Source organism: Pseudorca crassidens, chromosome 4, assembly GCF_039906515.1.
Source record: "Pseudorca crassidens isolate mPseCra1 chromosome 4, mPseCra1.hap1, whole genome shotgun sequence".
Taxonomy (NCBI): Eukaryota; Metazoa; Chordata; class Mammalia; order Artiodactyla; family Delphinidae; genus Pseudorca; species Pseudorca crassidens.
In genome coordinates this window covers 85864725-85936813 of record NC_090299.1, presented here as the reverse complement: position 1 = coordinate 85936813, position 72089 = coordinate 85864725, and the positions used below count along the sequence as shown (strand labels likewise).

Here is a 72089-nt window from a genome sequence, read left to right as displayed (position 1 = left end):
ACAAGAGCCTCTCACTTGTCACTGTTGTTACACTATTTTTCTCTCTTACATAATAACTGATTTGTGTGTGCAAGGTCATCGACTTTTAGATGGGTGATAGCACTGATGAAATAATATTAAACACCAGTATAAACATGAAGTGTTCTACACTTTGCCCTTTCACTTGATTTCCACAGCTTTGACTATTCATATAATGTAGTTATTTGAGGCACAGGAGTTATAATTTAACATCCTGATTGATTTTTCCTTGGATATAAGCATGAGCAATGGCAAAAGGATAATGTAATTTTTGAAAAGTACTGCATATGAACAAGATGTCTGTGAAATGGCTCTCACTTCTGCTGCTACTACACCTGACTTGCTACTTTAGCTCTGGAAATTGTGGAAAGGTGCTGGCACGGCCAATGAAATACAGTCATTGGATGAATATGAAGACAATCCTGGATGAACTTGTCATGATGGGTCATAAGGTGACTGTTCTGACAACTTCAGCTTCCATTCTTATTGATCCCAACAAACCATCTGCTATTAAGTTTGGGACTTTCCCTATGTCTTTAACTAAAGATAATTTGAAGCATAACATCAAGCATTTGGTAGACAAATGGACATATCTGGCAAAAAATTCGTTGTGGACATATTTTTCATCATTGAGAAGTTTATTTTGGGAACTTTCTGATATGCTTATGAATATCTGTAAAGATGTTGTTTCGAACAAGAAGCTGATGACAAAACTACATGAATCAAGGTTTGATGCTGTTCTTGCAGATGCTGTTGGACCCTGTGGTGAGCTGCTGGCTGAGGTACTTAAAGTACCTTTAGTATACAGTCTCCGCTCCTCTCCTGGCTATTCAGCTGAAAAGTATAGTGGAAGACTTCCATTACCACCATCCTATGTACCTGCTACGTTTTCAGAATTAAGTGATCATGTGACATTCACGGAGAGGGTCAAAAATATGATATATGCACTTTATTTTGACTTTTGGTTCCAGACATTTAATGAGAATAAATGGAATCAGTTTTATGGCGAAGTACTAGGTAAGTCATATTTTTAGTTGGTAGCATGAAGTTCTAACTTTCCTAGTGCCTTGGAAGGTGAGTTTGTATAAAGTAACAGAATTTTGTCTCTTATAAGTGAAACAAGGAAATGAAAATATAAAATGATTTCATAAGTATTATCAAAATATTAAATTATAGGGTAAGGTATAACCCTGTTTCCCATTACTCATACAGATTCTCCTCCAGGAAGTCATAAAACACAAACTGAAGCACTTAGGACTTCTCCAAGCAATTATATATCTATATTACTAAACTTCTTTTTTTAACTTAAAAAAAATCACTAGAAACCTCATAAAATGCCTTGATAAATGAAGACAGGTAGATTGAAGAGTTACACACATATTTGTAGCACAAGTATCTAGGTAGCATTTGGAAATTGTTTCTACTTGTGTAGCTCGATTTCTGTATTATATGATATGATATGATACAATATCAATATGGTGTACACTATACACATACATATATATTTGCTTAATTAGAGAACACTTTCAAACATCTTTGGCTATATCATTCCAAGCTCCTTTCCAAAAACTACCTACTATATTCACATGGCAATACTCTCATTTGATCTAACTCTTGTTGTTTTAGTTTATCCTTCCAGGAAGACCGACTACTTTATTAAAGACAATGGGGAAAGCTGAAATGTGGCTCATTTGAACATACTGGGATTTTGAATTTCCTCTCCCACTGCTACCAAATTTTGAATTTGTTGGAGGCCTCCACTGCAAACCAGCCAAACCCCTGCCTAAGGTTACCTATTCCTATTTATTCTGTTTTGTTTACATTGAATTTTCAATAGGAATAATCCTGTATTCTTTATTTAGAATATTTAATTACAGTGAGAGAGTTGTGGGATGCTAGATAAAGTGACTTGCCAATTGGAAACTCATATATTTCTATACCAACGCAAGTATCAGAATTTCATTATCAATACAGAATAAAGTGGAAGACTTTGAGAATATGTCAGTAAAATTATTACTTTCATTATTCAATACATAATAAATCATCAGACTTCATTAAAAGAATTATTATAAAAAATTAAAAGAATAATTATAAAATGACTAGCATATTCCAGAAATAAGTGCTAATATGCAGAGAAATGGTGTAGACACAATTTCTGCCATCTGACACTCTACCTGGAAAGATAGAATACCAGCAAGTAGTAAAAACTTTGTGAAATTTTTATAAGGAAATACCACAACACTAAGGAAACATCCAGCAGGAATCACAGATATTATCCCTGAGGCATTGATAATTAAGACAAGATCTGAAAGATGTTCAGGATAGGGCAGGGGTAGAAGAAGGCACAAAAGAAAAGCAGGTAGAGTAGTAATGACAGTTTCCAAGAAGTCTAAGTTTAGCCTAAAAAGGAAGAGTTTGAGTAAAGAGGCAGATGATGCTGGAGAGGTAAGTTGGAGACAGATAATTATAAGGAGTTTGAAACATCTAGTAGGAGCATTAGGGAGAAAATTAAAAGGGTAAAGAAAGGGAGAGAGATGTTCACATAAAAAAAAACACACACAGGATGTAGTCACTGGGTTGGATTGTAGAGGGGCAAGAGTGAAAAGGGACACCATTTAGCTGGTTGTTACAAGATACAGGCAACAATGATGGAAAACTAGAATACAATGTTCATAGAGTTATGTCCGCCTTAACTCTTATAATAATAGTACAAACCTCATATTGTTGTGGGGAAAAAATCTGTTAGTATGTATGAAACACCCAAAATGTCTCTGGAACATACTTAGTGATCCAGAAAAAATATTACCTATTGTCTTTATTGTTATTTTGTTGCTATTCCATACTGTCAATAACCCAATGTGTACCAGTCACTTGGATCTAATTTCTAAATTACTAGAAACTGGTTTTCCAATATATCAAGATTATATAATCTAGCAAAGTCCTAAAGAGTAGATATCCCAAGGAGTTGTTTAAAAGTAAATTTTAAGTTTTTAAATGAAAAATAAAGGGAATTAAAATTTTAATACATGTAATAAAATTTAAGTTAAATAAAATATAATTTAATACATTTAAGTTAAAGTTGTTTTTATTTTAAGAATTTTTTAAGGTTTGGCTATCTGATCAGCAAGATAAAATGATAAAATTCTTTTCTAAGGATTGAGATTCTTCACTGGCGCACTAGCCAAAAAGAACACCATTCTTGAACAATATAAGTGTATGATCTAACAATTTTTGGAGCCAAATTCAGCATTTCCTAGCTTTCACATCAGCACTTAAACCATTCCTCATTTGAAATCCCAGGGTTTTACAACTTGCAGAATAAAAGAGATAATTTAGTTTATTAGGATAGGTGTTTTCTGCCTATACCAATCCTATAGAAAACCTCAGTAAAGCTCCCTTAGGGATGTACATCTCAACATCATAGCTGCCTAACAGAATGAGCACAGGGAAAATATACACTGCATATATAAGAACCATAAACTCTGCACATACACTAAACAGCAAATAATTTGTACAACTTGAATCTGAAAACTTCCTGTAGTTTAAAAATACAAAGAATTCTCTTCAATTTATAGGATGCTATTCCTTATGAAGGAAAGCAAGAATCGAATCTATTTTAAATTGATATGATCTCTTTTAAATTGACTTAAGTGCTTCCCTAGTGGCACAGTGGTTAAGAATCTGCCTGCCAATGCAGGGGACATGGGTTCAAGCCCTGGTCTGGGAAGATCCCTGATGCCACAGAGCAGCTAAGCCCGTGCGCCACAACTACTGAGTCCGTGCTCTAGAGCCTGTGAGCCACAAGTACTGAAGCCCGCATGCCCAGAGCCCATGCTCTACAACAAGAGAAGCCACCACAATGAGAAGCCCACGCACTGCAAAGAGTAGCCCCCACTCACCACAACTAGAGAAAGCCCGTGCACAGCAAGGAAGAACCAATGCAGCCAAAAATAAATAAAAGATGTGGTACATATATACAATGGAATATTACTCAGCCATAAAAAAGAACAAAATAATGCCATTTGCACCAACAAAGTCTGAGATAAGGTTAGTGAAAGTTCTATGCTATCTAACCCTAGTTTTTGAAAGATTTCCCTGTTCTCATTGCAGGAAAGTGATAGCGTTAGTAAGAAGGGAGGTTAAGAGGAGAGGAATAAGGACAAAGAAAAGATGAATAGTAGGATAATGAAAATAATTAGTAATAGTAGCTGTTGCTATTAAGTTGCAAAATAAGATTTAAATCCGTCAATGATTGTGAAGATTTCATTATATAAAGAAACTATTCCTTCAAGCTACTAACTTTTCCATTCATTATTAGGTTCTCAGAAAATTTCTGTAATTTTTAAAGAATTAAGACATTTGGCAAAATGCTTCAAGAATCTTAAAAATGCTATAGCCTTTGACTTCATAGTATACTCCTAAGAAACCATACAGAGAAAATTAATCAAGGTGTGCAAAAACAATATTTTGGGCAGTAATTCATAAAAGCCAACACTGGAAGTAATGTAAATATTCAAAATTAAGCAATAATTAAATAAATTATCATGTGCACATCACACCATTACAATCGTTTTCTCAAAGAATTTTTTATTACACTAAATCAACTATAGTATGAGGTTTAGTTGGAAAATAACAGCTATAATAAGATCACAGTTTTCTTGTAGGATAAAAAAATATAAATTAGAATTACAATTTTCAAAATATATATCACAATGTATATTTAGTTATAGGAGTAATTAAGATTAGAATGAAAGCACGAATTTTAGCATAATGCCATCAAAGTCCATCCATGTAGTCAAAAAATGGCAGGATGTCCTTCTTTCTCATAGATGAATAACATTCAGTTCTGTGTGTGTGTGTGTGCATGTGTGTGTGTGTATTATATATATCACACCTTTATTATGTTGAAGTATGTTCCTTCTACACCCAATATGTTGAGGGTTTTTATCAGGAAAGGATGTTGTATCTTGCCAAATGTTATTCTACATTTATTGAGATGATCAAGTTATTTTAAATTTCATTCTATTAATGCAATGTATTACACTTACTGATTTGGGTACTTTGAACCATCCTTGCATCCCAGGGATAAATCCCATTTGGTCATGGTATATAATCCTTTTAATATGTTCTTGAATTTGACTTGCTGATATTTGGATGAGAATTTTTGCATTTATATTCATCCTGGATAATGGCTTATATTGAAGATAATACTGGCTTGTAGAATGAGTTTGGAAGTGTTCCCTCTTTCCTCTTTAATTTTTTTGGAAGAGTTTTTGAAGAACTGGCATTAATTATTCTTTAAATATTTCATAGAATTTGTCAGTGAAGCCTTCTGGTCCTGGGGTTTTCTGTTGAGAGGTTTTTGAAACTGATTCAATACCTTTACTTATTATGACTGTCCAGATTTTCTAATTCTTCCTGATTCAGTCTTGATAGATTGCATGTTTCTAGGAATTTATTCATTCTTCTTGGTAATGTAATTTTTTGGCCTATAATTCTACACAGTAGTCTCTTACGAGCGTATGTATTTCTGTAGCATCAGTTATAATGTCTCCACTTTCATTTCTAATTTTATTTATGTCTTCTTCCTTCCTTAGTTAATCTAGCTAAAGATTGTCATTTTGTTTATTTTTTTAAAAGACAGAGAAAGACAAATACTAGATGATATCCATTTTATGTGGAATATAAAAAAGTCAAACTTGTAAAAACAGAGAGTAATATGGTGGTTACCAGGAGCTGAGGGGCAGGAGAATAGGAGAGATGTCTTTTAAGGGTACAGATCTGCATCTCATAGAAAAATAAGTCCTAGAGATCTAAGGTATAGTACAGTGAATATGGACAACCATATTATATTATAATCATCAAACTTGCTAAGAGACTACATCTTAATTATTCCAACCACAAAAAGAAATAATTATGTGACATGATAGAGGTGTGAACTATCATGAAAAGTGGCTATCCTATTACAATATATTGAATATAAATGTATCAAATCAATACATTATACAACTTAAATTACATAATGTTTTATGTCAAATATATTTCATCTTCAAAATGTACATATCTCTATTTAAAAACACCTTATTGGTAATAAATACTAATCATCTTGAGCCTTCAGTGAGTCATAATCTTTTTGCAATAGTAACATCAACGATCACTGATCAGAGGAAGATCAAATGGTGGTGGAGCAAGATGATGTGGAGCTCACCTCCCCACACAAACACATCAAAAATACATCTACAGGTGGAACAATTCTCATGGAAAACTAACTGGAAAGTGGCAGAACTCCTACAAACCAAGGCTGTAAGTAAGATACACACATAATTGAGTAGGACAAGAAAAAAAGCACCGGTCTGGGACAAATACCCCTGGGAGGGTACTAAGAGGAAAAGAGAGATTGCACAGATGGACACTCACCCTGGGAAGTGAGTGGGTCAAGTCACAGACTGGGCATCCCAGTTCTAGGGTCCTACAGGAAGGAGACAAGTTCCCTTGGCTGCTTGGAGAACTGCTGGGACAGATAGAAAGTCTGGAGAAGCCTGGGCTCCACTCGTGTGGAATGCAAGGGTGCTGGTTTGCCAACAGACAGGGCGGAGAGAGGTCAGCCCTAGTGGTTGCTGCCTCACTGGGCTCCCCAGTCCAAGCCAAGCAAACACTCCTACCTCACCCACTCCACACCACAGCTTGGCCCTGGATCTAGGGAGATTTCCCACCAACTGGGAAAAGATTCAATCTTGGGATGCAGAGGTGACCTGGGGCCTGGGGTGTTTACAGGTGGGATGGTGGAGGCCATTGTTGGTGCTTACTAAGACAGCACCCCATAAGCAGCCCAGACTTCTGATGGCAGCACAGCTGCTTGAACTCCTGTGACCACAAGTATGCAATCCCAGATGAGCAAATGCTCCAGCCCTGCCCACTTGATGCCACAACCTAGCACTAGATCTGGAGTGACCACAACAGGGGAAGAGATGTGAATGTGAGCTGTGTCTGAGGTAGCCACAGATGCCTACACAACCAGTGCATCAGACCACTGTAAGCACAGGAGCCCCACTTGCTTCAGTACTCCCTTGCTTTGGGGAAAAGACCCCAGTGCAGGGAGGAGGAAAAACACACACTTAAATGGAACACACAACCAGCTCCAGCCAGATTCTCAACCTTCTGCTCCAGCACCTTGGGAGCAGACTCCACCTGTGAAAGGGTAGAGATGGCCACTGAGCAGAGTGGAAGTTCCACCTCACACCCTGCACAGGCTCAGGCTTCTCCATTACCAGCCACAACCCCTACACCAAGGTGATAGCTACCAGCACACCCTAAGGAAATGTGTGACTGGAATCCACATCAAACACAGCCCTCCCACCAAAGGCACACAAGGTCTACATAAGGATGCTTCCACATAAGAACACCACTTCAGGACCACAAAAGGTAACTGTTTCACCTATATTCACAGAGACAAAGCAAGTAAAATGAAAAGGCAGAGAACTACTCTCAATTGAAAGAGCAAGACAAAACCCCTGAAAAAAAATAATGAAACAGAGATAATCAGTCTACCAGACAATGAATTCAAACGGTTGATAATAAAAATGCTAATTGAATTAGGAAAGAGAATTCATCTAAGCACAGATCATTTTAACAGGGAACTAGAAAATATAAAGAAGACACAAACAAAAATAGATAATTCAATATCTGAGATAAAAAGCACTCTAGAAGCAATGAATAGAATACTAAATGACACAGAAGAATGCATAAGTAATCTAGAAAATAGAATGAAAATCACCCAATCAGAACAAAAGACAAATAAATAAAAATAAAGTAACATGAGATCTTTGGGATAGCATAAAACATGCAACATTTGCATTTTAGGGGTTCCAGAAGATGAGAGAGAGAAAAGTTATCGAGATGTATTTGAAGAAATTATGGCTGAAAAATTCCTAAGTCTAAAGAAGGAAACAGACATCCAGGTATAGAAAACACAGAGGATCTGAAACAACATGAACTCAGACAGACCCAGAATAAGACATATCATAATTAATGACAAGAGTTAAAAATAAAGAGAGAATTCTAAAGGCAGCAAGAGAAAGACAAAGAGTCATATACAAAAGGATCACTATAAGGCTATTATCTGATTTCTCTGCAGAAACTTTCAGGCCAGAAGGGGGGCAGCATGATCTATTCAAATTCCTGAAAGGGAAAAATTTGCAACCTAGGATACTCTACCCAGCAAGACTGTCATTTAAAATAGGAGAGATAAAGAACTTCTCAGACAAGCAATAACTAAAAAAATTTGGCAATAATAAACCTACCCAAAAAGAAATGTTGATGGATCTTCTCTAAATGAAAAAGAAGTAAGAATCTATAGGAAAGGGATAGTCACAGTAGAAACAGCCAATATAAAGTAAGGATTGAAGATCACTTTTTTTCCTGAAGAGCACTTAAATAAGCCAGTACATAGATTAAAAGACAAAAAAATATTGCAAAAGCAACTATAACTACCATAAACAGTAAAGGGATAAGCATGAAGATGTAAAATATAATATCAAAAACACAAAATATGAGGGAGAGGAATAAAAAATTAATCTCTTAGAATGTGTTTAAACTTAAATGACTATTAGTTTAAAGAAAGTAGATATAATTATGGGTTAACATATATGAACCCCATGATAACCACAAATCAAAAATGTACAATAGATACACAAAAATCAAAAAGATGGATCCCAAGCATACTATGAAATAAAATCATCAAACCACAACAGAAAAACAAAAAGAAGAAATGAACAGAAAAAAACTACAAAAACAACTGGAAAACAGTTTTAGAATGGCAATAAGTCATTAATAACTATCAAAAATTCCTTTACATGTTAATGGACTAAATGCTCCAACCAAAAGACATAGGGCAGCTGACTGGAAAAAAAAGAACAAGAGGGATTCCCTGGTGGCGCAGTGGTTGAGAGTCCGCCTGCTGATGCAGGGGACATAGGTTCATGCCCCGGTCTGGGAAGATCCCACATGCCGCAGAGTGGCTGGGCCCATGAGCCATGGCCACTGAGCCTGCGCATCCGGAGCCTATGCTCTGCAACGGAAGAGGCCACAACAGTGAGAGGCCCGTGTACCGCCAAAAAAAAAAAAAAAGAACAAGAGCCTTCAGTATGGTGCCTTACCAGAGACTCACTTCAGGGCAAAAGACATACAGACTGAAAGTGAGGAGGTAGGAAAAGATATTTCATGTAAATGAAAACAACAAGAAAGCAGAGGTAGCAATACTCATATCAGACAAAATAAACTTTGAAAGGCCATAATGAAAGACAAAGAAGGGCATTACAGAATAATAAAGGGAAAGCAAAAAGAGGATATTACACTTGTTAACATATACACACCCAATACAGGAGCACCTAAATATATATAGCAAATACTAACAGACACAAAGGGAGGACTTGACAATAGTACTATAATAGCAGGAGACTTTAAAACCCCTCTGACATCAATGGGCCAATCATCCAGACAAATATCAATAAAGCAACAGTGGTCTTAAATGGCACAATAGACCAGTCGAATTTACTTGGTATCTACAGGACATTACTTCTAAAAAAAATAAGAAATACACATTCTTTTCCAGTGCACATGGAATGCTCTCCAATATAGATCAAATACTAGGTCGCAAAACAAGCATCAACAAACTTATGAGGATAGAAACTATACCAAGCATTTTTCTGATCACAGTAGCATGAAACTGGAAATCAGCTAAAGAAAGAAAATTGGGAAAAGAACAAACATATGGAGACCAAACCACATGTTACTACCAAAAATGTGGGTCAACAATGAAATCAAAGAGGAAAAAGGAAAACACCTCAAGACAAATAAAAATGGAAACACAGCTTTCCAAAATCTAGGGGTTACAACAAAAAGCAGTTCTAAGAGGGAAGTTCATAGTGATGCAGGCCTTCCTCAAGAAATAAGAAAAATCTCAAACAACCTAATCTATCAACTAAAGGAATTAGAAGAACAAAGAAAGCTGAAAGTTGGCAGAAGGAAGGAAGTAATAATCATCAGAGAGGAAACAAATGAACTAGACATCAAAAAACAATAGAAAAATCAAACCAAGAACTGGTTTTTTGAAAAGTTAAACAAAATTGATTAATCTTTAGCCAAGCCCACCAAGAAGAAAGAGAGGACCCGAAAAAACAAAAGAAGAAATAAAAGAGGAGAAATAACAACCAATTCCACAGAAATTCAAAAAATCATAAAAGAATACTATGAACAATTATATGCCAACAAATTGGACAACCTAGAAGAAATGGACAAGTTTCTAGGAGCATATAGCCTGCCAAGACTGATTCAAAAAGAAACAGACAATTTGAACAGACCGATAACTAGAAGTGAAATTGAATTTGAAATTTAAAAAGACTCCCAGGAAACAAAAGTCCAGGACCAGATGGCTTCACTGGGGAATTCTACCAAACATATAAAAAAGAATTTATACCTATCCTTCTCAAACTATTTCAAAAAAGTGAAGAGAAGGGAACACTCCCAAATTCATTCTACAAGACCACAATTACCCTGATACCAAAACCAGTCAAACATAAAAAAAGAAAATTATAGGTGGATATCATTAATGAATATAGATGCAAAAATCCTTAAAAAAATATTAGCTAACGAAAAATATTAGCAAACTGAATCCAACAATACATAAAAAGAATCACACACCATGATCAAGTTGGATTCATTCCAGGGTCACAAGGATGATTCAACATATGTAAATCAATCAATGTGATATACCACATTAACAAAAGGAAAGATAAAAATCACATGAATATCTCAATAGATGCACAAAAAGCAACTGATAAAATTCATCATCCATTCATGACAAAAACTTTCATCAGAGTGGGTATAGAGGGAACATATTTCAACATAATAAAGGCCATTTATGACAAACTCACAACAAACATATTACTCAACAGTGATAAGCTGAAAACCTTATCTCTAAATTCAGGAACAAGACAAGGATGCCACTCCCAATGCCTCTATTTAACATAGTTTTTGAAGTCCTAACCACAGCAATCAGATACAAAAAGTAAATAAAAAGTATCCAAATTGGAAGGGAAGAGGTAAAACTGTCACTATTTGCAGATGAAATGATAGCCTATATAGAGAACACTAAAGTCTCCACACAAAAACTATTAGAACTAATAAATAATTTCAGCAAGTATGCAGGATACAAGATCAATACAAAGAAATCTGTTGCATTTCTATAAAATAATAATGAAATGTCAGAAGAAAGTAAGATAAAAATCCTGTTTAAAATCACATAAAAATAATAAAATACCTAGGAATAGACTTAATCAAGGAGGTGAAAGACCTACAGGCTGAAAACTATAAAACATTGATGAAAGAAATTGAAGATGATTCAAAGAAATGGAACGATATCCTGTGCTCTTGGGTTGGAAGAATTAGTATTATTAAAACTGCCTTAGTACCCAAAGCTATCTACAGATTTAGTGCAGTCCTGATCAAAATACCCAGGACATTTTTCACAGAACTAGAACAAATAATACTAAAATTTATATGGAACACCAAAAGACCCCAAATTGCCACAGCAGTCCTGAGGATAAAGAACAAAGCTGGACGTATAATTCTTCCAGACTTCAGACTACATATACGACAAAGCTACAGTAATGAAAACAGTGTGGTATTGGCACAAAAACAGACACATAGATCAATGGAACAGAATACAGAGCCTGGAAATAATCCCACACACCTATGGTCAATCTCTGAGAAAGTTAGCAAGAATATGTAACAGAGAAAAGAGTCTCTTCAACAGGTGGTGCTGGGAAAACTGGACAGCCACATTAAAAACAATGAGATTAGACCATTCCTGTACATTATACAAAAATGAACTCAAAATGGTTTAAAGGTTTAAATATAAGACCTGAAACTATAAAACTCCTAGAAGGGAACATAGGCAGAACACTCTTTGACATAAATCACAGCAATATTTTCTTAGATCAGTCTCCTAAGGCAAAAGAAATAAAAGCAGCAATAAACAAATGACCTAATTAACATAAAACCTTTTGCACAGGAAAGGAAACCATCGGCAGAACAAAAATACAATCTACAGAATGGGAGAAAATATTTGTAAATTACCTAACAAGTGGTTAATATCCAAAATACACAAACAGCTCATACAATTCATTATCAAAGAAAACAAATAACACAATCAAAGAATGGGCACAAGTCTCAAATAGACATTTTTTCCAAAGAAGATGTACAGATGGTTAACAGGCATTCAAAAATATACTCAACATTGCTAACTATTAGAGAAATGCAAATCAAAACTACAGTGAGGTATCACCTCACACCTGCCAGAATTGCTAGCATCAAAAAGTCTATGAATAACAAATGTTGGAGAGGATGTGGAGAAAAGGGAACACTTGTATATTGTTGGTGGGAATGTAAATTGGTGCAGCCACTATGGAAAACAGTATGGAGGTTCCTCAAAACAATAAAAATATGATCCAGCAATTCCTCTCCTGGGTATATACCTGAAAAAAATAAGAACAGGCTTCCCTGGTGGCGCAGTGGTTGAGAGTCCGCCTGCCGATGCAGGGGACACGGGTTCGTGCCCCGGTCGGGAGGATCCCACATGCCGCGGAGCGGCTGGGCCCGTGAGCCATGGCCGCTGTGCCTGCGCATCTGGAGCCTGTGCTCCTCAACGGGAGAGGCCACAACAGTGAGAGGCCCACGTACCGCAAAAAAACAAAACAAAACAAAACAAAAAACAGTGAGACTATAAGCAACCTTGTTTTATTGCACTACACTTTAATGTGCTTTACTGATACTGCATTTTTTTTTTTTACAAATTGAAGGTTTGTGGCAACCTTGCATTGCTAGATGATGGTTAACATTTTTTTTGCCAGATGATGGCTATAATTTTTTAGCAATAAAGTGTTTTTTAACAAAGGTACATAGTTTTTTTAGACGTATTGCTATTGCACACCTAATAGACTATAATATAGTGTAAACATAACTTAAATGCACCGGGAAACCAAAAATTTCATGTGACTAGTTTTACTGAGATATTTGCTTTATTACAGTGGTCTGGAATTGAACCTGCAATTATCTCCATAGTATGCCTACACATCAAACTAAAAAGCCTCTGAACAGCAAAGGGAATCATCAACAAAATGAAAAGGCAGCCTACAGAATGGGAGAAAATATTTGCAAATCATATATATAAGGTGTTAATATCCAAAATATATTAAAAAACTCATACAACTCAATAGCAAAAAAACAAAACCCCAAAAAAATCCAATTAAAAAATGGCAGAAGTTCTGAATAGCTATTTTCCAAAGAAGAGAAACTGATGGCCAACAGGTTCATGAAAAAGTGCTCATGATCACTAATCATCAGGAAAATGCAAATCAAAATATCACCTCACACCTGTTAGATTGGCTATTATCAAAAAGACAAGAAATAACAAGTGTTGGTGAGGATATGAAGAAAAGGGAACCCTCCTGTACTGTTGCTGAGATTGCAAACTTGTGCAACCACTATGCAGAACAGTGTGTAGGCTCCTCAAAAAACTAAAAAATAGAACTACCATACAATCCAGCAATTTCACTCCTGGGTACTTACCCAAAGAAAACGAAAGCACTAATTCAAGAAGATATATGCACGTCCATGTTCATTGCAAATTTACAATAGCCAAGATGCAGACATAACCTGAGTGTCCATTGATGTCTGAATAAAGAAAGTGTGGCATACACACTATGGAATATTATTCAGCCATAAGAAAAGAATGAAATCTTGCTATTTCTGACAACACAGATGGACCTTGAGGGCATTATGCCAAGTGAAACAAGTCAAAGACAAATACTGTACAATTTCACTTAAATGTGGATGGAATCTAAAAGAAAAATCTTTAAAGTAAAAATTTTATACAGAAAATAGGTTGGTGGTTACCAAAGGTGGCAGGTGGTGGAGGTGGGCAAAATGGCTGAAAGGGGTAAAAAAGGTACAAACATCCCATTACAAAATAAGCAAGTCATGGAGAAGTAATTTTAACAGCATGGTGACTATAGCTAACATCATATTGCATATGCGAAAACTGTTGAGAGTAAATATTAAAAATCCTCATCACAAGAAAAAAACTTACACGTGGTGATGGATGTTAACTAAATTTACTGTGGTGATAATTTCACAATACATAAATACCAAATCATGTACACCTCAAACTAATATAATGTTACATTTCAATTATGCTTCAATTAAACAACAAATTTAAATGAATTTAAAATTTTTAAATGTTTTAAAAAATTTTTGATTTTTTTTCCTTCATTCCTAATCAACATCATATCTCGACTCTTTTGCCAGATTGCACCAGGAAACACATTCCCAAACAGAGGAGAAATAAGCTCTTCCTTCCTCCTCTCAGAAGATTGTGGGCTACTGAGTTAAAACAATGTGGCTCAAAGCCTGACTTTATTGCATACTAGCAATAAAGTCTGAAGCGCCTACTGGAGAGAGAGGATGTAAAGATTAAATGTAACATCATTAAATTTCTCCCTTCCCTTTTCTCCCTTTACCAGATTTTTACTATAAACTCCAATGTGCTCTGAGCACCTTTTCCCCACATCAGCACTTGGGTCGGATGAGTTCAAGTGCAAAGCATAACCCTGTGTCACTTTTTCTTGAGCTGAAATGTAACTTGTTTTATCAAGATGTTTGTCCATATTGATCCTGCACCCTCACTCACCCTCTGTTTTACTCAGATCTATGACCTCTTCCCAATGATTTTTCCTTATTTCTGTAAATCCTTGACTGTACTTACAGCATCTTTGGTTCAAGGACCAGTGAAGTAGAAAAGTTCCTCAAAGATTACAGAAATCTCTACCCTATTCTATGATGCAAGACAGAACGGGTTTTCCTATTGTTTGTTGGATTTATCCTTAAACCAGTTCCCTGAAGCTGGCAAAATAGTTAAAACATTTCCACACTTCACATTTACATAATTTAGTCCCATGAGATGAAAAAGTATCTATTTCAGTGACTTTCTCCAAAGAGCAGGCAAACCTTTCACAGAAATTCTCAGAAAAACTCCCATGGCATTTCATTGGCCTAAGTATGGTAAACTGCCTAATTTTAAGCCAAGTCCTGGCAAAAGGAATGCCATGCCCTGATTCATGAGTTCCTAAAGGAATGGGATAACCCTGGCCAATCAAGTTCACTCTCTGAGGATGGGGCCAACTAATTCTGAATCACATGGGTTCTTGCAGGGTGGGATACTTTGGTGATAATTGAAGAACTGTTAGGATGGACAAAACAATGAATGGAGGCTATAAAAGAAATCAGTAACATTCACTGTGACTATTATTTAGAATTTATTAGAGTCAATGGATCTGTTCTCAAATTCTCTCTCAAGCTCTATGACCTCACTGCAGTGATGAAAAACAGCTCCTATAGTACAGATAATGTACATTTCTAAAGAGGTCTGCTTACAAAGTAAGCAGTTCTTGTACAAGTTTTTCTACAACAGAATATGATTTTGAAACAAGAAATGACACAAATGGAGATTTCTTATCCAAAAGGAAGTTTATATATAGTAAATATTTTATGTGCATTGTTTTGAAAACAAAAATTTAAAAATTGAGTATTTTGAGCTTAAAATTAATCCCAATAATATTCTATCTCCATAGACTTCAGTTAAAAACTCTCAGAAGGGGCTTCCCTGGTAGCGCAGTGGTTGAGAGTCCGCCTGCCGATGCAGTGGACGCGGGTTCGTGCCCCGGTCTGGGAAGATCCTACATGCCGCGGAGCAGCTGGGCCCGTGAGACGTGGCCGCTGAGCCTGCACATTGTTGGAAAAATGGTCTCTCTCCTTCTGACACTGAGAACTATATGGATAATAGAAGCCTGGAGATGGTAATGGCCATTTTTGGAATACTTAAGACTATGCCTGAGAATAAAGTCATTATAGAGGACAGCAAAGCCAAAAGACAAGTGACATACCTGAATTACATTTCCCTCCCTTGAATTTTTCTCCACCTAATAAAAACCCTGAATTTCTAAACTCTGAATAGGGAATTCCCTGGTGTCCAGTGGTTAAGATTTGGTGCTTTCACTGCGGTGGCCGGGTTCAATCCCTGGTCAGGGAACTAAGATCCCATGCTGCCAAAACAAACAAACAAACAAGAAGACAAAAAGAAAACCACTCTGAATAACAATTTTGTTTGACTTGAACATGCTGCTGATGTATAGATTTTTACAGTCAATATTGTAGAATACATGGAAGAAACTATGCTTCTCACAATAAGGAAGGCTGTCATAAATGTCTTCAAATAGCTAATCAAAATTTCCATTTTACACTTCTATTATTTTGATTTCTTTGCATAGGAAAAAAAATTATCATTCAATCTTTCACACCACGTTCCTCTGTCAGTTTTTTCATTCAAAAAAATCATGAGGAGAAAAACCAGTTATTGTGAGGAGTAAATCAGCTAACATTAAGTATACAGAATACATGATAACATAGTAAGAAATCAGTAAATGTTAGCTTTTTAGAATAGATTAACTGGATACTAAGCATCTTAACACCTAAAATACAAAGCACACGTTAACATGTGATTGGACACTTCTTTTAATAAGGAAGCTTGAAATGTTTAATATCCTTAGTAGAACCCAGCACCATCATTTAAAATATTTATTTTTCTATTTTTTCCAAATGATGAGATGGCTTCTTCAAAAACACCAAACTGGCTGAAATATATGGGTGGAATCTTGGCTCCATCAATTACCACCTTTATAATCTTGAGCAAATTATTAACCTCTTTGGGCCTATCTCTCCACGTATAAAAATACAGAGTGAGATGCTATATGAAGATGAAGTCAGTACGTGAAAGCACAAAGTGACTTTAAATACAAAGTGCTCAACATGATGTATATTTTATTATTACTATGATTATTTCAGAAAGATGACTTTAATATTACCTACTTATCTCATAAAGTAACATTTTTGGTGATTCCTCTACATTTTAGAAATTCTTCAGAGTTTAAGAACTTGAAAAGAAAACCTTAGATATCAACTTGTAAAACATACTGATGAATACAAACAAAATGTCAGTGAAATGACTTACCATGTATTACCAACTGGTTTAATCAAAGGCAATGCTGAATCTAGAACCCAGGTTTCGTAATACAGTTAAATGTTCTTTCTTCTCTACCACACTGCACAGACTTAAATCCTTATGCTTTATTTTTGAAATAGGTAAATATACCTACTAATTGTAACTGAATGGAAAAATATTCTAAATACCAGTGAGCATATGAAAGCAGTAAACTGATAGTTTTAAGTATCCTTCAACAGTGAAGTTCCTGTGTTCTTGAGACTAATATAGAGTAAATATAAAACTGTAATCATGATCTGGTACAGAACACAATTATGACAATGTATGAAAACAAAAAAATGTGGTCAAATATCCCAAATATTTAAATATTCAACATAACAAAGGCCAAAACTATAGGTATAACTCAAAATAAAGTACAAAAAAAACTCTCATAAACTGTATTTTATACAACTTGTTATTACTGAGAGGGATTGATGATTAACTTGATTAACTTAAAATAAGTAACTATAAGAGGGCTAAATTTTAAAAGTGTATTCTAAAAGTAAAATAGAAAATACCTAAAGTAGCTAACTTATCAAAGTTACACACAAACCAACACAAAACCTGAAAAAACAATCCTATAATCAGAGGAGATCCAAAAATGTTATCAGATGAATACTTAACCAAAATACTAACGAAACTCCACTGTGTACCATTAGTTCTTATATTAGAAATATAAGTAAGCTTTTAATATAATTGACGTAAGTTAATCATTTCTGATAAAATATGCAAAAAGAGACAAATGGGGTTCCCACAATTCCTGAACACAAAGCATTCTTTTATGTCCACTAATATATAAGGAAACAAACTTGCATACAGACAAGAAAGAAATACAAGACATAAGTGTCAATCTTTACCAATTTATTTTATACAAAACAGTAGCAATGTAGAATATGGGAATTATCTTCCGCTGCCACACACGCAAGTTGTGAACATTCCAAGCCAATGTATACAGTTTGGAGGGGAAGGCTAAACAATAGCATCAACCATGCTACTGAACATAGGAATTTTTTATCTAAAAAGACTAAAAATTAGATAGCAATGTCTTCTTAATATTGCTGTCATCATTGAAGACGGAAGAAACATAAAAAGTGACTTTTTTTAAGATTAAAAAAAAGGAAAAACCAAGAGGCTGCTACAACACTGCCATACAGTCAAACCATCATATTTCAATATTTGCATACTTGATAGCAGCATTATTTTTACTGAACCGTGTGCACCTACATTTAGAAATACATCAAAGCAAAATATTGTGGCAGTCATCCATCAAGATTCAAAAGAAAGAAAACAAAAAATAACTCTAGGATGAACATACTATATGTAGGTGAACATTTATGGAGACTGAATCAATATCTACATTCTTGGACTGTTCCATTCTGCCCCAATAAAAGTCTCAACTCAAATTGTCAACTGTGCATTTTTTGGAGGATTTGAGTTTTTCCAGTTCTTATTATACTGCATGCTTGGAACAAAGAGGGTCATAATAAATCCTTCTACACAATGAACTTTAAGTAGACAGTTGAAAATAAATTTACTACTTGTAAACACACACAAAAAGAAAAATACAAGATTCTTTTTATTTTTAAACAATCAGTGCTTCCAAAAGCACATTATCTTCTATATCGACCTCTCTCCCCTCGGTCTCTGTCCCGATCACATAATCGCTCTCTTTCTCTTTCTCTATCACGTCCTCTATCTCGTTCTCTGTCTCTTCTGTTATCTCTAGGGCGGTCTCGCTCTCGCTCCCGATCTCTTTCACGAGGTCTACTTCTCCGACCACTGACAACAGCTTGTGTTCGACGAAGGAAATCATCCACCCTCATATCATAATCATGCTAGAAAAGGTAAGAAATGGGTAAGGTATGTCAAAAATCAAATGGAATTTATATGTCCCTTCATTGTAGAGAAAGAATCTGAAGAAATGCCCTATTAATTCACAGAATGTAATTCTGACATTGTTTAGAGAAAGGATTTTGATGTCTTACTAATTAGACACCTACAACAGAGGATTATTCAAATCTCATTAAAAAATCACTTCATGCAGTTTTCTATTTAACTTTGATGATTTCTCCATCCAATCCCTTTAGTAAGATTTATGCCAAAATAATCACCTGATGACCATCAACCACATGATCAATAAATACATCAATACATGCTGTCAACTACGCTAAATGTCATCAATGTTTTTCTGCAACAGGTGAGCTCTACTTATTTTTCCTCCTGAGTCTACAAACTAAACCAAACCAACTCTGCCCTCTAAAGGTGAAATTAAGAATTCTTCCATTCCTGATTTTTTTCAGACTGAATCATTGTTAATGACAATTTGTGGAATTTGACAGAATTTTAAGAAAATATGTACTGCAGTAAGATTGTAGTCTATTCCACACAGAGCTAATAATACACAAAAGGTTGAGGAGGACAACGAAGGGTAAGATAAGCAACTGAGGTGCAAGGTTGTTACCGTGGATATTTCTAAACTTGACCCCTGCTCTAGATTTCTACTCTTAGTTCTCAATTCTTTACTTACTGAAATTGGTCTCTTCAAAAGTCAGCTTAAATATATAGAATATAAGGTTCAAAAACAATTTCACACTACCTTTCACATATAATAAATATGTGAATATTACCTAAGTATGAAATATATACATATATACTAACAAAAAAGCTACAACAGAAATAGAACTTGTTTAAAAGTACATTTTGATAAAGCAATCTCAGAAAAACTTCTTTTGAAAATATGATCATTTACAAAAGGCATTTTTAAAAACACAATCCAGCTAGTCAACTAAGATTTCATCATACATATAGGCTGTATATGTCTTCTTCTGTGACTGAAAAAAAAAAAACCACTATTAAATTAAAGTCTATTAGTCAATTAGTATTCTCAAATTGTTTAACCGAACATTAAAGATCCTAGTATGACTTTATTTTGAAGGATTAGTATCTTTATGAGGATAAGGAAATAAATGACAGATGAAAGTATCTCAAAGATAGGCTAGGAAACTCCTGCTCTGACTGGTCCTCTCAGATATGCATGCTCTTCATCATGTGGGAAGATAAAAGGATGTTTATGTGGCCCAGCACAGAGTCATCGTGTGTGTGTGTGTATAACATTTAATAAACTAAGCCCAACTACTATACTGAAGACCCAGAAATCTCAAACTCAAATATAGTCTGCTTAAATAATCAAAGAAACTAGCCATTTTTAATAAAAACAAGTTGTGAATTCCTTCAAAAACAGCCTTCAATAAGAATGTGAAACCGTCTACCACTCAACATAATCTGGTATCCCTCACATTCAAATTATCTACAGAATTCTAAGTAGTTCCCTCATACTTCTGCCTTCTCATTCACTTACTACTCGTTTATCTCTGTATCTTGCTTCATGTGGTACTGGGTGATGTCCTGAGTAGGGGGGATGAGCTTGAGGAGGTGGAGCATGGTGCTGATAGTAAGGATGGTGTGGAGGTTGTTCCATTCCAGGATAAGGAGTCTAAAAAAAGAAAACCACTTCCATAAGCATCTACCAAACATCCTTGTAAACAAACCATTCTTAGAATTCCCCTATCCAAACCACCCATCCCAAACAAATAATTTACTCTGTACAAGCCGTTTACTTTGATGGCATTAGGATTCGTCAAAATACCCTCTTTATTTGCTTGTTGAAAATGTGTGTAATAAACTCTCTAATTACATATCTTCCAAAATTTAACATTTATACATACCATTTACATACTAATAAAAACAGCGAGCCCTCACTACACAGTGATTACTATGGATCAGGCACTGTCCTAAGCACTTTACATGGCTCATTTAATTCTCACAGCAACCCTACAGATAGGTACTATTACGTAATCCTAGTTTACAAAAGGGAAACTGAGGCACCAAATGGTTAAGTAACCTGCTTAAGATCACACTGCTAGTAAAGGGGTGGAAGTTAGACACAACATCAGGCATTCTGGCTCTAGAATCAGTCATCTTAACCACTATGTACAAATGTATTCTTAAAAAAAAAAAAAACTCAGGGGCTAATGAACTTTTAAATGCCATTATAAAATAATGGAAAATCAAAGGTACTTCTCCCCCTAATTAGCACCAAGATAATATTATTAAATATTTTCTTTAATTTCATAGAATCTAAAGGAAAGTAACCTCATAATTCATCTATCTGTACAGAGTAACTAAGTGAAACAAAAGTCAGGTGGAAATGCCACATTACAGGCAGCATTTAAGATAAAAAAGGTAAGAAACAATCAGAACTACTTAAACTTCCAAGTTTTTTTATTTTTTAGGGATTAATGCTTCAGCTATCCTCAATACCTTAAGATATATTCTAAGAAGAATATCCAGTTTTCTTAAAGAAAGGAAAAAAAATTAAAGTTTAGGAATAGGGTTTAATTAACCTTATTTAATATAGAGAATTTACTGAATATTAGGGTCAGGTACTATGCTAAACTTAACTTGTATTTTGTATATTTAGCTTCTTGACAATCCTGAGGTTGACATTAAATGATATTAATGACTATTCCATTAAATTTTAAGCCATAAAAGGATAGACATAATGCCCAATTTATTCACCAACATATACCCAGAGCAAGCACAGTGCCTGCAAAGAGTAGGTTCTAAATATTAGTTTGATGAGCCAAAGAATGAATGGATGCTTATCGAGTTTTACAGATAAGGAAAGCTATAAGAAAAAAATATATTATGAAACTTGTCCAAGGTCAGAGTTGAGAAGGGAAGGTATTTGAACCCCGAAGAGTTTGCACTACTAGCCACTACAATAACAGATCATAATACTCATCAATTAAGCCGGTACTATTAATATAAATCAAATCATTCATTAGCCTTTAGTTTTAAAAACAGCATGCAAGTATATATCACCAAAGATACGTATTTTAAGTCTCCTAATGGGTAACTGTAACAATCATATTCCAAGTAAGCACTCAAAATGTATGGAACTGCAAATGAAGTTAAATAACTTGCAAAAACAGAATAATACAAACCATTCCTTGCCAAGGTGGTGGTGGTCCCATGTTATGAAATTCCCTCACATAATCATTGTAGGACTAAAATGAAAGATGATAATGTTAATAAATAAATAAAATGCCCAGAAGTTATAAATCATATACAGATTTTATGTACATTAAATTTAAAAAGTGAGATGCTTACCCCATTTAAAAACACATCTCGGCGAACTCCTGAAAACCGTCTGTTGGGAATAAGATTTGTGAAACTAAATTCAGGTAATTCATAAACCAGTTCCAAGAATGTAATTCAAAACTAAGCAAGAGTGAACCCAACTTACCTATCTACTTCCTGGTATCGTGGATCCTTTAAATACCCTGTTTAAACATCAAGCATTTTAGTATATCAAATATATGTTTTTTATTATGGCATTATAATTAAACCTTCCTTACCACTCAATTCAATTCTTCCCATTTAATAATAGTGATGCTATTATTGTATTATTCCACTTTCAGATTTTCTTCTCAGATTACATGATAAAAGTAACTAAATAACTTACTGATATCACAGAATTATAAACTGCTAGAGAGATTTTCATATGGATCTTCTAAATTCACACCCCACTTCTTGCTAGACAGAAATTTCTTCATGCTGCACCGTAAGGAAGGTAAGGGCAGAGGAATTATCTTGAGAACACCGTAATAGGGCTTCCTTAAAACAAATGTTTACCTCTACCTTGAGTATACACAAGTCTTGCTAAGTCAACCATAGTTTTAAAAAATGCAAACGTACAGGGAGAAAAGCAAAATTAACAAAAGTTGCAAAAATGAAGATATATACATTTTATCAATAAGTGAAAGAACCATGGTAATAAGAGAAATATTCTCCCTCCTTTTCATAAGTACTCAGTAAATTAAAAATGTAAAAAAATCTGAGTGGCCAAGTTACTGGGGAAAAATTTAATTTTACTCTCTGGAATATCCCATTTTGGAGAAGAATGAGGCTTATCAAGCCACTTGCCACATACAGTGCTGTAATGCTAACACCAACTTCCAAACTGCCTAATTTTTATACGTGTATCACTGACTGTTTTAAGTATCTTCTCTTAAATACACTTTGCCTTTTTCAATTCCAGTAAGGGAAAGACTAACTGAAAAGCTGCTTTTAGATTAAACCAAGCATTCCCCATTCCTCTCTAAAAAAATGATGTCAAAGGTATTTTTATTTAGAAAAATACAGCATTATTTCCGTTTCCATTTAAAGCTGTATACACATGAAATACTAAGTATCAAAGGGAATAAAAAGCTTAATACAGTGTAAGATCACTGCTTTCCCTAACTACATTTAATCTTAAAAGCACAAGTGCAATAATGATAAATTAGTAATTTCAGATAATTAACAGATTATGATAATGAGTCACACTAGAATAAACAACCTTAACAAAGAAGAGGAATTACTATGTGATTAATAATTTCCTAAGGTTTAAGTAGTTGCATCCTAAAGTTTTCTCACTTTTAAAACTATAGGGTCATGATAGAAGTTTGTGGTGTTGTTGTTGTTTTTAATAATTTCAAGTCAAATATCTGCAGGATTATAAAATATTAACCTGGTCTCTGATGAAACTCAGGGGCATAGTCAATCCTTGGTTTCTTTCTGCTGTTATGAATATCATAATCTTCTGGTCGACGCCTACACAAATTAGACACATTAGAAATTAAACCAAAAACTGCTGGGAGAACAAACAGCAAAGCAAGTGTTTCTGACAGAAATAAGCACACAAAAAAGCTCATTATTTCCTTTAAAATAACACCCTCATTTTTGGTGAGCAAATACCTTAAAATTCCTAAATTCTAATTCCTCAAAGTAATTACTATACACCAATCCTTAGATGTATCGCTGGAATAGATATTCTCTGTAATCCTCATGCTATGACGAGGCACTTGCAAAGAGTAACCTGCTCAAAATACGTACATCACATTTTAGTAATCTAAACAAAAGTAAATGAGCTGCCCTCAAACTAATATAAATATCCAGTTTAACAAAACACTTTCCCAAATAAAGTCTCCATTCAGGTAAAAGAAAGGGGAAAAAAAACTATCATCATTACACAACAGGTAATTCTAAAATCTATATATTTAAACGTATTAATGTCATTTTAGGCTAAGTCTAAAGAAAATTAAGAATTTCTTAAATATTTTTCTTCTGCTTTGCACAAAATTACACTTTTCACATGATCATACAGAAAATTTGATAATTAAACGTGACTTTACAGAAAAGTTTTGAAAATCTTAATACTTTGAAAAACCAATTTCTAAAGTTAATAACATTTAGGAATTATGGGAATGTTTTCCAGAGACAATGCCTTAAAATAAAACTGGCACGTAATGGGGCAGAGTTTTAACAGAGTTCATAAAACGAGTTCAAAGTGTATTCTTTAGAAGGTGACAACTTTACTATCTGCAGAGGGCTGCTCTTCACTATCTTCCATAAATCTCAATGGTTAATGTAAATACATCATTAAATACACTTCATTTTACTTAGCATTTAATAAAGAGCTACACAAAAGAAAAACAAAAATCCAAGTTTTTAAGGTAATAATAAATACACCTTTTTACCCTTAATGTAAAAAACTCCATAATAACCTGGTATCACTAGTTTTCCAGCTATTTCTCTGCATATTAACTGTTTTCATTAACTTTTGCAACACAAGTTCACTCAAACTACAAAGCTGCAACAAACCCAAGCCCCCCAACAGAATAAAAACAGTTGCATCTACAATAAATAAGACTAAGAAAATTAAAAGCTGGTTTAAAAAAATAAACATACCGCTTTCTTGTAGTTTGGGGAGTGCATTTACGACCGGTATAAAACATGATAGTAACAGTTCATAAAGTAGTCCAACTACTGACTTTAAGCTGTAAGCCACATACAAATATGGAGGCCCTGGCAGGCTTGAGAGAAGGTGTAGTGTAAGTATAGTTTACAGTCCATTGCAAAACTGAGGTAAAAACTTCACTTGTATGTACTGTATTGCACTGGAAACCTCTTAGCTTAAAACTTCAAAAGACATCTTGGTGCTCAGTCCTTTTAGGCCAAAAATAAGGGGGCTCTGCCAGGTTTCCTCCTACCTACTTGACAGTGTCCTTCTTAAGCTCAAAGAAATGGGGACTCTTGTTGGATTATCTGTACCTACCACAGGATGTTTCCACCAAAAGGAAACTTAACCAAAGGTTTCATCCCATCAACCACACATCCAACAGTCTTTAGCAGAATATTTTAGATTTAGCTGTATGCAAATCTATACAGGGGAAGGTGTTGGGTAGAAGGGCATATATCAGTCCTTTGCAAAGACTTCTCCAATTCTGTAACAAGTTAAACCCCCTTTTCCTGGAAAATGCTGTTTAGTTCATAAGTAGTGATCAATAACCATGGCGATCCTCTAAAAAACACTTTAAGTCCACAGGTACTGCCAGCATCTGGAAAAGCTGTAAACAGACACAGCAACAGCCCTTCTTTTTGGTTTGTTGCCGGGTCTCCCAGGGCCACTTGATCCCCTTTGGAAAGAACCTATTGTTTTCAGAAGCTCAGCAAGATGTGTGAATTCACTGGGTACAAGTTAGACAATATTTGACAATGGGGTTAACACATCACGATGGTAAAATCTGAAACAGTCCCAATAATGCTCCTCTTGAATATCAAAATAACTTAAAATATTTTATCCTCTAAATGAGGCGTCATCTTCTGAAAAAATATTAGTGATCCTTTATAAAAGTCCCATATCTGATAAGGCTTATCCAGAGACACACCTGAAAGAAAAGGCTTTTTACAAAATATTAACAATTTTTGCAAATAAAGACTTCCTCCTCTTCCTCCTTTCTAGCCTGTTCTTAGCAACAAAGGCCTACCTCATTTCAATGGTATACATTGTATTATCAGATTATTATCTAATCTAAACTGGTTATCACTCTTTAGCAGATAACTTTTTCTGCATAAGGAAAGATCCCCATTTTCCTCTTGAAAAATGAATGAGACCAAGATGACCATGTGAAATCCTCAATGAAGCCACAAACTAGTCCATGCAGCTTGATTTGAGGATTTTCTCTTTCTTCTTTACCGCAGGACAAACTTTTGACGAATCACATTCCTCCATCATGTTATTCTGATACATGTGCCTATTATCAGTCCAAAGAACGTTTCTAACCTTCCCACATCCCGGACTGGTTCTCGACGGGATGGACGTCCTCTTGACCGGGGCTGAGAATGCATTCTTCTCTTGTGACGCATTTTATGAATGACCTGATACAAGTCAATACTTTCATCAGGGGGAAATAGAAGACAAAGCTGGGTTCCACATTCAAGTTCAATTTCCTAGAATAGGAAAGTAGTAATTTACAAGATGAAAAAAAAGGAGAAACTTTCAATAGACTTGTATTTTCCTGATGTACAAGAACAAAAACAGATTGACTTGGAGGCTTCCTTCCCAAGGCTGATGATCGTATGAGATTCCGATAAATTTCCTTGAAAGGTTTCTAAAAAACCTTTTAAAAGTGTTTCACGTATTTATATAAGGGGAAAAATTAAAAGTGTAGAATCTCCAACGTTAACTATACAAAAAGTCTGTGACAATCTCCCTCTGCAACAAAGGAATATTTCTTTGTGCAAAACACAGAAGTATCAGGACAAAGTCATCCATCTCAATACAGTGGAGGAAAAACGTGTTAGTGTGTCAACAATTTTCATAATAATAAATTGCTAAATGCACTTAAATACATTATATTAACTAGAAAAACAGACTAATCTACAGACTTTTTAAAATTAAGTTTTATTTTCAATTACCAATATTTTCACTTAGGAGCAATGAAAACCTGGTTCAAAATTACATGTAGAAACCATAAGGTTCACAGGTTTGGGTTTAAGTCACGGCACACTTTTAATTTCATTTGCAGATTTGAAAACCTGACTACACATACTTATCTCCTTTTCATAAAGCTTCCTTCTACTCAGAAAACTTCAGCAAAGACATTAAATGGCATTTCTAAAATATATTATACAAAGTTCAGAATCTGTCAAACAGTAATAACATAATGAAAAAGCATGTAAAAATCATGCCAATTCTCTTTGAAAACTTTTCCTTCAATTGTATTAATGAAGTACCATATAAAGCTACCCTTCAACATTAACGGAAGTCAGATTAATCAATCAAAATCACAGTAATCACAAACTCCAAATAGGAATATTTTCCCTTCATCTTTCCCACAAATTCAATCAAAAATGGTTTTAGAATATCCTTCAATAAAGATCTCTAAAAGGGTTGATTAAATATGTTTTTTAAAGAATCAATTAAAACAACAAACCTGTCCATCACGTCCGATCTTTACTGGCTTATGTTCATTCCAAGGATTGGTGAGATGAGCCGACTTAGTGAAGGGTAATTCACGCCTAAATACAAAGTAATATTAATTACATTACTTTGCAGAATCCTTATACTACTTTAGTAGTGAATTCCTATGTTAATCATGATTTAAATATGACTAAAATTTAAGACTGATAGAGCTTATTCCCCAGAAAGGGAGCCCCCTTCAGAGACACACTCTTTCCACATTCTCAGGTGTTCTCAAAATTTAAAAAAGCTTAACAATACGCTTAAGAAACCAAGACAGTTTGGGGTTTAATCCCAGCTATCTCTCAGCTTCTCTGAGCCTGAGTTTCTTCATCTTATAAACAAGGATATCACCACCTTCTTCATACTTGTTTTAAGCAGTCTACATATGAAATAACATATCAAATGTTTAGCATATTTCTTGCTTCTGTGTACTAAAAATCTTTTTTTTTTTTTTAATTTATTTTTTTTTTGGCTGCGTTGGGTCTTTGTTGCTGCACGCGGGCTTTTCTCTAGTTGTGGTGAGTGGGGGCTACTGTTCGTTGCCATGAGCGGGCTTCTCAATGCAGTGGCCTCTCTCATTGTGGAGCACAGGCTCCAGGCATGCGGGCTTCAGTAGTTGTAGCGCACAGGCTTAGTTGCTCTGCGGCATGTGGAATCTTCCCGGTCCAGGGCTCAAACCCGTGTCCCCTGCATCAGCAGGCGGATTCTCAACCACTGCGCAACCAGGGAAGCCCCTAAAAATCTTGTATTTTTTAATAACTGATCACAAAGAGATGAAGCTTAACCAGGCAGTTAATACCAAATGAAAATACATGCCCCCTATCCTTGGTTCAGGGCTGCTTTCCCAGATTCAAATGTCCTCCCACCTTTTGATAAGGCAATACTCCCCACCACACATGGAATGGCTCTTGACAACACAAATGTTTTTATTCATAAATTCCTATATTTGCATGTATTAATTATGCCCTTCACTTACACTACAGTGCTATACCTAAATAATTTAAACAAACTCTGGCTCTAAGCTGAGCCATAGGGCAAAATGGTCTCACCAAGCTAAAAAAAGATACCCTGTATTTTTATAGTTCTTTATCAACCCAGCACAACACTGAACACAAACATGACACATAAGAACTTGTCAAAAAAAATAATCGAAAATTAACATCATTCAATAAGGTTTCATCTATTTGTGCATAAAGTAATACCAAATTAAATAAATGCTTTAATTAAAGATTATATATATATACACATATATACAATATAAATGAAACTACTCAAAAGCCATACAAAGATGAATAAAATAAAGAGCCTGCATTCCTAACCTTTCTTCCACAGCTTTTATCAGAGAGTAAACAAGCACACACAATTATTTTGTAAAAGAATGGGTACCATAAATAGAGTACAGAAGTTTTATTTTTAATGTGCATGGTCATATGTATTTTGGAAAGAAAGAAAAAACAATCAGAAAATGCTTCCTGGAAAAGGTGGCATATGGGATAAGCCTGAAAGAAAAGTGACTCAGGAAAAGCCGTATGTAGAGAGGTAAGGCAGGGTTACATTTGAAGCAATGAAAAGGACCTGAGCAAAGACATAATGGAGAAGAAAAAATACAAGCAAATAACCTGGTCCAGTGGACCAGCTATATAACCATTTATTCTAACCTTATGTGAATTTTCTTAAAGATGAATATTAAACTCCCAAATTTTACACAACTATTTTTAAAGCTCAGAAAATATTTCGACATTTACAGGAAAAGAGAAATATATCTAAAATTAAAGTATCAAGGTGGCATGATCTGTGGTGGTGGTGATGTGAATGTATGGGAGAAATGGGCAGAGTGTACAGAAATGCCTACTAGGTACTACTACTGGATTCCTCACCTTAAAGACATCTTACCTCACACATCGAGAGTGGTTCAATAGTGTATATACATACATAAAAACGTGTGTATGTATCTACATACATACACACACACACACACACACACACGCACGCACACGCACATACACACACACCCTTTACAGGGAAGGCAGGGGGAAAGAGACTATCATTAAGCTAGAATAAGTCCATATCAAAAGCCTAGAATATCCAGATGCAGATCTATAGTTAAAACTACTTTAATAGCTTCTCAGATTTTTCCTCTCAGTTGCCAGTTAAAAAAAGGTTACGGAAAGGAATAAATAACCTACAACTACGAAAGTGCAGGACGGTTACAAATTATTATTGTACAGAGTTACCACTGTTATTTAAACATTAGCAATGGAATACCCTAGGTCCAAAAAAAAAGGCGTATGTTGAGCTGTTTGAGTCACTTAGGGTTAAAATTCTTTGGTAGCACTGGTTCTCACTAGATTCTAGAGACCTCTGCCCACTGTTTCGACAAATTAATCCCAGACTGAAAAGCACAGAGAACTATGAGGCCTTAGGAAAAACAGGGCTCAGATTAAGACTAAGAGAAACTGCACATCTGTGGTCATCACAATTATAGAGCAGGCATCCTAAAAATCAGCTTTTGAGCAGACATGTAATGAAAAAGCCTAGAGATGACTGTCTTTACTGTGAGTACCCTAGGTAACATGGCAGTGATTCTCTGACTTAAGGAGCTTAGAAAATGGGGCATATTTAACAAAAGAACATGAAACTGTACAGAGGCTCTTACGTACTGACAGCTGTTTTGGTCATTAAAACTAAAAGGAATAATATCGAGAAACCATGAAAGAAAAGAGAAATGGGTTATCTGGAATGGACAAGAAAGGGGTGAGGTTAAAATACAATATAGTCAGTAGATTTAATTCTGGTTGAATGACATTCTATAGATTTTAGCCTTACTTTGATCTAACTCCCAGCAGCAACTTAAGTCACTTTTTAATGCCTCCTTTCCTATCTGCTACCATGCACCATCTAGTTTTAAACTCCGGTGTGCCTACAGGTTTGAGGTGCATGTAACGATTCTGCATTTTAATAATCAGATACTACTGATGCAGGTGATCCAGGGACCACACCTCAAAAAACTTAAGGCTAGTTATTATTAAATCCAAAAGGTGCTTAAATAAAACTCTAATAACTATCATATCTGAAAAGAAAATATATTAATAGCAGTTACTATTACTGATAGCAAAGCCTTCAGGGTTTGTATTTATTAAAGTTTCATCCTTTTAACACTGAAGGTCAAATGTAATTCTCATTTCACACAGAAAACTAAGAGTTCAAGTGACTTACTCAAAGAAATGTCAATGTAATAAGAACACGTGCCCCCTCAGAACTCTGAAGTATTTTAACATTACTCTTTAACGCACTTATGAGTATTTAAAAATAAAGTTAGTTTTTTTTTTTAATTAAGAATATTCTTTTCCAGGTAAACCAAAAACTTACTTAACAGTAATAAAAAACATTACTACACAAAATTTTACACAAAATCTTAGCAGAATGGACTATTTGGGTTTGTACCTATCTTCTGATGCTAGCTATATATATTTCAAATGAGTTAGTAAAAGAGCCAGTAAGTCAATGAAGAAGAAAATTAAGACGATAATCTGTGAATAAATTAAACTCATCTTCTAAAATTAAGAAACAAATTTCCTTATCAATAATCTGAAAATGAAGGTTCACAAAACAAGCAACATTCAAAATAAAATTTGCTACCACCAATCTAAAACTGGGTAATTATTTTTCTCCTAAAAAAGCATCACCTCCAAATATTTTCCAGTGACACCAATAATGTTTCTAGTCATTAAACCATAGACTTAACAAATCTCTCCTTTGGCCTTTACAGTTATCCATCCAAAAAATTAAGTAAAAATGTCTATCTCTGCTAAGAAATAATTGGCACCTTGTCTTCCCTATAAACTGCCACCAGATTTTTAAATTTTATAATTTTGACTATGATTTAACTTTAGAAATTAAGAACTATAAATCTATATTTTAAAACCCTGGGCACAGTGGAGTATGGGAATATCATCTCACCACCCTAACAATGCATTCCAACATTATAATTATGTATCCTTTCATTTGTTGTATCTTTCCATGTTATCACATGGACAATTATTTTTGTGTATTACATTTAAGTGACAAACCATAATTTACTTAACCAATTTCCTATGAGAGAATTTAGATTGCTTCTAATTTTTCCCTATAGAAAGTAATGACAGGGGGCTTCCCTAGTGGCGCAGTGGTTGAGAGTCCCCCTGCCAATGCAGGGCACATGGGTTCGAACCCTGGTCTGGGAAGATCCCACAAGCCGCAGAAAAACTGAGCCCATGCGCCACAACTACTAAGCCTGTGCTCTAGAGCCTGCAAGCCACAACTACTGAGCCCAAGTGCCACATCTATTGAAGTCTGCGCGCCTAGAGGCCGCGCTCCATGACAAGAGAAACCACCGCAATGAAGAGCCCGCGCACCGCAACAAAGAGTAACCCCTGCTAGCCGCAACTAGAGAAAGCCCGCCTGCAGCAACGAAGACACAACACAGCCAAATGTAAAAATAAATTTATTAAAAAAAAAGTAATTACTGGATGAATAATGGTGATATATTTATATGCGCATATAGCTTTTTGCTACTCTATTAAACATCAACTTAATACACTATCTCTACTGTATCACTGCCCATTTTCATAGTTCCTCACTGTCCCACAGCAAAGGTTTAACTCCTTAGGCTGGCCCACATTACTACCCATCTTTGCCTTTTGTTCTTCTCTTTAATGACTATCTGCTTTATTAAAAAGGTGGTTCCCTATCCCATCCACACACCCCACTCACACCCCCCACCCCATGGTTTCTGATTTCATGTCTCTTCTTTGTGCTACTTTGCCTTCTGAATATGAACAGCATTTTTCTTTCTTATCCAATTCCTCTATCCTCATCAAAAATCCACCTAAGCCGACTTAATGATACAAAAAAATCCATATGGTCCCTTTCAGGTAATTCTTATTTAGCTAAAGTTAATTTTACAGGTAGTAGATTTGTGTATGCCATATAAAGTTCACTTAAATAATTAGCTTTTCATATTGTTGAAATAGCTTTCTAAGCCCAAGATGGAGCCACTCCTGTCCAAGGTGCTAAGCCAGCAAACTGAAACTTAGATAACTTTCATGTCCCTGTAAATGCTCCACTTGACCAGAAATGCAATATATCCAGTCAGTCAATCCCCAAACGCCAAGCCAACTCTGGGCTTCCTCATCCCAAAGAAGGTTGACTGTGTGGCCCCATCTAATCAGATATTTTCTTGTCTGTTTCTTATTCTTTATTATTTATCCTATAAAAGCTTTCTGCCTTCTGCCCCATTTTGCAGTTCTCGACAAGAGACTATCCATTTGCTGAAGTGTTAAGTCTCTCTGTATCATCTAAATTGACTTCTTTAATCATTTTTTAAAACAATGTACAATCGTTCAGTAAGGACAAAAAAAGTGGTAAATAACTCAGATTTCAAAGTAAGTCTACTTTTCTAACAAACATTTAAATCTTAACTACTGCAGTTTCAAAAGGTCACAATGCCAACTAACATGATTTGCTAACTTCCTTAAACACTACTTGTTCACAACTAAATTAGTCACCTCCAAAATGTTATATTAGCCAAGTCAAAGGGTGACTATTTTCCCACTCCACAGTAATAAAATGGCATGTTAAATCACTAAACATAAACATGTGCTAATAACATAAGCAACTGTCTGATTTGTAAATTTACTGCCATAATACTAATGCAGAGAACAAATGAAATACATAAAACTCTTGACTAAATAAATCTTTGCCCTATGCATTCTACATTACATTATAAAGGTGGTGAACAATACAATCTAAGCATATTAATGTTACTTTTACTTTTAACATTGTTAAATAAACTCTATAGATCCCAATCAGCCTAGGAATGACACCAAAATAAGGGGGAAAATAATTATAATAATAAATTAAAACTAAATAACTGTGGAGTTTTAACATTATTCTCAACTGGTAGCCCATTCAAAACAAGAGCAACTTTAATTATCTACACTGAAGTGTGTAATTTACCTGCAAATCCAGTCAATTTTAAAGACGCCTCCCAGCATTTTAGCATTCATTCCTGCTGGAAGCACCCAATGTATAGGAGATCCTCCATGGTGTGATTCTGAAGAAAGTCTTGCAAATCCTAGGGGAATAAATCACAACATAATATATAGATGCAAATATAATTAATGTTTTTACATATCCAAATTATTTTTACTCTTACCTTGAAATTTTCCACTCTCTCTCACAGAAAATATTAAGATAACACTCCTTGCAGATCTGAATGCAGCATTTAATTTCTTCTCATTTACTGGCAGTGTAGACCATACACCCTATATAAATGATGTAAAGATCAAAGATTGAAATTAATGTAAATCGTTGATGTTTCCAATTACATTTGCAGAAGACCAAGGTTACCAATAAGCTATAATGAATAAATGTCCTATTTATTCATAGGACATTTATGAATAATGTATGTCAAAATAATGGAATAATCTATTAAAAACTTGGGAAAAATATGGAGAAAATTACCAACCTTAACAAAATCATTAAAACAACTAGTAAACACATGGGGACAGGGGGCAATCAAATCATATGGGCTAGAATTTTAGATAATAAAAACAATCACCTACAACTTAAAATCAGAACCATTTACTGTGGTAAAAACATTTTGTTTGAAGGTGAATCACAATGTGTACATTTTTTTCTTTAAAAACTGTGACTAACCAAATAATTAAAAATGATCATGTTAATAAATCCATAAGTGAAGAATTTCTGTCAAGTTTCTAGCATTTCTCTCTTCTTTCTATTTAAGTTCAAATTTTCATGTATCAATAGTTTGACTGAAGAGACCTGTGTTTTATGTTGAGCTGGAACATAGTTATTATTTCCAAAGCATTTTAAACAATTCTTTGATCATGAAAGATTAAGAGGCAGGAATGGTAATGTAAACCAGAACCTCTAATTCAGTTTAATCTGCTGATACATACTAGACCTCATTCTCACTAGGTGCTTAACTACTTCTGCCTAAATCCACTCCAGCTAAAGAACAGAATAAACTTCCACTATTTAGTGGAAGTAAAATTTAGTGGGTAACCCTCAACTTAAGTTAGAAATATAGGATTATTAATATTGACAGAAATACAGTTTAAAAAATGCGTAATTTTAACTTTCTCAAAGTCAGTAGAAACTCTCTTAAAACAAAAATACAAAAATATTAGAATAGTTGGTATAAAAAGTAGATGCATTTTTGTAACAAAAACATTTTTTAAAAAATTAACCTTACGACATCCTATAGCAACTGGGCATATCCCTTTTGTAAAGCCCAGGGTGGGGCTTTAAACTAAAACTAACTCTTCCCTTTTCTTCTAAATCCAAGTGATCTTACTTCTAAAAGTAAAAGAAACTCTCCGGAAAAGAATTCAAGAAAATCTCAAGGTGTAAAACAAGCAGCAATATAAAACAAAACTGGTTAACTAAAAAAACTTTATAAAATTTATTAGTATAATAAACTAGCAATTGAGTATAGAAACACAAAAATCCAAAGAAACACGGCTTTTTCAGTACAACGTATAATTATATATTCTTCAAATACCGAATATTTTTACTTCTAAACTCATCTTCAAAAGATTTAAAAGAAAACTCAAATTACTACTAGGTTGCCTAACCAGTCAAAAAAGCAGACCCTACATGGCAACTGGACTATGGATCTCTAAAGCTTTAATGAAAATTACAGTATGTCATGTACTCAAGTGATACTCAAGTCCACCTTCACATTTAAATTTTCAAGATTAGGATATTTCAACAGAACTGATGCTAATACCTTAGCTTTGGCAAGGGACACATTCTCATGGTTGTTACTCTTTATGAGAAAAAATCTCGCATCCTGTAGGACATATTTGAGTTTACTGGTTTGATCTGAAAAAAAGAAATCCAAATTGATTAAACAGAGGCCATTATCACACAGAGGGATATAAGTTGTACTAACTGAAATCAGCCCTCCAAAACCCAGCTAAACTTTTTAAATTCATAATCACCCATTCAACCTAGAAAGCTAAGCCACAACACATAATAAAGCAAAGCTAAGAAAGACACCAGCATTTTGCAAGAAGGCAAACCTAATATAGTAATGTTCTAATATATCAGATCCATATTTTTTAAGTGTGAAAATGGCTATAAATTTTATAGATCTTTATCACATTAATCATTTAAAATTTACTAATAGACCATTATGCTACTAAAATATATATACCATCCACTCTGTCCAAAAACTGTTAAGATGTCCTAAAATGTCCGCTACTGTTCTAAAAGATACCCAGTAAGAAGTGAACATGGAGCTCTGTGTAAGACTAAATTATTTTTTTTCCCTTAATGTAATATATCAGAACATTACTACATTAAAACCAACTATTAATGGAGAACCAATAAGGCAAAATAATGACTTTTAAGGAAGCATGCAATGAAAACAATTTCAAATTTAAATGATACCTTTTCGGACAGCACGAACGGAAGATGATAATTTCTCATGCTTCTTTTCTGAACCTGTATTTAGCCAAAGTACATTTGTTCAGATTGAGCTTTAATAGAGATAAGACAAAATTTCTACAGTCTTGTCACATAAAGTTCTCATTCAAGACAAATTATTCTTCCTGGCGCACCCACACACACAAAAAAAAATACTTCTCAATGTGTACGAGTGTTTTGCTTTTTGGGTTGTTTGGATGTTTTTAAAAATATTTGAACAGTTTCTCACTCAGAAAACTAGTCACTGAATCATCATCTTCCAAGAAAAAAAAAAGTGAAATTCCACTTAAGCAGTAACAGAACAGGATTAAAATAATAAGAAAAAGCTTAGTTTCCTCTAGATTTATTACACTGAACATGCCAGAAATCAATACTAATGAATATTAACAAGTTCACGCTAAACTACAGCCTCCACACACTTTTTACAGCAGATTACATTAGAATCAGTCAGATATGATCACAAATAAAATGAGAATACCTGCATATGACTCTGATGCAGAGCTTCCACTTCTATCAAAAACAATAGGAGATATGCCTCTAGCTCTCTTCCTTTCCTTCTTTTTCTCATCTAAAAAAGAATTCAGACAAGATTCTTAAAAACATTACAATATAGGTACCGTTAGTCAAACAAGAATGTATCACCATGCATCTGGATTTTGCATAATCCCTAAGTATTATTCATTACTAATCCTTCCTGACCCCCTCAATTTCCTAAGATGTTCCAATTCAGACACTGTTCAAATACTAAGGACATTTTGTTATTTCTCCCACCAACTTTAATCAAATAAAAATACACAGCTATAATTAAGAACTACTTATCCTATATATAAAAGGTCTTAAAGTTTTAAAAGAGAAAAAAATTCTGCAAAGCAAACACAACTTTTCTTTCAATTAAATTTACAGTGTTCCCTTCTATGAACCAAGTACCACTGTTTTCAGTCCTCTTTTTAAAAAGTATACTATCATTCTTCATCACAATTCCAACTCTGATTCTATCTTAGATGTCTGATGAACCCCAGAACCCAAAGCCTTTCAATTTTTTTTTTTTAAATTACACTATAGTAAATTAGCGACTCCCTTCTGGTTGCCACTGCTTGCTTTTGTATCTTCAATTCCATTCTTCCTGACCACTTCCTTCCTGAATTACTGCTTATTTTCAAATTCAATTTAAAATTTATCTCTAAAATCTCAGCGATAGTCTATGTATTTCTATTAAAAAGCTGGGAATCTTCAGTAGACAGAAGAGGTTTTTTTGCATTACCTATAAGAACCATTTCAGGCTTAATTTGGAAGCATATAAATGAGGGCCTAAAATGGAATTAGACTCTCCTGTCTCTGTTGGTATTTTAATTACACCACTATAAGCACCTTTACTTTTCAGCTAGAAGGAATATGATGGGAGAAAATGCATATACTTATTTTTATAAAAGTTAACAGAATGTTGAAAAATAATAATCAATGATCTTTCATACAAACTCCTATTTTAAAAGCTTTAAATAAATTATTTCCTTTAATCCTCATAACAAACTCATGAGATACATAATACCCATTATTCTCATTTACAGAAAAGGAAACCTCAACTTAGTGGTGTGGTTAGGCAACTTGGCTAGGGTCCCACAGTTCCTGAGTGGCAGAACCTAGTTTCTAACTTGAAAGTACAAGCCATGAGCAAGAGAATAGAAAAGATATTTTACTTCTATTCTTGAAAGGGGATTCTAGGTTTAAACTAGTTTAAGATGGAAAACTCCAAGGAGTTTTAAAAAATGCTTTTAGTTTAAGCATTTTTCCCTTTGTAATTTACTACTAATTCCTTCTGCGAATAGATGTTAACAAGAAGCTTGTAAATGATGCTGATTTTCCTAACTTAAGGCAAAAAGGAAAGGCAAAGCAGTACATATTGGCACAACTTCAAAGCCAGGCCCATTTAAAGCTAGCAACTTGGGAACATAATGAAATTTATATAACTAGCTATAGAGAAAAGCATTTATTTACAGGTTTGTTGGCCTTGAATGATACCTGACCTTTAAGTTTTAAAATCCTCTCCCTCAGGGTAAACTATAAGACTTCAAGAGAATAGACTGAAGCCTTTTAGTATAAAATGACTGAGAATCTCGTCCAAACAGATAACAGGAGTTTTTGTCATATCCCAAATCTCTTTCTCATCTATGTCTGTTTTGTTCACTGACTACACATTCTTATATAGTGTTTGGCACACAGAAGGAACTGAATTCACTGAATCAATGAGTATGACATGTACATGAAAGAGATTAGAAAAATAACTTTAAAAAAATTTTTTTTAATTATTTCTTTCAAAAATTCTAGCATGTTTCTTTTATTCTTTTCCTCTTTGAATAGTTAGGGATCTAAGCATTATAAATTGATGACAAAGGTAATATATCTCTTGCTGCTGTTTAAAAATAATACTTTACGGTTCTAAGTACTAAAAGAATCTCTCACCAAGATGATGCAGGGACTTCCCTGGTGGTGGAGTGGTTAATAATCCACCTGCCAGTGCAGGGGACACGGGTTCAAGCCCTGGTCCGGGAAGATCCCACATGCCGCAGAGCAACTAAGCCCATGCGCCACAACCACTGAGGCTGCGCTCTAGAACCCATGCACCACCGAGCTCACTTGCCTAGAGCCCGTGCCCCACAAAAGGAGAAGCCACCACAACGAGAAGCCCATGCACTGCAATGAAGAGCAGTCCCTGCTCGCAGCAACTAGAGAAAGCCCGCGCACAGCAATGAAGACCCAACACAGCCAAAAATAAATAAATAAATTTATTTTTTAAAAAAAAGATGCAGGAAATATAATAGAAGCAGAAGTAAGATCTCGCCCAACAATTTTTATGTAATGTTAAATATAGCATTACCATGAAAAATCTCCAAGAATTTATTATCTTTTTTGTATAAATAACCTTCACTGCTCTTAAGTTTATGATCTCCTCTCCCGACTATTATTCTCAGGTCAAAAAAACAATTGAGGGCTTCCCTGGTGGCGCAGTGGTTGAGAGTCCGCCTGCCAATGCAGGGAACAGGTTCGTGCCCTGGTCCGGGAAGATCCCACATGGCATGGAGCGGCTGGGCCCGTAAGCCATGGCCGCTAAGCCTGCACGTCCGGAGCCTGCGCTCCGCAACAGGAGAGGCCACAATAGTGAGAGGCCCGCATACCGCAAAAAAAAAAAAGAAAGTCATCTAACAAATAAACCTTTAACAACCACCAAGTATGTCACTTTTATAAGGAAATTACTGAAATTTTGAGAAAAAATAAGGTAAAATAAACTGGAATCTAGAAAATTCAAGACACAAAAACTAAACTGTGATCCCTTGTATTTAAAAATCTTTAAAAACATTTTTTACCTCTGGTGGAGTTCCAGATCCACCCCGTTTTTCTCTCACACATTATTATAAAGAGAAACCACTCCAAAATAAAAATAATAATGTCCTGCATACTAAATACAGTCTTTAAAAAATGTTCCACATAAGAGCTCTTCCAAAGAAAAGCCACAAATTTTCCTTTAATATGGAAAGTAAGAGTTCCAGGCAGGTATCTCTTTTATAACAGTAAGTCTCTTAACAGTTTTAATATCCAGGTTTTATAAAACTATTGGCTACCATTCAATCTGAAATGTCTAATCCACAAAAAACATAAAGTATGAATAAGTATCTTGTTAAGTATCAGCATCTAGGAATTTATTAAAAATATACATTATTTCAGGCCCTACGTATTTATATGTCTCCCTCGTTTGACTTAAACAGGATAAACGTTCAAGTCTAAGAAATATCGTTCTTAACAGGGACACCAAAAAGAAGATTCCTATAATAAAATGTTCCCTACTTTTACAGGTTTGACACATTCTCCACAATAAATGAACATTCATTCATATTGCCAATGCAATTTTTGTTCTCTATTCATTATCATAAATTACAAAACGTATATCCCATCAGTTTGCAAAAAGTATGATGGGATAGTAGAATTAAAGATTCCACAAGTTTTTTTTTTATATCAAACCCTACTCATCTATTCAGTTTAACTCTTTAGCCCCCTGTCAAAACCTATCTAAACTCCCAAACCTAAAACTCTAGTGAGCAAAAGGCTAGAAGCACTTCAGCTGCCAATTAGAAAATACCTGGTCATTTGCTCTTATCATTTACACTATATCAAAAATATGATTTACTAACAATGTACTACACTAAAATGATAAAATTCTATAATAATGACATTTAACTATCATATATATCAAAAGAATAGAATTTTTCTTGTATTCCAATATTTAGTACATTTGGCCTATGTAGGAGATCTGGCTGCATCTTTACATAAGACAGCCATGAGTATAATCATCACAGAGTGACCAGCGGTCTCTAAGTACCCTGGCCTCTCGTTGCTCTACCCTCTGAACTTCCCCCCAAAAGAGGGCTCCCTCAGTCTAATGACTGCAACTACCTACCATTCTCATATTCAAGTCTCATGGGTCAGATAAAGTGGCAGGGCATGTAGCATTGAAGGAATGACCCAAGATGCCTCTTACCCAGTCTCTCCACAATAATTTTATACTCTTATTTTCCATCTGGTACCTTTACACCCAGCCCTCTGGAGACCCTGCCCGTCAGTCAACCCACAGGTACAAAAATGAAAGAAAAGTTTGTGCTCCCAAGAGAAAAAGAAAGTTATTTTGGTTTCTGTTGCCACATGATGGAAATCTAGAGGCATTTAACATGAAAATATTTTAATACCTAGCAGACAGGTTCCATATGAATATACTTCAAGTACATCAGTGTTTAAATAAGCTGTTGTTGACTAGTATGGAAATCTAAGAATTTATAACATTAAAACCTCAAATACATCTCCTTATAGAGAAACAATCAGACTAGTGTATTTATAATACAATCAATTTGTAGCTGGGAAATGCCTTTACTAAGATATGTAAATCTTATTCAAGTGCATTTATAATACTCAAAAGCACACTATTAAAAAAAAAATCACAGGACAGTCTTACTAACATCCCCCCCATTGCCTCAAAAATTTTATAATTCAATTTAAACATGTTCAAGAAAAAAAACAATTAAAAAAAAAAAGACAAATCTTTACATATAAAAATTAGTACCTGATCCATCTGTTCCTGAACCAGATCTGACAGACCCATCCGTGAAGGAAACAGATTCAGAATCGGAGTCGCTAGCCTCACTCCGGGTGTCATAATCATTTCCCTCTTCCTTCTGGTCTCTCTCATCCTGTTCATATTCTTCTTCTTCCTCCTCCTCCTCTTCCTCCTCCTCCTCCTCTTCCTCTTCTTCTTCCTCCTCTTCCTCCTCTCCATCATCATCCACCTCTTCATCTTCCTCTGCATCTTCTTCTACTTCTTCATCTTCCTCCACATCTTCCACCCCTTCCTCCTCATTCTCAGTGTTGTTGCCTTGCTCATCAGAAGAACCACTGCTGCCAGTCTCATGGTCAGAGCCATATTCTTCAGAGTTCACTTCCTCCTTGGAAGACTGGCTGGATCTGCTTGCACGTCTATCCACTTCAAGCCCAATTCTCTGATGTTTAAAGAAAAAGGGAATCAGCAGTCATATAACAGACAAGGTCAGAGTGAATAAATAGTTCTAGCCTCAAAAAGAACTGCTTTCTGTATTATATCTGCAATAATATTTACTACCTCAGAACCATCTGGTGTAGGGGATTTGACCCTCCTTTCAGGATCCCTTTTCCGCAGACATGTTTTCTCAGATTGACTCTTATAAGATTCTCTGGAGGCACTGCTTGACAAACGAATCTTCCGATCAGCTTCTAGACGTTTGTTTCTTTCAGATCTTTGATATTCCTCATTTTTATACTCTGTGACTGACTTTCCTTTTGTACTAACCATTCTTTTGTTATTGCTAACTGATGAGCTCAGTGGCTTAGAAATCAATTGTCTTGAATGAACAGAAGGCTTTTGTCGCTTTGTGTCAGTAGATTCCATTCGGTCACTTTTTCTTTTTGAACCTTAAAAATACAATGAAAAAAATATATATAAGAATTTGGGTATTAGACTTATTTCACCAAAGTTTAACAGGTAAATACATAAGAGAATAAAAGCCTCACTTCTTTAAAATGTTTTCTGAAATACCTTTACTCCAAAGTTAATCATAAAGAAAACACAGCTTTCAAACACTGGAATAAATACATGAGACATTTCACGCGTTTGGAAAAAAACATATTACTCTCATTCACATGGAATTGGGTACCACTGCTTCTCATGATTGTGCTTTTGGTGGTAAGTGCCTCAAGGAATAAGTACAAAAGCAAAGACTCTTTCTTAAGAAACTGATCTCTACTTTGCTATTTTAACAAAAATAGAAATCTTACATACCCTTTTTCTCATTTTTATCTTGTTCACTCTCTGGATTATAGAGTTCATCGTCCTGTTCTGGTACTTCAGTCAAAATATCATCTAGAACATTAAGTTCTCCATCTGGAAGCAAAAGATTAAAAAGTAACAGGGAAAAATCATTAACATTAAGCATTTATTTCTGAGTACTTACTGTGTTGAGGCTACGGAAGTATGAGAACACAACCTTCAAGGAGCTTTTATTTCAGGATCAAGACACAAGAATAATTCCTATAAAACGATATAAAGTAAAGGATATGATGCACAGCTCTGGTCTACAAAGTCAGGAGTATATATAATCCATAAGGTATGAAAGGATATACTGGGGTACAAAAAGAAAAAGTGAGACCTTCTGTATTTGTAGCTCATCCTTTAATGTCTAATGTTTGTACCTGCTTTAAAATGTGCACAATAATAAAAATACATGTGTATAATATTTAAATAAACATACATTTATCAAAGATTGTGTACTCCGGGCAGAATACTTATTACCATTGTACAGTCGAGAAATCTGGCACACTCCAGCTTAACCAAGCAATCAAGATTAACATCACTAGCAGTGGGTCAAATCAACAACATGGAACCCCTGGAATGATGCACTATGAATAGAAAAATTCTGTGATATTCCTATGCAAAACCTAAACCTATACATGAGTAAACAAACATCAAACCAACCTAAATTTAGAGGCATCCAAAAATGTCACAGTTCATTCATGAAATACAAACACTAAGGAAATACTTCAGATTAAAGGAGACTAAAAGATACAATAACTGACAGAGCACATTATCTGAGACAACTGAAAAACTAGTGAAATCTAAACAAGATCTGTAGATTACAAGTATCAATGTCAACTTCCTGATTTTGATAGTACTACAGTTAAGTAAAAGAGAATTCTACTTTTTAGGAAATACATACGTAACTATTTAGGGGCAAAGAAGCATCATGTCTACAACTGACAAAAGAGGGAGAAAGAATGAGTCAGAAAGACAAATGTGGTAAAAATGTTAACATTTGTGGAACGTGGCTGAAAAGCAAAAGAATTCTTTGTACTATCCTTACAGCTATCCTGTTTGTCTGAAATAATGTCCAAGTAAGTTAAAAGAAGAAAATTACTGACAGGGTACACAATCAAAAACATTTGAGGCTGCTAGCATGGACTATAAAAGTATAACTTGTTCAGACAAGGAAACTTGACTGCAATTGATACAGTCAATGATTGTGAAAATTTAGAACTCAGTTTTATTACCCCATCACCTTCCCTACCCCCAACCCAGTCCAACTGGATAAAATAAGTCTTAGAAATACATGCAACTATGTATTTAGTACTTTAAACTGATTTTTTTTTTTCAAATAAGGCACTAAAGCTAATGGTAAATGTTTTGACACTAAATATCCTGGCATCAAAAAATATCTTCCAAATCTAAGGTGACGTAAAGAGAGGTATAAAATCATAAAAACTGATGAGATAGGACAATTGTATCACAGCTCCAGCCAAAAAGGAAAGCCCACTAAAATTGTAGCAAGGATTATTAACCTGAGGTCTATGAACAGGTTAGATGGAGTTCAAATATCCCCCAAGAGGGACAGAAATCAGTGACTCAAGAGAACTAAAACAGATAATGTAGGCATAATAAGAAGGAAAGCAAGGTTACACAGGATATGGAAAAGGTAACAATGTATCTTCCTCTGTGCTTGGAGTCACTGCTGCTACTTAATAACACTGACACATACACACTACTATATATAAAATAGATAACTAATAAGGACCTACTGTATAGCACAGGGAACTCTACTCAACTCTCTGTAATGGCCTATATGGGAAAAGAATCTAAAAAAGAGTGGATATATGTATTTGTATAACAGATTCACTCTGCTGTACACCTGAAACTAACACAACATTGTAAATCAATTACACCCCAATAAAAATTAAAAAAAAAAACACTGAAAATTACCTATGCTTGGAATAGCATCGTAACTGATTTCTTTGGTAAGAATGCTTTTCTGTACTTTACCATTTTTCTAAAATGAATATATACTATACAGACTGTTATCATTTTTATTTACTTATTTTCTTAAATGGTACTGAAAATCAAGATATGCCAACCAAAAAGGCTTCTCTCATCCTCTGGGTTCATTTTTTCACTGAGGAAATTCCCTGAAGACCTGAATGGTGGCAAACACAATTTTTGGACGTTATATTGTAAATAAAAAATAAAAACATACAATTTGATTTTTTAAAACCCAAGTTTTTCAGATATTCAATTATTCTTAGGTCAAAGCTCTCTAGTCAGTAAAAAGTGGGTCCAACAGATCTTGAAAAATAAGATATCTGTAGAAGCAAAAGAAAAAACATACAACTAGGACAGCAAAATAGGCAATTAAGTAAATACAGTGCTACACAAATCTTTTCATGAAATACTAGTTCTTGATTAGAAATATCCACTTCAAAAGCCTGAACATTCACATGAACTTTTATACATGCTAAATCCAGACATGCTAAACACAGAATGAAATAACTGTGCAGGTTAATTAATCAATTTAAATTTCAGACATGCCTAAATCATGGTTTCCCTATAAAAAGGGTATTACTGTCTTAAAAAGCTTTAACAAATAATTTTATTAGTCAAATTCAAAGATTGGTTGCAGTTTTAGAAAGCATCTACAAAATTTTAAAATATTAATCAATACTTGCTTTTCTAACATTTTATCACTTTCACACATATCATACATGACATACACAAGGTATGTTTTAGATCCAATACTCTGCAGATAAAGAAACAGAAGCTCAGAAATTCAAGTTGAGCAAATTCACACGTCTAGAGTTCAGGCTTTCTAAATTTACGGTTAAATCAGATGGGGGACATTAAAATCATCTTTTTTTTTTAACATCTTTATTGGGGTATAATTGCTTTACATTTTGTGTTAGTTGCTACTGTATAACAAAGTGAATAAGCTATATATATACATATATCCCCATATCTCTTCCCTCTTGTGTCTCCCTCCCACACTCCCTATCCCACCCCTCTAGGTGGTCACAAAGCAGGAGCTGATCTCCCTGTGCTATGCGGCTGCTTCCCCCCAGCTATCTATTTTACATTTGGTAGTGTATATATGTCAATGTCAATGTATATATGTCAACTCTCTCACTTTGTCTCAGCTTACCCCTTTCCCCTCCCTGTATCCTCAAGTCCATCTCTATGTCTGCGTCTTTATTCCTGTCTTGCCCCTAGGTTCATCAGAACCCTTTTTTTTCTTTAGATTCCATATATATATATGTGTTAGCATACAGTATTTATTTTTCTCTTTCTGACTTACTTCACTCTGTATGATAGACTTTAGGTCCATCCACCTCACTACAAATAACTCAGTTTTGTTTCTTTTTATGGCTGAGTAATATTCCATTGTATATATGTGCCACATCTTCTTTATCCATTCATCTGTCGATGGACACTTAGGTTGCTTCCATGTCCTGGCTATTATAAAATAAGCATCTTCAAACAAAATATAAGAAAACAAAACTACAAAGTATCACTGAAAGGTCATGTGCACTAGTAGATCAATTCCAAATTAGTGCACCAGAAAGCTCCATATTACCAACATTATAGCACCTTAAATTTACTTTAAGATCAACCATAACATCCTCACTTGATGGTCTACAAATTTTTATCCATATTATAGTCTATGACATCAAAAACCTAACTGTGGAAAAAAAAAAAACCTAACTGTGGTTTTATCACAGTATCAGCCAACTAATAAGACCTGCAGGACAAATTCAGCCCATGGCCTATTTTTGACTGGCAAGATATAAATGGTTTCTTCATTTTTAAGGTCGTGTCTTAAAAAAAAGGAAAGAATATATGACGAAGACCTTATGTGGCCCACAAAGCCTAAAATATTATTTTCTATCTGACCCCGATATAAAAGATCACATTTTAATTTACTTCTCTCCACCACTGAAATCGCTTATATATTTGCTGAAATATGATACATAGGAGCAAGAGATTTGTATTTGGAAGCAAGAAAATCCAGGTCATCATTTAAGAGCTAGGTATCTTTAGGAAAGTCCCAGTCTCAGCTCCAGTTTCTTCACCTCTGAAAAGAGGCATTTAGAATAAAAAGATCAGTGTTTGGGGAAGGGAAGGGGGTGGACAGGGCAGTTATTCGATGCTTCTGAACCTTTTGTTAATGACTAGGGTACATGATACACAAAATCTGGTCCAGCACATAAAATAAAATCCTCTTTTCTCAATAAGACAAATGCATAAATGTTCCTACTATCTACTGCTGTAAGTTTAACATGCTACCCCAAAAACTTGGTGACTTAAAACAATACAGTAATTTACTATTATTGCTTATGGTTCTGAGGCTCAACTAGGGTCTCCCACGTGGCTGCAGTTAAGGGTTAGCTAGAATCATTTGAAGGCTTGCTTATTCACATACCTTGGCTGGGAAGTCTCAGAACAGCTGGGGTTCCTAGGGCACTCCTTTCTATGGTCACTTTCCCCCACGACAGCTTCAGCGTAGGCCGACCTCTTTCATGGTGGTTTAGAGCTTTCATGGTGGTTTAGGCAGAAGCTCAGCAACAGTGCCACAGTATTTTATTCAGAGACAATCACAAAAGTCTACTCAGGTTCAAAGAGAGGAGCTACGGACTCCACCTATTGTTGGTTGAAATGTTAAATACTTGATAGATGTTTTCAAAACTACCACCACCTGCTTAGTTTTGCTTAAACTTAGGGGTTTTAATTATAAATATAAGGAGTACTCTTAAAAACCAAAATCTGGTTTAAAAAGGTGAGAGAGTTCATAGTATTGGGTTATAAAGCTAACAAGCTGCTTCCTCTGACCACTTCATTCATTGGCTAGAGAAAGGAGTTTGTATATATTTTAATTCATGTTTTCAATTTAAAATGAATTAGTTATAAAGAAAGATTATTTTAGTAGTCTCAGAAGCTACTACTATTAAAGACTATCTATCACTGGCATATCCTTTTTAGAAAGAAATAACTATGTCTTTAAGAGATAAAGTAACATCCACCGGTTCTCTAGGGTGACTCTCTTTTAACTACTTTAATGTTTTAAATCACTCACTTTATCCTGAAATTTAGCATTATTATTTTGTATAGTGATATGTACATATACAATTTCTTCACAGTAGTTTGACAGCAGCACCTTAAGAATATTAGCAATAAAATGAACAAAGGCTAGCAAATGCCAGGTTAAGAATTCTATATAAAAAATAACTCAAATGCAGTATTTCTACAGTTAAAGCACTTCATTTTTTTTGAGAAGTCTATATAAAGAACTATACAGTCTTTTTAAAAAAAATCCTTTTAAAACCCTGAAAATTGTGTTTTAGATGCCACAACAAAATGAATTTTTCCACAATATGTCAGTGCAACAAATTAACTCAAATGAAACACAAACAGTATTTCCATTTACAGCTAAAGTTCAAATCCATTCAAAGTTATACACTAACAGCCTGTAGGATGAATCTAGCTCTTGGATGCTTTGTTTTTGAAAGTGCCAAGGATTTAATATAAAAATCCAGACCCTACATTTAAAAAAAAAGACTATTTGATCACTAGGGGCCCAGACTCCCATCTGAAAAAAACCAGATGGAGCAGTCCTGATAGTCTTCTGTTAAGACACAGAGAAGGTAACTTATGTCATAGTTTTGCATGAGACAATCTGGGTTTATGCCCCATACATCAGTGTATTTACTAATATTGCCTGAACATATACCATGCTTACTCCTTTACTGTCTATAACCTAACACTCACCATTACCTACAGTACTAAGTAAGTACTTTATCTGCCTGACCCTAGAATGCATATAAACCCACAACTCCTGAACAACACTGATGTTAAATAACTGCAAGAAAATTTAAGGTTCAAGACACTGAGGCACAGGGACACCAAACTTCAGTTTTAGTATATATGATACTTTGTGGAAGAGTAGGAATGCTGAAGGGGACAAGCCTATTCAACTCAAGTGGATTAACTGCCTTGACCGAATACAAGTGCTATGTTGGATCTTACAAATTTTCGAGAGGATTCCCAAATTCAGATTTTTATTTGAAATTGTCTTTTAAATGCTGCCTCAATTAAAAACAAAACAAAGCAGGCTACTGCTAGCTTGATTCCTCTATGGAAATGCAATAATCTGTGAACGTTTTGCATTCACAATATATGATGTTTTTATACGGACTTCATTATCATCACTTGTTAAGCAAGCATAATCTTAGTTATCACAAACTATCGATATTATTAACAAACTGAGTTTTGGGAAAGAGGTACAGATCCATGGGTATAGGAAGCAAAACAAGGAAACAAAAAATATCCCAAATGAAGCCCAAAGAATTAAAGTACTGTGACTTAAATCTCAGTTCTGAATCCAAATTTAATGCTGTTTCCACTCTACCAGAATCACACCTCAACCTTGAAATTCCTGGCCCACGAAGGCCACAAACCTTAACTCCAGGGATATCAGTGTAGAAAATTAACCTTTATCTGAGACGCAGTTCATTTTTTTGACCCAGGAAGCTTCTGGGTTAGGAGATACAAAGTACTATTTATTTCAGGATCCAGCATCAGACTAAGACCTGAAATATTTAAAGAAAAAAAAAAAAACAAAAAACTGGGTACTTAAATATACTACTTATTTTGTTTTCCAATACAGGGCACCATAATACATTACAGTTTTTATTTTAATTCACTTAATGTAGTTTTAGTCGGGTTTGGCAACGTAGCAAGATTTCCTGGAGCCTCCCCTTCTGTTGTGTTGTACATTAGACCAGTCTCTCAGTTACTTTTTTGTCACTCAAAACCGTCATTCTTCAAGAAGTGTAGAGACTTGGATTTCCTATACCATCCAAATTTCCTGTCTTCCAAAACGCATACAATTGAAGTCTAAGGAGGGCATTTGTAATTTTTTTCTCCTACTTCTATTATGGGTAAAACAAATATATCGGAATATCAAATACATACTCTATGCTTTACAAAGCCCTAACTAAAGTGGACCAAGTCAATCTAACCCTAAGGACTTACTATAGTGAGGGCTACAGTGTGTATACACATATGTGTGTATATATAACCATGCATACATATTTATATGTATTTGCCTGCATGAGTGTGTGTACGTATATAATTTAAACTGGGAAACTCTTAACTTTGGACATCAATAGCAAATATCACATAACTAGTCATAACTAGTCAGTCATTAATGAAGTCCAACCTTGAGCTAATGATTTACAATCTTCTAAATCATTTATTCGAGGCACTGAGACATAATTACTGTACACCAGGAACCTGGTAAACAAGACATACTCCTGGCCTTCATGGAGCTTCCAGTCTGGTAATGCAGAAAACATGTTACTTTCAAAAGTGGTACCTCATTATCCACATTTTAGATACATTAAACTTGTATAACTGTTCTTCAGAGAGAAATTTTTAAGAGCTTAAGAAATAAAATATAAACCAGGTGTTTATAATGGAAAACATAGAAAAATGGCAATTAACACTAGTTAATACCACCAACATTCCAACATCTTCCACATCTACTTTTTGGACAATCACCACAGGAATCAGGAAGCTGGCAAATTCTCCAGTTATAGGCTTCACTTTCTAGGTATGGGTATTACAGAAGCATTTATAGAAGGTAATGTCTGCTTATTACACAGCTAATGTGCAAAGCCCAATAATCCAAGGACTTTATAACTGAAGTGTTGTAACTGCTCTGTGATTTACAGCAAATTTCTGCAACTTAAACTCATTTCTTATCAAGATCTTACACCACTTACGGAATCTTTCAAGAAAGGACTTAAGGTTTGTGACATGTCTAAGATTTGTGACAGGGTTTACCTTTACAATTTCCTAGTGTTTCATTGTCATCCTACTGATGACAATAAGTATTTAGCTTCCCATTTTTCCCTGTTCAACATGAAAAGAAAGAGTCAAGCATTAATTCTAATTCTGGCTATTATTCTAGCTGTTTGACAAAGATCAAGAAAGTGAGACACCCTAGGCCTCAGTTTCCATACATGCAAAGTGGGTTATTCTAGAAATCTGCTCATTCCAAAATTAAATAAGCAATTCCAGTAGGTATGTATCTGCTAGCTTTCCCAGTAAACTAGAGACAATCTTAAACTATAAATACTTACATCATAAATTCTGAAATGAAGCTGAATTATGAAAATTAATTTTTTAAAAACTACACAAATGGGAGGCCTTTCAGAAGCTGGACAATTTATCCTGAGTATTGCTAATAGGTGGCATTACTACTTCCCAATAATAGTTACAAAGTTTATGCATTTAGACGTTTTCATCACTAAATCCGTTTCTGAAACAAAATTTATAAAACATCACCTACTTTTTTCCTCCGTGTACAATATTGTGTCTACTCCATAAATGACTTACAACTATGTTCACCTTAACAGACACTGAACTCTTGAGAAGTACTGAGCTTTTACTCATTTTTTATCTAGTTCATCTCACCCACCACAACCACCACCCACTCCCATACACACAGATCATAGATTACACTCTGAAACAATCAAATGTTGACTGAATTAATTCTTCCTGATTAAAATCATCTACTTAATACTACTTTACTACTAATTAAAAGCAGTTTCTTTTATTCACTAACACCATGTAATCCTATGATCACATTCCTTCTGGACTTCTCAAAAGGAAGGGAGAGGCTTTTTAGGATTCGTTTAAGGAAGGAGAATTGAACTACTAAAACCTAATCACCGAGTTGCTTTGAGATAGGAGCCATATCTTAAACATATTCCCACCCACTCCGTTGCCCAAGCCTGTCCCTATTATTGAGCAGTTCACTGATTCATGAAAACTCTTTCAAGGAGAAAAATGAGAGGTCACAAGTCTAATGGAACTTGACTCTACAGCCCACTTAACAAATCCTCCCTCCCCCAAATCAATTAGCCACACAAAAGAGTAGATCCGTAAAATACAGGACAGCAGCTGGCCAGATTTTTATCAACCATAACCTTGCCAAATCTATCATGGTAATCTTAGGGTTGTAAAAAACCTTAACGTACCATCCAATCTAGACCACTCTCCAGACTTGTACTGATTCAGGATCTACATTAACATTTCCAGGGCTTGGAAGGTCGGTATTTAAAAAGACATGACATTTCATTCTGGCAACATCAGTTCTTCCCATATTTAAAGTAACTGTAGCCCTCCGACTCTCTACAAACTGTATCCATTTGTTCCTGGTTGTACCCTCTAGGAACTACGCACAACGTGTGTCTATCACAATAGTGGCCAGGATTTTTCCTGCCTGGCCTAAATCACATAATCATCTTTTCAAACATCACGTTTTCCAAAATAAGTATCTGAGGAACCAAACAGGCCATTCTTGCCACTTTGCCTATTTAACAGAACAGCCATAAGTTACTCGTAGACATTTCGCGAAATTATCTACCTATATCACTTCTTAAATATGCTTACTTAGTAGATTACCAGCTTTAAGGGTATTAAGGGTTTTCGAAATTCAGCCTAACAGAAAAGGCTGTTTTGAAGATACGCATTACATCCGCATACCACTACCAGGAAATAAACCTAAGGGCCTGCAACTCAGAACAGGCCTTCTCTCTGCCGCGCCCAGGACACATAAACGTTAAGTGAAGAAGGGAATTAGGATTAAAGAAAAATCCAAGGCTAGATGAAGTGTTAGGTTATGTGGAGACCGAGGACGAAAGGGCAGGCCTTGTCTTTTCCAATGAGTCCAAGCGTCTCGATGGAGAGACCGGCTCCGCGCGGAGGAAGCTAACCTCCCCTACCCACAACGACGACCACGGCTCCGTCGACCCACTCCCGAGCCCCACCTCCGCCCATCACCTTTCTCCGCACTAACCTTTCTCCTCTCGGCTGTCGGCCGCCATTGCTCCCCTCTTGTTTCCGCTGCTGCCGCCGCAGCCGCCACCGCCGCTTCGACGCGACTCGCGCGGGCGCCGCAGCCGCGGCAGCAGAACCACAGGCGCGTCCGTCAGTCCGTCCGCTGGGCTTGCGCGCTTCGCACGTTAGCCTCTACCACTCACCCTTCCCGACCCACCCTTTCTCCCCACTTCTTCCCTTTCTCCCTTTTCCCCTTTCCTCCTTTCACTCCTGCCTCCCCCACCCCAGGCCCAGCCTTCCCGTTGGGGCTTAGGAACGGGAGGCGGTAACGGGGAGGGAAGGGAAACAGATGGCGACAGCGGGCGGCGCTAAAATGGAGCCTGCTTCCTGCGTGAAACAATCCCCCTCCCAAAATGCCCTGCGCTGTTTACGCTTCGTTCCTCCCTGGGAACGTCACAGTGCGGAGAGGGCGGGGTGGCAGGTCAGGCAAGAACGTGACGTAACGTCAGCACGTTGCCCCGCCCCCCGCAGCCCGGAAGTCCCTGGAATGAGTTCTATTTCTAGCGATAAAAGTCTCCCAAGTTTACGGGGAGCCAGCTGCGCTGGGTATTCCCAGGTGGCTCAGGTTTCTCACCTGAAGCGCCTATTAACGGAGCTTCCAGCCTCAAAGCAAAGATGCTTTCTGTCGCTCCGCGGGACACCTGATTCAGTTCTGGAAATTGGAGACTTATTTAGGACAAGTCTGGGCCAGTCCCTTTGCAGCCACCACTTTCTACTCTAGGTACCGGATGTACTTTCTTGTTTGGTGCTACAGGCTTACCCAAAGGCAGCACAGGACACAACCAGCTCACTTGTCACAAAAGCCTACTAGTTTCGTTTTTAACTGGGGAAGGGAATTATATTGTATTTTAAAATAGCTTTGTAATTCACCTAAATTTGATTGAAACATTTATCGAGGTCCTGGGGTACACAGTTGATTTAAACAGACTATTGAGAAATTAAAGCTACAGAAGTGACGAAAAATTATTTTACATGATATGGTAAGATCTGCGAGGAAACTTGCTTAAAGTTCATTGTCCAACGAATGAAAATGTAATTTTGCTTCACTGCTCCATAACTGAGTTTACAAGAGAAAAAAAAATTGAAGAACAGAAAAACAAGAAAAGTAACAGTGTTATAGACATAAAAACAAACTACAAACTTATGGCAAGTTTAGAGAAGGACAGATCTATGGTGTCTTGGTCTTTGATTGCCCTTTTAACGTAGAGACCAAACTGAAGGCAGTGGGAAGATTTTAAGTAGTGGGAAAACACGAATAGAGATTCGTTTGGAGCTATCTGGAGGGCTTGAAGGGAGAAGAGAGAAGGAAATCAATTCAGTAAATATAAATCCAGCTTTGTATCAGATGCTTAGGAATCAAGCATGAATAGGACAGTATTTCTGCCTTTCAGGAATTTTCAGTATGTATAAGGAAGAGACAAGTTAACAGGAAGTTACTGTGTAAAAATAATAGCTAAAAATTGTGTGTTCTTACTGTCTGGCAGGAACCGTTCTGAGCACTTGACCTACACAATCTGATTTCATCTTCTGAAAACACAATTAGATTAGTATATTACTAGCTCTATTTTACATAAAAAGAAAGTGAAGTAATATGAAATTAAAGTGCCCAAAGTTATGAGTAGTAGTAAGTAACATGACTCAAATTAAGGCAATTTGGATCCAGCCACCACCAAACATTGCCTTATGTGGAGTAAGCTCAGAATGTTATTGGAACTTCTAGGGGCATGTCACTCAGACTGCTGGAGGGTACAGAATAGAGTAAAGGAAAGCTTTCTGGAGAAGGGAAAATAAAGCCTAGTTGAGATCTAAAAGCCTCCTAACCTAGGTAAAGGGGAGAAAAGACAAGGGTGGTGGGCAGAAAAATGGTTTTCATGTTAAAAAAAAAAAGGTCCTAGGTGGCAAAATTACCCATGGTTCAATTCAGGTTGATATTCAATGGTTATGTAAGAAGAAGCTGAATCAAGAAAAGCATTATATATGTTCCACTCATTTATTATTTCAGTCAACTAGTATTTATTAAATTCCTATCCTGCCCCAAATGTTGTAATAGGCTCCAGAGTTAAAAAATATACATGGTATAGAATCTGGTTTCTCTTTTCAAAGAGTTCAAGTTTATGTTCTAGTGAGGGAGACAAAGCAAAAGTAAACAAATTAAAAGTCATGACAAATTCTATGGAAGAAACAAGAGGTTAATATGGCAAAGGGTGTGGTAGGGGGGGAATGGGTGGAGGCTTTTTATATAGAAAAACTAGTAAAGTCCTCTCTGAGGAGGTGAAGTTGAGACTGATACCCAGTAAGAGGTGGAGATAAGGGCCTTCCAGGCAGAGGACAGCACACCCAAAGGCTCTGAGGGAGAAAGAGGCCTTGGTGTGGTCAAGGGTCTAAGGAGAACACCAATGAGCTGCCACCCAGATAATGAGTGAGAGAGCAAGTGGCTGAGATAATGTTTGAGGGACAGGCCACATCTTATGAGAGTAAGGGCCTAATCAGGACCCAACCCTAAACAAAAGCAGTATAAGGTCTACAGAGAAACAGAATTTCAAAGGTGAGCCCACTGGAGCGTGAGGAAGGAAAACACCTTTGGCTTTCCAAAGAGCCACACCTGTAAAATGTGAAAATAAGCCAACACAAGTTCAAGATGATCAGCACTCCTCAGAGGAAGACAACAAAATATAAAATCTCTGAAACATATATTTCACAATATTTAATATCACATCAGGCTAGGGCCAGGTTATATAGCACAGGTTGCAAACTGGTGCCTGCTGACCTAAGACTTTCCTTGAACCATCAGTGTTTATGTGCTTTTATTGAAGCTTAATGCCTTTAATCAGGGCATGCACTTTCCAATAAGATTTCCTCCACCACCCTTCTCAATTGCCCTACCTTTGACCAATATTACTGATTGAAGTATGTATCAATGAAGTGTGTGGATTCAGAAAAAAGAAAAAAATTGATAGCTGTCTTCTGTCGCCCCGGGAAGGTAATGTAGGGTGGAGAGTAAAGGAGACTCAGTCCAGACTCTTAGAGAATGTCAATGAAGAGAATATGCAATATGAACCTAGAACATCTTCTCATATTAGAAAGTAGTAATCAGAGAATTCCAGAGACCTATCAAACTATGGAGCATTTTGAGCAACTGTAAAGATAAAATTGCATTGGACTGAAACATATCAAATATGTTTAAATCCTTGAATTCATAATAGTTCAGAAATATTCATCATTCCCCTTTGGGTGATGCTAGGGAACCAGTTCATTATTTTGAAAACTGGTAAAGAGAAATCATCATTTATCCGTCTTTCCAATTAGAACTGTATCTCAGGGTTACCAAACAAATAGTTGATGAAGGGAAGTTTCTCTTTAGGGAAGTATTCCAGCTACTCTGTGGCCAGGGCAAAGCAATGATAGAAGTAGGACATCACCATTTTATAACCATTATGAAATAAACAGATCAAGACAATGGTTATTAATGGCTGCTAATTTGTATAACAGAAAGACAATCAGATGTTATGTGCCTCCTGATGGAAGTACCTAATTCTGTCTATGAAGCAGTCTTGCCAAAAAACTAAACCTGGATCTCATCAAGACTTTTGTCAGTGGTTCTCTAGCAGGGGTTGGGGGGGGGGGGATTCTGCCCCCAGGGGATATTTGGCAGTATTTGGAGAACTATGTGGTTGCCACAACAGAGAGCGTGCTGCTAGAATATAATGAATGGAGGCCAGGGATGGTTTTAAACATCCTGTAAGGCACAGGAAAGCCTCCCACTTTAACAAAGAACTATCTGACCCAAATGCCAACAGTGCTTGTGCTGAGAAATCGAGCTCTGGGACACAGACAAAGCACAGGTGACTGTGTTAAGCTATCCCCCACAAATACTATTAGCAAAATCCAGACAGTAGGAAACTACAGAACAAACAAGCAGATGTCTTCGAAAATAAATTGCAATGAAGAAGGAAAGAAATAGAGAGGAGTAAGTAATCTATACACTAAAATAAACTTACAAGAAATATAAAAAATGTAAACCAATTGTAGTACGTGGATGTTATGGGTTGAATTGTGTTCCCCCAAATAATATGTTGAAGACATAACCTGCAGTACCTCAGATTGCAACCTTATTTGGATATAGGCTTGTTTCATATGTAACTAATTAAGATACGGGTATACTGGAGTAGGGTGGGCCCTTAATCCAATGACTGGTGTCCTTATAAGAGAGGAAAAGAGACACAGAGACAGAAGTACACATGGAAAATTTGGCCATGTGACGAATGGAGGCAGAGGTTGGAATGACGCAGCTAAAGAATCCCAAGGGTTACAGGCAAAAACCAGAAACTAAGAGAAGCAAATAAAGACTCTCCCCTGCATATTTCTGAGGGAGTATGGCCCTAGTGACATCTTGATTTCAGACTTCTAGCCTCCAGAACTGTGAGACAATAAATTTCTGTTGTTTTAAGCCACCCAGTTTCTGGTACTTTGTTACAGCAGCCCAGGAAACTAATGCCATGGATCTTACTTAGATACTGATTTGAATACGTGAATACACTTGCGTACACACACACACACACACACACACACACACACACACATACAGAGTCATACACATATCAGCAAACTTAATATTGAGTGAATGATGATTTTGAAAGAATTGCTATTAATATTTTTAGTTTAATAAGTTAAGTTTAAAAAATAGCTCTCGGGGCTTCCCTGCGTGGTGTAGTGGTTGAGAATCCGCCTGCTAATGCAGGGGACACGGGTTTGAGCCCTGATCTAGGAAGATCCCACATGCCGCGGAGCAACTAGGCCCGTGAGCCACAGCTACTGAGCCTGCGCGTCTGGAGTCTGTGCTCTGCAACAAGAGAGGCCGCGATAGTGAGAGGCCCGCGCACCGCGATGAAGAGTGGCCCCCACTTGCCACAACTAGAGAAAGCCCTTGCACAGAAACGAAGACCCAACACAGCAAAAATAAATTAATGAATTAATAAACTCCTACCCCCAACATCTTCTTTAAAAAAATAATAAAAATAAAAAATAGTTCTCATAATTTCATGATATATACTAAAATATCTGTAGATGAAATGACATGTTATCTGAGATTTATTTCAAAATAAACTTGTATAGGGCAAGGGGATTTGGGTGGCATCATACAAGTCATCTCATGAGCTGCAGATATGTATACATTCATAGAAAAACGTATTCTCTTTACCTTTTTTTAAAAATATTTTAGATTTTCTTTAATAATTTTAAAGAAAGGCAGAGCAAGAGAAACCAACGAAGAAAGTTAAGGCGATATCAAAATGCCATTTTCCCTAATCCATATTTATCCTATCAGAACTAAGAAGTAATTGAAAGTAATCTTTAATGTAATTAGAATTCTATATTTAAATATTTGCTATTAAAATAAGGTTATGTGATCAATGACAACAAGGACCTACTGTATGGCACAGGGAACTCTGCTCAATACTCTGTAATAACCTAAATGGGAAAAGAATTTTAAAAAGAATAGATACATGTATGTGTATAGCTGAGTCATTTTGCTTTACACCTGAAACTAACACAACATTGTTAATCAACTATACAATGTAAAATAAAAATTTTAAAAATAAAAAAAATAAGTTTATGTGAGAACAAGGGTACAACTGTTTAAAAAATGCAGTTTTCATTTCAGTCATGTTAATAAAAAGGAAAAGTTATAGGGGTTATAAAGGACTGAACTCTAGATTTGTTGAACATTCAAGTAAACTATTGTGTACTTATTAAAAGCACAGATTTTGCAGTCATAAGAAGCTGGTACAAATTCTGGCTCTGCCATTCACTAGCATGCGATCTAGGAGAAATTAACCTCTAATCTTTAGTGTCTCTGTGAATGAAAACTTAGAAATCATTTTCAGAGTTGCTATAATGTTTAAAATGGTTAGAAAAGGGCAGTTAAATGTTCAATAAGCTGGAACTACTGTTATTTTTATCATTTCTGTAGTTCAGGGATGATGGATTGTTTTATCAATTGTTGTTGGTGAACTTAATCAGAAAATGTAGCACCAAATGACTCTAAATAGATTTTTGGCTTAGCTGTCTATGTATACATATGATTTCCTGAGTAAAGATCAGTAAACTAAAAACATACAGCCAAAACTTCTCTTCAGATCTCAGGGATCATCAAAATATTATTTAAAAAATACAATACAGCTTCCAAAGTGGGAAGTTCCTTTTAAACTGATGGTAATGAATTGTGAATTGAAATTAACAGAATTTAGATAGCAGTAAAGTGCCCAGAGCTATACATATGGAGAGAAGAACCATGATAGGATGGATTACCAGATTTCAGTTACTATTGGGTTAATATCAGAACAGAGATACTAGGGGACAAGCAAAGCTAGAGGAGGAGCAGTGGGAGGGAACTTTGGAGATCTAGCCCTTCTGGGGTAGAAATCTCATTCATACCTTCTAATACCCCAGGTAGCCACCTGAGACACCAGAAAGGTCACACCATAAGAATAAGGACTTTAGCCTAAAGTAAAATCTAATCATGACCTACTCAGACAAAGACTAAAACCAAGGCCCAGGAAGACCCACAGGGGAAACAAAATGTGGAAGTTGCATCTTGCATATTAGAAAGGATTTAAAAACTTGGGTTGTTCCTATAAAGCATAAACATACAATCTACACAAGTTCAAGGTGATTAGCCTTCATATGACTGTAGCCTTAATCTGACCTCAACTTCATGAGCCAGAACTGCCCAGCTGAGTGGTTCTGAAATACCCGACCCACAGAAATGGCAAAAGATAATAAAGGTTATTTTTAAGCCACTAAACTTGGGAGTGTGCTGTTTCATAGCACTAGATAAGTAATACACAATGTCATACGTAAAAATCAATTATATTTCTAAATATAGCAACAAACAATTGGAAAATGAAATTTAAAAACATTTACAATAGCATTAAAAAACATAAAATACTTAGCAATACTGAAAACTATAAAAGTGTTGACAGAAAGAAGACCTAAATAAATGAAAAAATACTCATCATGCATTGAAGGACTCAATATTGATGTCACTTCTCCCTAAATTGATCTATAGATTCAAAGCAATCTCATTCAAAATCCCAATGGATTTTCACAAAAGAAATTGACAAGGTGAATTTAAATTTGTAGGGAAATGAAAAGGACCTAGAATAGTCAAAACAACTTTGGAAAACAACAATTTTGGAGCATCAGCATTACCTGATTTCAAGACTTACCATAAAGCCATAGTAATCAAGACAGTGTGGTACTTATTAAAGTAAGACAGGGGCTTCCCTGGTGGCACAGTGGTTGAGAGTCCACCTGCCGATGCAGGGGACACGGGTTCGTGCCCCGGCCGTGGAGCGGCTGGGCCCGTTAGATATGGCCGCTGAGGCTGCGCGTCCGGAGCCTGTGCTCTGCAACGGGAGAGGCCACAACAGTGAGAGGCCCGGGTACCGCAAAAAAAAAAAATAAATAAATAAAGTAAGACAGATAGATCAATAAATCAATAAAGTATGATATAATCATACCTAGGCATGGAATACAGAATTAAATGTAGAGATAATTTGTTATATTCAAATACAGTTACATAATACAGCATTAAAAATGAACAAGAGCTACATGTACCAACATGGTTAGATTTCAAACACATAATGTTAAGTGAAAAAGGAACTTTCAGATTGCTATGGTAATATTGTTTAAATGTTAAAAACACACACACAAAAATACTATGTATTCTTTTATAGAAATAGATATATGTATGAAAAATACAAAATTATAGACCAGAAGTAATCTTCAAAACAGTGTTTATTTCTAGGAAGGGAGGAAGGAATAGAACTCAGAAGGGGTACAAAGAGGATTAAAAGCTCATCAGATATGCTTTATTTATTTAAAGACAAGAAAGACCTGAAATACATGGCAAAGCAATAACATTAGTGAGCACATGAGGATTACATTACTGTCATCAGTGTCTGAAATATTTCATTTAAAAAAATTACACATGGAATGTCAGGCAAATTTTTAAATGGAACGTGTTGCATTATGCAATTGTGTTTAAAATAGTTGCTCAAAGCTGTAGAGAAACTGAGCCTCCTTTGTCTCTTGGCCTTCTCCACTAGAGTCCTTGTTTCTGCTCATTCTAGCTTGATGCAGACTTGACAGCATTTCCTATTCCTAACCAAGTATGTGTAGATGAGAGGAGAGCACAAGATAGGACTCATATCCTTTACTGAAATGGTTATCTGGATCTCCAGATGCATAAAGCCTAGCTTGCCTTCACAGCCCAGCCCCTCTTCTATTGCCTGCCTGAGTGCCTCTGTAAGCTGCTATGTGAGCTAATGTGCTAGGGCCTGATTTGCTGCTCCTGACACTATATTTTCCCATCTTCACCCATGCCTTGTAAGGATGAGGTGTTTTTATAAAATAGCACATCAAGAAGTTTAACATAATAACGGAATACATTATTAAGAGAGATATAAACTTTCAGCTTTAAGGTGACTAAATTCTAGGATCTAACGTACAGCATGGTGACTATAGTTAACAGTACTGTATTGTATACATGCTTGCCATTGCTTAGAGAGTAGATCTTAAGTGTTCTCACCACATCAAAGGAAAATAAAAAGGTAATTATAACTATGTGAAGTGACGGATGTGTATATTAACTTGATTGTGGGAATCATTTCACAAAGTACATGTACTTTGTACATGTACAAATACAAATACTTTGTATTTCTAAAGTACATTTTAGATCTTAAACATATACAATTTTTACTTGTCAATGATACCTCAATAGAGTTGGGAAAAAAATAAAGTAGAAAAAAAAAGGAGAGGAGTTGTTTGTACTGTAGCTGCTCCACTCTGAAAAAAACATTCGTGAAGGACCTAGGCCTCTTAAGGGCAAGTGGGTCTCTCTAGGCTTTTTCTCTAGGAGAAAAAGAGGCCAAAGTGCTCAAAATCCTGAGGAGGAGAGCAGAAGGCTAGAAAAGAGAGTCTGAAGGAAAGCCTTAGAGAAGGGAACTTCCTGAACCCACTTGAAATAGGTTTATAAAGACTTAAAGATACACCGATAGGAATCATTTAAAATATTTAAATATGTATTCTGCACCACCTTCTGGAATCTGACTGAATTCATGTTTGGCTCCTAGTAAGGACTTGGTCCTTTCTGGTATTGGACTTGCCTGAAGCTCTTCCAGAACTTCCCAAACATGAGGAAAGATTACATTAAATATACCACAGTAAACATTGCTGAACTATTGAGTATAATGCAGCAGAGTCCTTGATATAGCACTGAACTGCTGCCTGCACAATTTAGTATATTATGTAGTCTTAAAATAACTAACATTTGACTAGCACATTTACTGAGAACTTCTCTTTCACATATCTTATCCCATTTAAACTTCACAACCAGCTTCTGAGTTAGATTCAATAAACATTTATCCTAACAGCAATTATAGTTTTAATTTAAAAAATCAATAAAAATAGGGCTGTTTAAATATTACAGGGTATTTTTAAATTTGGAAATGTATTAATCTTTTGATTTGAAACCAGGTACCTGAAACTGTTCTTCTACACTAAGATGTTAATGTCAAGTTTTCATTTAGTTTTTAAGTGTACCACAGTAGGCAGCCTTGCATTCTTTAACAGAAATTCTATTGGTTTAAGCCTTTTAATAGGAAATAAATTTTCAAAATATAAGTACTTCCAAAAAAGAATATAATTTTGCTCAGCTTTTTAAAAAAGTATCTAATCCTGGGATATTTAAAGAATTCTGGAATTTCAAAGTTGTTCTGCTTCCTTTTTAACAACGTTGATAGCTGACATTTACTGAGTACTCACTATATGGAGTCTACTCTGAACTCTGCCTGTATTTTACTTCCCTTAATCCATCTAACACCCCCATGAGACCTTATTGTTATATTTATTTTACTGAGGATGTAAATTTCTTTTGAGTAAATGCTTAAGCTTTCAGGGTTTTCCTTCTTTTCCTCTTCTCTTTTCTTGGTAGCATCTTGGCACAGGGGTGTGCTGGATCTCTCTGGCTGCCCTGATCCATTTTTCATACACTGTATCCTGCTCTGTACCTTAGAAAGCTGATCCATAGAGACTGGCCAATTGGCTCCCTTCCTTGGTTTTGTTTGAGTGCAGTCAACGGAAGGCACAAACAGAAGACCTGAGAGTAGAGTAAGAGTTGAAACATTTATTTTCGTGACTACATCCATGCAGGGTTACCAGAGGTTGGCTCTGTCCTTTTATCCATGGCCCCAGTTCCTAGCAGTCAACACTATCTGTACAGTTATCCTAACTTGGCTCTAGTAACTCCAACCTTCATTTGCTCATCCTGGCTTAGGGTACTACTCTGGACTGAACTGTGTCTCCCCAGGACCCTTATGTTGAAGCCCAAACTCCCAATGTGACTGTATTTGGAGATAGATCCTGTAGAACCCAGGGACAACCCCTGAATACCAAGACAGAATTGTTCCAGTGTCACTCTTAGTCTTCTGCTCTTTTGGGGGGGACTGTAATGGGAATCCAGGCTAACAGACCTGGAGCAAGTTGAGGAGGATTCTGGGAGCTCTACAAAATCAGTAGCAAGTGCTGTGAAAGACACAAGCCAAAAAGGTAAAGGGAACCTAAGGCACTGAGTACCTCTCTGACCTGCTTAGGGCTAGCCCAGTGAAGAAGAAAAACTTAGAAACTCATGTTTACAGAGTTAAATCTGTCAAGCAGGAAGAACCCAGGGTTGGAAACCAGCTCAGTCCTTCAGGTCTGAGAAGTCCAATGCGCCTGACGGTGCTCTACTTTCTGGTTCTTTAAAGAATGCTGTTTTTGTTCCATTCTCCCTGTTTGAATGGGTACAAACTTAGTTCTCTTCAGCAGCTGGAAGACATTCCTCCTACGCTTTTCCCTTCTTGGCCCAAGAAAGTACCCACAAGACAGTAGCACCTGGTTTCTCAGGTGCTGAGGACAGTCAGATCACTGCTTGGACTCTGCTTTGAGTAGGGGTGGTAAATATCCTGCCTGAGTGGCTTTCCCTTTCCTTCTCCCCTCCTGTTCCCATGGTGAACTGCTCTGGTTATCACAGAGTTTTATTGAACCCAGCTGCAGCTGCCTGGCCATCTGGATGCTGTCTGCTGCATAGCCATATGATACACTGGAGGGCGGAGGCTGTTCACCTCCCCTGCTCTACAGGATGTTGTGGAAATCAGGGAAGAGAAGGTGGTGAGCCGACCCTTATTTCCCTCTCCACTCCCTCTCTTCTATAATACATTCCCCATCTGTGTCTCTTCTGTTTAAAAGGAGAGGAAGCAGCATTAACGGATGGAGGAGACTATGTGTTACTTATCCACTTCTGAATAAATATTTGTTACTCCTAAAAAAAAGGGGGAAAAGGATATATACAGTGTTGGGAAAACTGGATATACACATACAAAAGAATGAAACTGGATCCCTATCTCACATAATACACAAAAATCAACTCAAAATAGTTTGAAGTCTTGAACATAAGACCTGAACCATAAAGCTCCTAGCAGAAAACATAGGGGGTAAGCTTCTTGACATTGGTCTTGTCAATGATTTTTTGGATTTGGCAACTAAAGCAAAAATAAACAAATGGGACTACATCAAACAGCAAAGGAGGGCTTCCCTGGTGGCGCAGTGGCTAAGAATCCACCTGCTAATGCAGGGGACACGGGTCCAAGCCCTGGTCCGAGAAGATCTCACATGCCACAGAGCAACTAAGCCACGTGAGCCACGACTACTGAGCCTGTGTGCCACAACTACTGAGCCTGCGCGCCTAGAGCACATGCTACACAACAAGAGAGGCCACTGCAATGAGAAGCCTGCGCACCACAACGAAGAGTAGCCCCCGCTCTCTGCCCATGCACAGCAACGAAGACCCAATGCAGCCAAAAATAAATAAATAAAATAATTAAATTAAAAAAAAAACAGCAAAGGAAACCATCAACAAATGGAAAGGTAACCTATGGAATGAGATAATCATATATCTGATAAGGGGTTAATATTCAAAATATATTTTACAAACTCACAAAAGTCATTAGCAAAAAAACTCAAACGATTCAATTAAAAATAAAGGAAATGAATAGACATTTTTCCAAAAGAGGATGTACAAAGGGCCAATAGGTACATGAAAAATACTCAACATCACTAATCATCAAGGGAAAGCAAGTCGAAACCACAATGAGATACCTCAGATCTATTAGAGTAACTGTTATCAGAAAGACAAGAAACAGCATGTGTTAGAGAGGATGCGGTGAAAAGGGAACCCTGGTGCACTGTTGGTGGAAATGTAAATTGGTGCAATCATTATGGAAAAGAGAAGAGTAGGGAGGGGTTTCAAAAAATTAAAAACAGAACTACCATATAATCCAGCAATTCCACTTCTGGGTATTTATTCAAAGGAAACAAAAAACACTATCTTGAAAAGATATCTGCACCCCCATGTTCATTGCAGCATTATTTACAATAGCCAAACCACGGAAACAACTGAAACGTCCATCAATGGGTGAATGGATAAAGAAAATGTGGTATAGAAAAAGAAGGAAGGGCTTCCCTGGTGGCGCAGTGGTTGAGAGTCCGCCTGCCAATGCAGGGGACACGGGTTCGTGCCCCGGTTTGGGAAGATCCCACGTGCCGCGGAGCGGCTGGGCCCATGAGCCATGGCTGCTGGGCCTGCGCGTCCGGAGCCTATGCTCCGCGACGGGAGAGGCCCACACACCACAAAAAAAAAAAAAAAAAAAGGACATTTTGCCATTGGCAACGATATGTAGGGACCTTGAGAGCATTATGCTAAGTGAAATAAGTCAGACAGAGAAAGACAAATACAATAAGATCTCACTTATATGTGGAATCTAAAAAAAAAACCAAAACCCAAAACCCAGAACCAAAACCAAAGAAACTGAGGTCACGGATATGAGGTAGGGAGAGGGATGTGGAGTGGGCAAAATGGGTGAACGGGGTCAAAAAGTACAAACTTCCAGTTATAAAAAGAGTAAGTCATGGAGATATAATGTATAGCATAGTGACTATTGTTAATAATACTGTACTGTATATTTGAAAGTTGCTAAGAAAGCTAAGTTTAAAAGTTTTCATCACAAGATGAAATATGTGGTGATAGATGTTAACTAAACTTAACATGACAATTGTTTCACAATACATACATACATCAAATCATAGTGTTGTACACCTAATACTAATACAATGTTATATGTCAGTTATGTCTCAATTAAAAAACAACAACAACAATAGTAAGGTAGGCAGAAGTGGAGAGAAACAGGAAGAGAAGCCAGAGGCCATGAATTTTAAAAAACCATAGGGTCAAGAGCAGAACACTACAGCATGCTGTTAGTGGCATAAACGGCAAAAATGAATCAAAGCTAACTCACTGTAATGATGGACTGATTGCAGGAGAAGGAAATAAGAAATTCCCACTTCTGAGTTGTATTTATTAGCATTGTTATTAGATCAGTATAACTTGTGAAACAATTAGAGCTATTTTTGTATCCTAAATTATCTTCCAGTTGTTTATTTTTTGTGGCACTTGCCTAAAAGGCTACAAATTGGGAAAATGGCTACTCCCTACAAGGAGTCCAACATACTTCCCAAATGTAACATTTTCTTTCTACTTTCCTTTAATAGAATTTAATTTTAATCAATGTTCTATAAGTGTGTATACTTTGTATAAAGGAAAACTATGTATTTATTTGTATATTTCTCTTTTTTTTTTTGAGATATCATCCAGGCTGCCTCAGTTAACCACTCCCTGCTCTGTAGTCCCATGACACTTTCTGTTCTCACTGTGGTTACTTGTGAACATGGCTATCCAAACTGCTATGTAGCTATCCAAACTCACAGTCATCTCTTAGCAGTAACTTATCCTTAAAACTGCCATCCTATTTTTTGAACCAACTATACTTCAATTTTAAAAATAATTTAAAAAATTGTAGAAGAGGCAACTGTATTGTTATTGTGTTATAGCTAGTTTAAAGGAACCTATCTTCTAGTACAGTAGAAGTAATAGATAGTAGAGAAAATGGTACTTTGACTCCTTTAATTGATAGTGAGCTGATAGATATTTAACAACCAGCACTCCAGAAGGAAAAACCGTCTTTGTAGTGTTTGACAATTTCTATGGTATAAGTACTTCCATATTATCACGACCTATTTCAAGCTACCAATATGACACCATGTCACTGAAAAAAGTTGAGAAGTGTGCAGTAACACACAATTATATAGTATTTTCACCACACACATGCAATAGATGTAAATGTAAATAACCTCAAGAACATAGATAATATTGGATTGGCTCAAGATGGCGGAGTAGAAGTACGTGCACTCACTCCCTCTTGTGAGTGCACTGGAATCACTACTAACTGCTGAACAATCAATGACAGGAAGACACTGGAACTCACCAAAAATAATACCCCACATCCAAAGACAAAGGAGAAGCCGCAATGAGACAGTACGAGGGGCACAATCACAATAAAATCAAATCCCATAACCACTGGGTGGGTGACTCACAAATTGGAGAAAAATTATACCACAGAAGTCCATCCACTGGACTGAAGGTTCTGAGCCCCAGGTCAGGCTTCCCAACCCGGGGGTTGGGAAACGGAAGGAGGAAATCCCAAAGAATCAGACTTTGAAGGCTAGTGGAATTTGATTGCAGGACTTCGACAGGACTGGGGGAAACAGAGACTCCACTCTTAGAGGGCACACACAAAGAAGTGTGCTCATGGGACCCAGGGGGAAGGAGCAGTGACCCCATACGAGACTAAGCCAGACCTACCTGCTAGTGTTGGAGGGGCTCCTGCAGAGGCAATGGGTGGCTGTGGCTCACTACAGGGACAAGGACACTGGCAGCAGAAATACTGAGAAGTACTCCTTCCTGTGGGCCTTCCTGGAGTCGGCCATTAGCCCCACCAAAGGCCCTGTAGGCTCCAGGGCTGGGTTAACTCAGGCCAAACAACCAACAGGGAGGGAACTCAGCCACACCCATCAGAAGACAAGAGGATTAAAGTTTTACTGAGCTCTGCCAACCAGACCAACACCCAGCTCTACCCACCACCAGTCCCTCCCATCAGGAAGCTTGCACAAGCCTTTTAGATAGCTTCATCCACCAGAGGGCAAGACAGCAGAAGCAAGAAGAACTACAATCCTGCAGCCTGTGGAACAAAAACCACATTCACAGAAAGAAAAACAAAATGAAAAGGCAGAGGACTATATACCAGATGAAGGAAAAAGATAAAACGCCAAAAAAAACAACTAAATGAAGTGGAGATAGGCAACCTTCCAGAAAAAGAATTCAGAATAATGATAGTGAAGATGATGCAGGACCTTTGAAAAAGAATGGAGGCAAAGATAGAGAAGATGAAAGAAATGTTCAACAAAGACCTAGAAGAATTAAAGAACAAACAGAGATGAACAATACAATAACTGAAATGAAAAATACACTACAAGGAGTCAATAGCAGAATAACTGAGGCAGAAGAATGGATAAGTGACCTGGAAGACAGAATGGTGGAATTCACTGCCATAGAAGGGAATAAAGAAAAAAGAATGAAAAGAAATGAAGACAGCCTATGAGACCTCTGGGACAACATTAAACTCACCAACATTCGCATTATAGGGGTCCCAGAAGGAGAAGAGAGAGAGAAAGGACCTGAGAAAATATTTGAAGAGATTACAGTCGAAAACTTCCCTAACATGGGAAAGGAAATAGCCACCCAAGTCCAGGAAGTGCAGAGTGTTCCAGGCAAGATAAACCCAAGGAGAAACACGCAAAGACATGTAGTAGTCAAATTGACAAAAATTAAAGACAAAGAAAAATTATTACAAGCAACAAGGGAAAAACAACAAATAATATAAAAAGGAACTCCCATAAGGTTAACAGCTGATTTCTCAGCAGAAACTCTACAACCCAGAAGGGAGTGGCACGATATATTTAAAGTGATGAAAGGGAAGAACCTTTTCACAGACAAGCAAAAGCTGAGAGAAGACAGCGCCACCAAAACCAGCTCTACAACAAATGCTGAAGAAACTTCTCTAAGTGGAAAATACAAGAGAAGAAAAGGACCTACAAAAACAAACCCAAAACAATTAAGAAAATGGTAACAGGAACATGCATATCAATAATTACCTTAAACATGAATGGATTAAATGCTCCAACCAAAAGACACAGGCTGGCTGAATGGATAAAAAACAAGACCCATATATATGCTATCTATAAGAGACCCACATCAGACCTAGAGACACATACAGACTGAAAGTGAGGGGATGGAAAAAGATATTACATGCAAATGGAAATCAAAAGAAAGTGCAGTAACAATACTCATATCAGTAAAATAGACTTTAAAATAAAGGATATTACAAGAGATAAGGAAGGACAATACATAATGATAAAGGGATTATTCCAAGAAGAAGATATAACAATTACAAATATATATGCACCCAACATAGGAGCACCTCAATACATAAGGCAACTGTTAACAGCTATAAAAGAAGAAATCGACAGTGACACAATAATAGTGGGGGACTTTAACACCTCATTACACCAATGGACAGATCATCCAAAATGAAAATTAATAAGGAAACACAAGCTTTAAATGACACAAGAGACCAGATAGATTTAATTGATATTTATAGGACATTCCATCCGAAAACAGCAGATTACACTTTCTTCTCAAGTGCACATGGAACACTCTTCAGGATAGATCACATCTTGGGTCACAAATTAAGCCTTGGTAAATTTAAGAAAATTGAAATCATATCAAGCACCTTTTCTGCTTATAACGCTATGAGATTAGAAAAAAATTACAGGGAAGAAAAGTAAAAAACACAAACACATGGAGGCTAAACAATACATTACTAAATAACCAAGAGATCACTGAAGAAATCAAAGAGGGAATCAAAAAATACCTAGAAACAAATGACAACAAAAACACGATTATCCAAAACCTATGGGATGCAGCAAAAGCAGTTTTAAGAGGGAAGCTTAGAGCAATACAATCCTACCTCAAGAAACAAGAAAAATCTCAAATAAATTATCTAACCTTACACGTAAAGGAACTAGAGAAAAAAGCACGAACAAAACCCAAAGTTAGTAGAAAGAAATAAGTCATAAAGATCAGAGCATAAATAAATGAAATAGAAACAAAGAAAACAACAGCAAAGATCAATAAAAGTAAAAGCTGGTTATTTGAGAAGATAAACAAAATTGATAAACCATTAGCCAGACTCATCAAGAAAAAGAGGGAGAGGACTCAAATCAATAAAATTAGAAATGAGAAAGGAGAAGTCACAATGGACACTACAGAAATACAAAGCATCCTAAGAGACTACTACAAGCAACTCTATGCCAATAAAAGGGACAACTTGAAATAAATGGACAAATTCTTAGAAAGGTGTAAAGTTCCAAGGTTGAACCAGGAAGAAATAGAAAATATGACCAGACCAATCACAAGTAATGAAATTGAAACTGTGATTAAAAATCGTCCAACAAACAAAAGTCCAGGACCAGATGGCTTCACAGGTAACTTCAATCAAACATTTAGAGAAAAGCCAACACCCATCCTTCTCAAACTCTTCCAAAATATTGCAGAAGAAGGAACACTCCCAAATTCATTCTACGAGGCCACCATCACCCTGATACCAAAACCAGACAAAGATACTACAAAAAAAGAAAAATACAGACCAATATCACTGATGAATATAGATGCAAAAATCCTCAACAAAATACTAGCAAACAGAATCCAACAACACATTAAAAGGCTCATACACCATGATCAAGTGGGATTTATCCCCGAGATGCAAGGTTTCTACAATATATGCAAATCAATCAATGTGGTACACCATAATAACAAACTGAAGAATAAAAACCATATGATCATCTCAATAGATGCAGAAAAAGCTTCTGACAAAATTCAACACCCATCTATAACAAAAACTCTCCAGAAAGTGGGCATAGAGGGAAGCTACCTCAACATAATAAAGGTCATATGTGACAAACCCACAGCATACATCATTCTCAATGGTGAAAAACTGAAAGCATTTCCTCTAAGATTAGGAACAAGACAAAGATGTCCACGCTCACCACTATTATTCAACAGAGTTTTGGAAGTCCTAGCCATGGCAAACAAAGAAGAAAAAGAAATAAAAGGAATCCAAACTGGAAAAGAAGAAGTAAAACTGTCATTGCTTGCAGATGACATGATACTATACATAGAGAATCCTAAAAATGCCACCAGAAAACTACTAGAGCTAATCAATGAATTTGGTAAAGTTGCAGGATACAAAATTAATGCACAGAAATCTCTGGCATTCCTATACACTAACAATGAAAGATCAGAAAGAGAAATTAAGGAAACACTCCCATTCACCACTGCAACAAAAAGAATAAAATACCTAGGAATAAACCTACCTAAGGAAGTAAAAAACCTGTATGCAGAAAACTATAAGACACTGATGAAAGAAATCAAAGATGACACAAACAGATGGAGAGATATAACATGTTCTTGGATTGGAAGAATCAGTGTTGTGAAAATGACTATTCTACTCAAAGCAATCTACAGTTTCAATGCAATCCCTATCAAATTTCCAATGGCATTTTTTACAGAACTAGAACAAAAAAAGTCTTAAAATTTACGTGGAGACACAAAAGATCCTGAATAGCCAAAGCGATCTTGAGGGAAAAAAATGGAGCCAGAGGAAGTAGACTCCCTGACTTCAGACTATACTGCAATGCTACAGTAATCAAGACAATATGGTACTGGCACAAAAACAGAAATATAGATCAATGGAACAGAATAGAAAGCCCAGAGATAAACCCATGCACCTATGGTCAGCTAATCTATGACAAAGGAGGCAAGGATATACAATGGACAAAAGACAGTCTCTTCAATAAGTGGTGCTGGGAAAACTGGAAAGCTACATGTAAAAGAATGAAATTAGAACACTCCCTAACACCATACACAAAGATAAACTCAAAATGGATTAAAGACCTAAACATAAGACCGGACACTATAAAACTCTTAGAGGAAAACATAGGAAGAACACTCTTTGATATAAATCACAGCAAGATCTTTTTTGACCCACCTCCTAGAGAAATGGAAATAAAAATAAACAAATGGGACCAAATGAAACTTAAAAGCTTTTGCACAGCAAAGGAAACTATAAACAGATGAAAAGACAACCCTCTGAATAGGAGAGAATATTTGCAAATGAATCAATGGACAAAGGATTAATCTCCAAAATATATAAACAGCTCATGCAGCTCAATATCAAAAAAACAAACAACCTAGTCAAAAAATGGGCAGAAAATCTAAATAGACATTTCTCTAAAGAAGACATGCAGATGGCCAAGAAGCACATGAAAAGCTGCTCGACATCACTAATTATTAGAGAAATGCAAATCAAACCTACAATGAGGTATCACCTCACACCAATTTGAATAGGCATCATCAGAAAATCTACAAACAGGGCTTCCCTGGTGGCGCAGTGGTTGAGAGACCACCTGCCGATGCAGGGGACATGGGTTCGTGCCCCGGTCCGGGAAGATCCCACATGCCGCGGAGCGGCTGGGCCCGTGAGCCATGACCACTGGGCCTGCGCGTCCGGAGCCTGTGCTCCACGACGGGAGAGGCCACAGCAGTGAGAGGCCCGTGTACCGCAAAAAAAAAAAAAAAGAAAGAAAGAAAATCTACAACAACAAATGCTGCAGAGGGTGTGGAGAAAAGGGGACCCTCTTGCACTTTTGGTGGGAATGTAAATTGATAC

At 36.1% G+C, this 72089-nt stretch overlaps 2 protein-coding genes across 5 annotated transcripts; one reads left to right on the top strand and one right to left on the bottom strand.

Annotated features, from left to right (window-relative positions):
• The first annotated feature begins 305 nt into the window (after positions 1-305).
• Positions 306-4161, top strand: LOC137223020 (UDP-glucuronosyltransferase 2B4-like). The gene is given in 3 exon segments (XM_067734632.1): positions 306-1035; positions 1658-1806; positions 4129-4161. Coding segments are annotated over 3 exon segments (912 nt in total).
• Positions 4162-18010: 13849 nt separating this feature from the next.
• YTHDC1 (YTH N6-methyladenosine RNA binding protein C1) lies at positions 18011-52697 on the bottom strand. Of its 4 annotated transcripts, none has more exons than XM_067736190.1 (17): positions 52271-52697; positions 42370-42471; positions 41674-42002; positions 41122-41554; positions 36496-36585; positions 35982-36035; positions 35317-35411; positions 33718-33826; positions 33519-33636; positions 27493-27577; positions 26340-26506; positions 23745-23827; positions 22479-22515; positions 22343-22406; positions 22177-22239; positions 20529-20663; positions 18011-19005 (listed from the first exon to the last, which is right to left on the bottom strand). In XM_067736190.1, the coding sequence occupies exons 1-17, from the start codon at positions 52296-52298 to the stop codon at positions 18781-18783; spliced, it is 2217 nt and encodes a 738-aa protein (XP_067592291.1). In that variant the 5' UTR covers positions 52299-52697; the 3' UTR covers positions 18011-18780. The 4 variants fall into 4 exon arrangements, with proteins under 4 accessions (XP_067592291.1, XP_067592292.1, XP_067592293.1 ...); XM_067736191.1 differs by having other exon boundaries at positions 22343-22382; XM_067736192.1 differs by lacking the exon at positions 35982-36035.
• Between the last annotated feature and the right edge of the window lie 19392 nt (positions 52698-72089).

Coding starts and splice junctions, on each gene's coding strand:
- YTHDC1 (XM_067736190.1), bottom strand. CDS start 52,298: ATGGCGGCCGACAGCCGAGAGGAGAAAG. Junction 33,827..35,316: donor TGTCCCTTGCCAAAGCTAAG/GTATTAGCATCA, acceptor TCATTTATATAG/GGTGTATGGTCTACACTGCC. Junction 33,637..33,717: donor AGAGAGTGGAAAATTTCAAG/GTAAGAGTAAAA, acceptor TTATTCCCCTAG/GATTTGCAAGACTTTCTTCA.